This window comes from Aegilops tauschii, chromosome 1 (assembly GCF_002575655.3).
Source record: "Aegilops tauschii subsp. strangulata cultivar AL8/78 chromosome 1, Aet v6.0, whole genome shotgun sequence".
Taxonomy (NCBI): Eukaryota; Viridiplantae; Streptophyta; class Magnoliopsida; order Poales; family Poaceae; genus Aegilops; species Aegilops tauschii.
Genome location: NC_053035.3, coordinates 44,290,045 through 44,362,133, shown reverse-complemented (window position 1 = coordinate 44,362,133; position 72,089 = coordinate 44,290,045). Strand labels below are relative to the sequence as shown.

At 48.6% G+C, this 72,089-nt stretch overlaps 2 protein-coding genes across 5 annotated transcripts; one reads left to right on the top strand and one right to left on the bottom strand.

Annotated features, from left to right (window-relative positions):
* Nucleotides 1-50,826: 50,826 nt before the first annotated feature.
* Nucleotides 50,827-53,507, top strand: LOC109745674 (putative protein ABIL2). 4 transcript variants are annotated; one of them, XM_020304791.2, is made up of 9 exons: nt 50,827-51,451; nt 51,558-51,640; nt 51,760-51,910; nt 51,990-52,089; nt 52,222-52,311; nt 52,399-52,453; nt 52,538-52,647; nt 52,806-52,909; nt 52,993-53,507. In XM_020304791.2, exons 1-9 carry the CDS (start codon nt 51,359-51,361, stop codon nt 53,167-53,169), a joined length of 963 nt encoding a protein of 320 aa, XP_020160380.1. In that variant the 5' UTR covers nt 50,827-51,358; the 3' UTR covers nt 53,170-53,507. The 4 variants fall into 4 exon arrangements, with proteins under 4 accessions (XP_020160380.1, XP_020160381.1, XP_020160382.1 ...); XM_020304792.2 differs by having other exon boundaries at nt 52,219-52,311; nt 52,402-52,453; XM_020304793.2 differs by having other exon boundaries at nt 52,219-52,311; nt 52,999-53,507.
* A 6,933-nt stretch (nt 53,508-60,440) lies between these two features.
* Nucleotides 60,441-65,677, bottom strand: LOC109745675 (uncharacterized). Its single transcript, XM_020304794.4, has one exon. The coding sequence runs from the start codon at nt 65,392-65,394 to the stop codon at nt 62,953-62,955; it is 2,442 nt and encodes an 813-aa protein (XP_020160383.1). The 5' UTR covers nt 65,395-65,677; the 3' UTR covers nt 60,441-62,952.
* Nucleotides 65,678-72,089: the final 6,412 nt, after the last annotated feature.

Sequence of the window (72,089 nt, the reverse complement as noted above, 5' to 3'; positions counted from 1 at the left end):
GAAGGAGGTGGAGGATACCGGCTTCAAGCTGTGGTACGCGGGGACGGCTGCAAACAGAAATGGCGTAGGCATCTTGATCAACAAGAGCCTCAAGTATGGAGTGGTAGACGTCAAGAGACGTGGGGACCAGATTATCCTGGTCAAGCTGGTAGTTGAGGACTTGGTTCTCAATGTTATCAGCGCGTATGCCCCGCAAGTAGGCCACAATGAGAACACCAAGAGGGAGTTCTGGGAAGGCTTGGAAGACATGGTTAGGAGTGTACCGATTGGTGAGAAGCTCTTCATAGGAGGAGACCTCAATGGCCACGTGGGTACATCTAACACAGGTTTTGAAGGGGCGCATGGGGGCTTTGGCTATGGCATCCGGAATCAAGAAGGAGAAGATGTCTTAAGCTTTGCTCTAGCCTACAACATGATTGTAGCTAACACCCTCTTTAGAAAGAGAGAATCACATCTGGTGACTTTTAGTAGTGGCCAACACTCTAGCCAGATTGATTTTATCCTCTCGAGAAGAGAAGATAGGCGTGCGTGCCTAGACTGTAAGGTGATACCTGGAGAGAGTGTTGTACCCCAGCATAAGCTGGTGGTTGTTGACTTCCGCTTTCGGATTCGTGTCCAGCGGGATAAGCGTGCCAAAGTCGCTAGAACGAAGTGGTGGAAGCTCAAGGGGGAGCTAGCTCAGGTGTTCAAGGAGAGGGTCATTAAGGAGGGCCCTTGGGAGGAAGGAGGGGATGCGGATAATGTGTGGATGAAGATGGCGACTTGCATTCGTAAGGTGGCCTCGGAGGAGTTTGGAGTGTCCAGGGGAAGGAGAAGCGAAGATAAAGATACCTGGTGGTGGAATGATGATGTCCAAAAGGCGATTAAAGAGAAGAAAGATTGCTTTAGACGCCTATACCTGGATAGGAGTGCAGACAACATAGAGAAGTACAAGATGGCGAAGAAGGCCGCAAAGCGAGCTATTGGTGAAGCAAGGGGTCGGGCATATGAGGACCTCTACCAACGGTTAGGCACGAAGGAAGGTGAAAGGGACATCTATAAGATGGCTAAGATCCGAGAGAGGAAGACGAGGGATATTGGCCAAGTCAAATGCATCAAGGACGGAGCAGGCCAACTCTTGGTGAAGGACGAGGAGATTAAGCATAGATGGCGGGAGTACTTCGACAAGCTGTTCAATGGGGAGAATGAGAGTTCTACCATTGAACTGGACGACTCCTTTGATGAGATCAGCATGCGTTTTGTGCGGCGAATCCAGGAGTCTGAGGTGAAGGAGGCTTTAAAAAGGATGAAAGGAGGCAAGGCGATGGGCCCTGATTGTATCCCCATTGAGGTGTGGAAAGGTCTTGGGGACATAGCGATAGTATGGCTAACCAAGCTTTTCAACCTCATTTTTCGGGCAAACAAGATGCCAGAAGAATGGAGACGGAGTATATTAGTACCAATCTTCAAGAACAAGGGGGATGTTCAGAGTTGTACTAATTACCATGGAATTAAGCTGATGAGCCATACAATGAAGCTATGGGAGAGAGTCATTGAGCACCGCTTAAGAAGAATGACAAGCGTGACCAAAAATCAGTTTGGTTTCATGCCTGGGAGGTCGACCATGGAAGCCATTTTCTTGGTACGACAAATTATGGAGAGATATAGGGAGCAAAAGAAGGACTTGCATATGGTGTTCATTGACTTGGAGAAGGCCTATGATAAGATACCACGGAATGTCATGTGGTGGGCCTTGGAGAAACACAAAGTCCCGGCAAAGTACATTACCCTCATCAAGGACATGTACGATAATGTTGTGACAAGTGTTCGAACAAGTGATGTCGACACCGATGACTTCCCGATTAAGATAGGACTGCATCAGGGGTCAGCTTTGAGCCCTTATCTTTTTGCACTGGTGATGGATGAGGTCACAAGGGATATACAAGGAGATATCCCATGGTGTATGCTCTTTGCGGATGATGTGGTGCTAGTTGACGATAGTTGGACGGGGGTAAATAGGAAGTTAGAGTTACGGAGACGAACCTTGGAATCGAAAGGGTTTAGGCTTAGTAGAACTAAAACCGAGTACATGATGTGTGGTTTCAGTACTACTAGGTGTGAGGAGGAGGAGGTTAGCCTTGATGGCCAGGTGGTACCTCGGAAGGACACCTTTCGGTATTTGGGGTCAATGTTGCAGGAGGATGGGGGTATTGATGAAGATGTGAACCATCGAATCAAAGCCGGATGGATGAAGTGGCGCCAAGCTTCTGGCATTCTCTGTGACAAGAGAGTGCCACAAAAGCTAAAAGGCAAGTTCTACAGGACGACGGTTCGACCCGCAATGTTGTATGGCGCGGAGTGTTGGCCGACTAAAAGGCGACATGTTCAACAGTTAGGTGTGACGGAGATGCGTATGTTGAGATGGATGTGTGACCACACGAGGAAGGATCGAGTCCGGAATGATGATATACGAGATAGAGTTGGGGTAGCACCAATTGAGGAGAAGCTTGTCCAACATCGTCTGAGATGGTTTGGGCATATTCAGCGCAGGCCTCCAGAAGCTCCAGTGCATAGCAAAGCGTGCGGAGAATGTCAAGAGAGGGCGGGGTCGACCGAATTTGACATGGGAGGAGTCCGTTAAGAGAGACCTGAAGGATTGTAGTATCACCAAAGAGCTAGCTATGGATAGGGGTGCGTGGAAGCTTGCTATCCATGTGCCAGAGCCATGAGTTGGTTGCGAGATCTTATGGGTTTCACCTCTAGCCTATCCTAACTTGTTTGGGACTAAAGGCTTTGTTGTTGTTGTTGTTGTTGTTGTTGTTTCTTGTGTGGTTTTTATGTTTACCTTTTTCCCTTTTTATTATATTTTTTATCTTTTCAGACTTGGTTTTTCTTCTGTTTTCTTTTCACATTTAATTTTTCTATATTTTTTTGTAATATACGGTGAACATTTAATATGCAAAAAAATATTATATTTTAGGAGTTTTTTTAACACAAAATCCTCACATACGCACAGTGAGTACGTACCATATTCAGATTGCAGGCTGTTTCTCTCTATTCAGCATTTGCCACTGCTTAATTTGTAAAGCTCCAGCTGAGAATTTTCTTCTTTCTTTTGCTGGCTTCTCCTCCAGCACAGAATAATCCTCATTGCATAGCGGCAACGCTGATGAAGCCGGTTTCCTCCCGATTTGTTACCATTTCTCGAAACAAGTTTGCAAGAATCTGAAAAATCATCTAGAGGTAGGTTCAAGCTCTCAAAGCAACCGGTGTCGTGGTTCTAAGACTGACAGTAGAATGGGTGGTAGGTATGAGGAGGCAAGATCCCAGCTATGGTGAAGTTGTACACACAAGGTTTACGAGTTAAGGCCCTTCACGGTGGAAGTAATAGCCCTACGCCTCGGTGCCCGGAGGCGGTCGACTGGATTATATGTGTGTGTGTGGAGTTACAGGGGGTGCGAACACTTGTCCCTGAGGAGGGGGTGACTTATATAGAGTTCGCCAGACCCCTCCCGCCCTCAGTTACACAGGGTTTAAGGTACATAAAGATGGGGCATTTCTGGTAACGCCAGTAATAAAGGTACATAAATGACCATTAAGTCTACAGAGTGAACGTCCGACCGTTGCTTTACAGAGCGGCTTTCGATCTTCTGGTCGTCGAGTGACTATTGTCATGGTCGAGTGACATTGAATCTTCCGAGTGGAATGCTTCTGGTCGAGTGGATGATGATATCCCTTAAATGCTTCTGACTTTAGGGTAATGTCCTTGGGGAGGGTGTCTAGGTCAGGCCTATGACCCTACCCTAGGTACATGTCGTCGTCATTAGCCCCCAAATGGTTCTGGGTTCAAGTGGAGAAGGAGTTGAAAATAACTCCGACTCAATTTTTGCGCTTTGGAAGCGTCTTGCTGGAACCAATGAATCAACATGATGGCTTCAACTTCTTTTTCAGTCGCCTTGATCCATTCTTAGTTTGTCGAGTGAACTTTGCTGCTAAGTTTCGGGTGTTGATATGGAAAAAATCTTCGGTCTGACAGACTGCTCTACTGCTCCCGGATCTTGTGGGATTCGAAATTTTGGGAAGCGCGCGGGACAGAGGAGGTTGCGGTAATCGGGACGGATTAGGCAGGGACGCCTAGATATCCGCACCACCTTTTTCGCCACGTATCGAGCGAGCGCCAGTTGCGGGATTTGACAGGATCGCCCGGGCCAAGTGGTCAGTCACTCGGAAACGATTCCATATAAGGCATTGGATTGGGGAATTCTGCACAGTGCGCCCCAATTCCCCTTTCTTCCTCCTCTGCTTCTCCACCGCTGCCGCTTCCATTCTCGACGCCACCTCCCGCCCGTGTTCCTCTTGCTTCAATGGCGAAGGACAAGACGGCGGGACTGGAACGCGCGAAGAAGGGAGCGGCGAAGGGGAAGGGGAAGAAGACCGGCAGGAGCGGGTCGTCGTCGAGATCCGGCTTGCCGCGCGGTTGGGTTCAGGGCGACTGGATCCAGTCCACCATCGAGCTAGATGATCTGCGGGATCTGGCCGAGAGTGGGCTGATCGAGCATGGTTCCTGGAGGCTCCCGGGGGACAAAACTGAGCCACAGCCCGAGGAGGGCGAATGCGTCTTGCTCGCCACCCACGTCGACCGCGGTTTTTCCTTGCCCCCACATCCCTTTTTCCGTGCCTTTCTGAACTTCTTCGGAGCTCAACTCCACCATTTTTCTCCCAATACTATCACGTACCTTGCTGCCTTTGTCTCACTGTGTGAGAATTTTCTGGGTTGCCGACCGCACTGGGGTCTGTTCAAGCACATCTTCACATGTCGCTCGCAGACTGTGAAAAAAGCTAACCCGAGTGACGAGAAAACCCAGGTAATCCAGATGTGTGGGGGCTTAGGCATCTAGATGCGGGGGAAGAGCGCTTTTCCTGCGATGACTCTCCCTGACTCGGTTAGAGGGTGGCAGTCGACTTGGTTTTATTGCAAAGACAAGTCGACTCCTGGCCACTCGACTGGTCTCCCTCCCTTTTCTTTGGCGCGAGTCCATAAACCCACCACCTTGAAAGTGACTCCAGCGGAGAAGGTGGAGGTGGCCATGTTGATGGAGCGAGTAGTTCAACGGATTCATGAGGGTGTGACTGGAATGGATTTGCTCGAGGTATTTCTTAGTCGACGTATCCAGCCTCTCCAGGCTCGTGATCACTAGATGTGGATGTACTCGGGGATTGAAGATTCCACTAGGATCCACCCGGAGGACGTAGATGAGAAGATGGTGGCGCAGTGGGTGCAAGGCATCACAGGAAACAAGGACAACCCCAGGGGGTCCCGAAGAGTTTTGCCATTCGACACCAACAACCAACCAGACAAGGTCTATTCTTTACTTTTGAATGTTTTTCATTCTGACTTGCAATTGTTTACTGAGTCGACCATCCTTTGTTCATCTCTTTTGCTTCGCAGATCTATACGGAGACATACTCAATGCCGAACGGGGAGCAAGAGTAGTACCAGGAAGGAGAAGAAAGCGGAGGCGAAAGCATGGATTGGCAGTCTGATGGAGGAGAAGAGGAGGAGGAAAGCGAGGACTCGAGCAGTGGCGAAGAAGTCGAGTCGCCACCTCGCAACGAAAGGCGTTCCAAGAACAAGCACGACCCAGCAAGCGTCCGTGGCAAAGTAGCTCTGTCGACTGGACAGACTTCCAAGCGCACTCGGACCTCTTCCCCTGTGCCGAATGAAAAGGCTTCAAAGCAGCCCAAAGTTGCAGCATCGAAGTCTCGGAAGACCCTGCCCAAGATCAAGATCGATGTTCCCGTCGCTTCTGCATAAGTGTCTTGTCCTCATTTTTGCTCAAGGACCCGTGCTGTCGACTCTCTTCTTGATTTAACCGAGTGAATCTTGAAACTTGTAGTGCTGCTACCTCTGGGACTTCTGCTTACAGAGATGGTGACGAGGAAATGGGGGACGCGGTCACTTCCAACCCAGGTATGACTTTTGCGATCTTGTCTTTACTTTCTCAGCCATTTTACTGGTCGACTGAATTCTGGCGATTGATTATTTTGCAGCTCCTCCCAATGTCACTGATCTTCCGGATGACGACGAGGATGTGCCGCTGAGGCCTATGGGAAGGAGAAGTAGGAAGACATCAACTGGCAAGGCGCCTCAGTCAACGCCGGTGACGGAACCGGTAATCCAGGAGACCGGCGATGCCAATCGGACTTCTGTGACTTTCGCTATACCATTGTCGAGTGCCCAGCCTTCAGCGTCGACTGCGCAGACTCCAGCCGATCCATCTTCACCCTTCACTGCACATCACGTCCCAGAGGACCAAGTGGGTGCTGCCAAGGAGGCTATACGCCAGGCGGGCATCATGATGGAACAGATGAAGGTGGTCCGGGAGGCCAGCCAAGCTGCTTACGACACCAGCTCAGCTCTCCAGAGCAACGTCCAGATTGGTTGATCACCGACTGACCCTTTAGCTTGTCGCTTGTTCTGTTAGGATATGCTACCTGAAAACTTTCCTTGAGGGATATTTCCATCAGTCTGCATTTTGCATTTGTACACCCACTGGGTGTTTTAACTTACTGCTGAATAATTTTGTTTCTTGGGTCGACTAGGCTGTGTCGATTGAGTTTTTGAACCAGTGGGGGCACACTGAGTGCACCCACTGGGTGTAGTCCCTGAGACCATAGTTGACTGCGGGCAGTCGACTGTGGTCTGAGAATCGGAATTTTCTCACTCGGTCTTAACGGGTCATGTCGAGTGGAACCTGAACTTAGTGGGGGCACGCTGAGTGCACCCACTGGGTGTAGTCCCCGAGAACGTAGTCGACTGTGGGCAGTCGACTATGGTCTGAGAACAACTTTTTTTACACTCGGTCTGGACAGACCATGTCAAGTGGAACTGGACCAGTGGGGGCACGCTAAGTGCACCCACTGGGTGTAGTCCCCGAGACTACTGTTGGATGTTTGATTCGGCAGTAGTCTTAGAACTTGTTGAATTTGTCACTCTTATTGCTGTGAAGTAGCCAACCTTTTCATCTGTCGACTGACCGTCCTTTGATTACAGAAATCCTGTGAACTTGGAGCTCGTTTTGCTGACCTAGAGCAGAAGCAGATTCAGCTCAATCTCGATCTGGAGCTAGCCAAGACAAACTTGCAGAAGGCCAAGGATGAAGCCGTTGGTACGAAAAACTTGTCGACTGACTTGTTCCTGAACTAGGTGTTATTTACTTTTTCTGAACCGAGTGTTATTTCTTTCAGAAACAATGAACCAGGCTCTAGTGCAGAAGGATCTGGACCTTGCAGCCGCGCAGAAAGCAGCCGAAGAGAAAACTGCACTTGCCGACCAGAAGCTGGCTTCAGTCGGCAAACTGGAGGAAGAGAACGCCAAGCTGAAGACTGCCCTGGATGAAGCCAACAAGGAGGCGACTCGTCTGAAGAAGGACAAGAGGGCTCTGACCGATAAGGTGGAAGACATCGCCCGCAAGAGAGATGACTTGGAGAATTATTTGGGAGGTCTTGCCAAGAAGCTGTTCGTCATGCTTGAAGGTGCTTTCCTTTGTCCGACTGACTTGTTGATGTCGACTCGATATATAACCATTACTCATCGTTGTATTGCGTGTGCAGAATTTTGCCAGAACTTTGAGGAAGAGACCGGGCGAATTGAGACAAGCTTGGACCCCATCCTCTCTCCTGTTAAGGACGAAGCTGCCATGAACGTGCTCCGATTGGAATCCCGTGTTGCTGGTGTTGTCGACTACCTTGCTCGACTGAAAGTTGTGGTGTCGCGAATCGTCACAGCACTCTGGCTAGGGACGACGCTCCAAAATGACCTCGAGTCTCTGATGACTTGATTCAATGAGGTCCCTGGTCGAGTGCGGGAATGGAAGAAGTCCTCTGCTCGATGCGGTGCTGATGTGGCTCTGTCGCTGGTTCGTGTCCACTGCAAGGTAGCCCGAGGAGAGAAGTTGGCGGCAATCAAGGTTGCCAATACCAAAAGGCACGACTTCCAATCTTTCATGGAAGCCTTCATTGCTGCTGCCACTCGGATTGCTGACGGAATCGACCTGGACGAGTTCGTTGAGCCTGCTAGCCCTCCTCCTGCGGAGTGAACAAACTTTATGCCTCGCCTTAAATTTGCCTCGCAATGCCGAGTGATTTTGTAATCGCTAAAACTCCTTTGGGCCTGATGCCCGAGTATTTGAATCCGTGGTCTAGAACCTTAGGATTTATCTGAACTTGGTTTATCTCTGAATATGCTTGTGTTTGTCTTCGAGTGGAACTTGTTCTTCACTCGGAATAGTTTTTGTACTTGTGATGCAGCTCTGAGGAGAAGGTAGCAGTCGACCTGCACCTCGTCATCCTTGCGGATCGGGATGGAGCGCACATTGTATTTATGGCGCAGTTCTGAGGAGAAGGTCGTAGTCGACCTGCATCTCGTCATCCTTACGGATCGGGATGGAGCACACATTGTACTTATGGCGCAACTCTTAGGAGAAGGTCGCAGTCGACCTGCACCTCGTCATCCTTGCGGATCGGGATGGAGCGCACATTGTACTTAGGGCGCAGCTCTGAGGAGAAGGTCACAGTCGACCTGCACCTCGTCGTCCTTGCGGATCGGGATGTGTTTTAAACTTAGGCGAGTACTAGACTGCAGCTAAGCCCCCGAGTGAGAGGATTGCTCTGCACTCGGTGGTATTTTCTGAACTTAGGTGAGTACTGGACTGCAGCTAAGCTCCCGAGTGAGAGGCTTGCTCACCACTCGGTAGGATTTTTTAAACTTAGGCGAGTACTGGACTGCAGCTAAGCCCTCCGAGTGAGAGGATTGCTCTTCACTCGATGGGATTTTCCGAACTTAGGCGAGTATTGTACTGCAGCTAAGCCCCCGAGTGTGAGGCTTGCTCACCACTCGGTAAGATTTTTTTAAACTTAGGCGAGTACTGGACTACAGCTAAGCCCTCCGAGTGAGAGGATTGCTCTTCACTCGGTGGGATTTTCCGAACTTAGGCGAGTACTGGACTACAGCTAAGCCCCCGAGTGTGAGGCTTGCTCACCACTCGGTAGGATTTTTAAAACTTAGGCGAGTACTGGACTGCAGCTAAGCCCCCAAGTGTGAGGCTTGCTCACCACTTGGTAGGATTTTTTTAAACTTAGGCGAGTACTGGACTGCAGCTAAGCCCCCGAGTGTGAGGCTTGCTCACCACTCGGTAGGATTTTTCAAACTTAGGCGAAACGGATTCGCAGCTAAGCCCCCGAGTGAGAGGCTTGCTCTCCACTCGGCAGGATTTTCTTTTTTGGAACTTAGGCGAAGCGGATTCGCAGCTAAGGCACCCACTGGGGGATTTAGAACACATAAACAAGAAACAACAATCATTTAGGAGACTAAAAAACTGTGCCTTTTGATAATCAAACTAGGAGGTATTTCTTATTACATCTCAACGGTCTGAATGCTTAAGTATAAAAGGGGCGGAGCAGCTCCGCATTCCAAGCGTGTGGCTCGTCTTTATTGTGCTCGACATTGTAGAGGCGATACACTCCGTTGTGGAGCACTTTGGTCATGATGAAGGGACCATCCCAAGCAGGAGCAAGCTTGTGTGGTCGCTGCTGATCCACTCGAAGAACCAAGTCCCCCTCTTGAAATGCTCGACCTCTTATGTTCCTGGCGTGGAATCGACACAAGTCTTGCTGATAAATGATCAACCGGATCAAAGCCATCTCTCTTTCCTCTTCCAGGAGATCGACTGCATCTTGTCGAGTCTGTTCTGCTTCATCTTCCGAGAAAAGTTCGACTCGGGGTGCATTGTGAAGCAAGTCACTCGGAAGCACAGCTTCAGCTCCATAGACCAAGAAGAATGGAGTTCGACCAGTCGACCGATTGGGAGTTGTCCTCAATCCCCAAAGTACTGATGGAAGTTCATCGACCCAAGCGCCTGCTGCATGCTTGAGGTCACGCATCAATCGGGGTTTTAGTCCTTTAAGAATCAATCCGTTTGCTCTTTCAGCTTGTCCATTCGATTGGGGATGGGCGACTGAAGCATAGTCGACCCGAGTGCCTTGGGAAGCGCAGAAGGCTCTGAACTCATCCGAATTGAAGTTCGACCCATTGTCAGTGATGATGCTGTGCGGAACACCATATCTGAACGTTAATTCTCTGATGAAGCTGACAGCAGTACTGGCTTCGAGGTTTTTGATAGGCTTGGCTTCGATCCATTTGGTGAACTTGTCGACTACTACGAGCACATGGGTGAAGCCGCTCCTGCCAGACCTCAGAGGTCCAACCATATCTAATCCCCAAACAGCAAAAGGCCAGACGAATGGAATGGTTTTCAGGGCTGATGCAGGCTTGTGAGACATGTTGGAGTAGAACCGGCAACCTTCACATTTGTCGACTATGTCTTTTGCCATTTCATTCGCTCGTGGCCAATAAAATCCCGCTCGGTATGCTTTGTCCACAATGGTCCGAGAGGACGCATGGTGACCACAGGTCCCCGAGTGGATGTCATTGAGGATCACTCGACCTTCTTCCGGTGTTATGCACTTGTCAGCGACTCCGGTAACACTTTCTCTGTAAAGCTGTCCACCCATTACTGTGAAAGCTTTAGATCGACGGACAATCTGATGGGCCTCTTCTTCATCCTCTGGGAGCTCTTTCCTGAGAATATATGCATTGTACGACACTGTCCAATTGGGTATGATGACTAAAACTTCCATGACCAAGTCGACCACGGCTGGGATTTCAACTTCAGTCGGATCAGTAGGGCTCTTAGGCTGTGGGGGCTCCTCCGTGAAGGGATCCTCTTGGACAGACAGCGTGTGAAGATGCTCCAAGAACACATTACTCGGAATAGGCTCACGCTTGGAGCCTATCTTTGCCAAATCATCAGCTGCTTGATTTTTCAGTCGGGGTATATGATGGAGCTCTAACCCCTCAAACTTCTTTTCTAACTTTCTCACTGCATTGCAATAGCCAGTCATAGCCGGGCTCCTGACGTCCCACTCCTTCATTACTTGATTAACCACCAAATCTGAGTCGCCGTAGACCATTAGGCGATGGAAATGGCCATTTGCAACCCGTACAAAAGTGCTTCGTATTCATCCTCATTGTTGGAGGAATCAAAATGAATCTGAAGAACATAGCTGAGCCTGTCTCCTCGGGGGGATACCAATACCACCCTAGCACCAGAACCATTCAACATCTTGGATCCGTCAAAGAACATGGTCCAATGCTCCGAGTGAATCTGAGTCGGCTGTTGTTGCTCAACCCACTCGGCGAGGAAATCTGCTATTGCTTGGGACTTGATAGCTTTCTTTGCCTCAAACTTGATATCTAAGGGAATGAGTTCAATCGCCCACTTTGCCACTCGACCAGTTGCATCTCTGTTGTTCAGAATTTCTGACAATGGTGCGTCGCTGACGACTGTAATGGAGTGGTCAGAGAAATAATGTGCAACCTTCTTCGTGGTCATGTAAATTCCATAAACAAGCTTCTGATAATGCTTATATCTCTGCTTGGACGGAGTCAGGACTTCAGAAATATAGTACACTGGGCGCTGAACTTTATAAGCTTTTCCTTCTTCTTCCCGCTCGACCGTGAGTACTGTACTGATAACTTGTCCAGTGGCTGCAATATAAAGCAGTAAAGGTTCTTTGCTGATTTGGGCAACAAGCACCGGCTGGGTGGAAAGCAGGGCTTTGAGCTCCGCAAATGCTGCGTCAGCTTCAGGAGTCCACTCAAACTTATCAGATTTCTTCATCAGTCGGTAAAGAGGTAATGCCTTTTCACTGAGGCGAGAGATGAATCGACTCAAGGCGGCCAAACAACCAGTAAGCTTCTGAACGTCATGCACATGCACAGGGCGTTTCATCCGGAGTATGGCCCCAACTTTCTCTGGGTTCGCGTCAATCCCTCGTTCGGAAGCGAGGAAATCGAGTAACTTTCCTCCTGGAACTCCGAATGTGCATTTCAACGGATTAAGCTTGATATCATACCTTCTCAGGTTGGCAAAGGTTTCAGCGAGGTTAGTCAGCAGGTCGGAACTTTTACGCGACTTGACCACAGTGTCATCCATATATGCTTCCACATTCCGACTGATTTGAGTGAGCAAACACTTCTGAATCATCCTCATAAATGTGGCACTAGCATTCTTGAGATCGAACGGCATGGTGACATAGCAAAAGCACCCGAATGGAGTGATGAAAGCTGTTTTTATTTCATCGGGTCCATAAAGTCGGATCTGATGATACCCGGAATATGCGTCCAGAAAAGACAAACGCTCACATCCCGTAGTTGAGTCGACGATTTGGTCGATGCGGGGGAGAGGGAAATGATCCTTCGGGCAGGCCCGATTGATATGCTTGAAGTCAATACACATACGAAGTGAGTCGTCCTTCTTGGGGACCATGACAACATTGGCGAGCCACTCGGAGTGGTAAATCTCTGGGATGAACTCAGCTGCCAGGAGCCGAGCCACTTCCTCGCCAATTGCCTTTCTCTTCTGTACGGAGGACCGTCGAAGATGCTCTTTGACTGGTTTTACTTTCGGGTCGACTCACAAACGGTGCTCAGCCAGTTCCCTGGGTATGTTGGAGAACGTAGTAATTTCAAAATTTTCCTACGCACACGCAAGATCATGGTGATGCATAGCAACGAGAGGGGAGAGTGTTGTCCACATACCCTCGTAGACTGAAAGCGGAAGCGTTAGAACAACGCGGTTGATGTAGTCGTACGTCTTCACGATCCGACTGATCCAAGTACCGAATGCACGGCACCTCCGAGTTCAGCACACGTTCAGCTTGATGACGTCCCACGAACTCCGATCCAGCAGAGCTTCGAGGGAGAGTTCCGTTAGCACGACGGCATGATGACGGTGATGATGATGCTACCGATGCAGGGCTTCGCCTAAGCACCACTACGATATGACCGAGGTGGATTATGGTGGAGGGGGGCACCGCACACGGCTAAGAGAGATCAATGATCAACTTGTGTGTCTATGGGGTGCCCCCTGGCCACGTATATAAAGGAGTGGAGGAGGGGGGAGGGCTGGCCTAGCTATGGCGCGCCCTGGAGGAGTCCTACTCCCACCGGGAGTAGGATTTCCCCCCTTCCATGTAGTAGGAGTAGGAGAGAAGGAAAGGGAAAAGATAAGAGAAGGAAGGAGGGGGCGCTGCCCCTCCCCCTAGTCCAATTCGGACTATGCCGCGCGCAGCCTCTCTTCTCTCTTTCCTCTAAAGCCCAATAAGGCCCATATACTCCCCGGCGAATTCCCGTAACTCTTCGGTACTCCGATAAATACCCGAACCACTCGGAACCTTTCTGATGTCCGAATATAGTCGTCCAGTATATCGATTTTTACGTCTCGACCATTTCGAGACTCCTCGTCATGTCTCCGATCTCATCCGGGACTCCAAACTACCTTCGGTACATCAAAGCACATAAACTCATAATACCGATCGTCACCGAACGTTAAGCGTGCGGACCCTACGGGTTCGAGAACTATGTAGACATGACCAAGACACGTCTCTGGTCAATAACCAATAGCGGAACCTGGATGCTCATATTGGTTCCTACATATTCTACGAAGATCTTTATCGGTCAAACTGCATAACAACATACGTTGTTCCCTTTGTCATCGGTATGTTACTTGCCCGAGATTCGATCGTCGGTATCTCAATACCTAGCTCAATCTCGTTACCGGCAAGTCTCTTTACTCGTTCTATAATACATCATCCCGCAACTAACTCATTAGTTGCATTGCTTGCAAGGCTTATAGTGATGTGCATTACCGAGAGGGCCCAGAGATACCTCTCCGACAATCGGAGTGACAAATCCTAATCTCGATCTATGCCAACCCAACAAGTACCTTCGGAGACACCTGTAGAGCACCTTTATAATCACCCAGTTACGTTGTGAGTGGTAGCACACAAAGTGTTCCTCCAGTATTCGGGAGTTGCATAATCTCATAGTCATAGGAACATGTATAAGTCATGAAGAAAGCAATAGCAATATACTAAACGATCAAATGTTAAGCTAACGGAATGGGTCAAGTCAATCACATTATTCTCTAATGATGTGATCCCGTTAATCAAATGACAACTCATGTCTATGGTTAGGAAACATAACCATCTTTGATCAGCGAGCTAGTCAAGTAGAGGCATACTAGTGACACTCTGTTTGTCTATGTATTCACACATGTATTATGTTTCTGGTTAATACAATTCTAGCATGAATAATAAACATTTATCATGAAATAAGAAAATAAATAATAACTTTATTATTGCCTCTAGGGCATATTTCCTTCAGTCTCCCACTTGCACTAGAGTCAATAATCTAGATCACATCGCCATGTGATTTAACATCAATAGTTCACACCACCATGTGATTAACACCCATAGTTCACATCGTCATGTGACCAACACCCAAAGGGTTTACTAGAGTCAATAATCTAGTTCACATCGCTATGTGATTAACACCCAAAGAGTACTAAGGTGTGATCATGTTTTGCTTGTGAGAGAAGTTTAGTCAACGGGTCTGCCACATTCAGAGCCGTATGTATTTTGCAAACATTTTATGTCTACAATACTCTTCACGGAGCTACTCTAGCTAATTGCTCCCACTTTCAATATGTATCCAGATCGAGACTCAGAGTCATCCAGATCGGTGTCAAAGCTTGCATCGACGTAACTTTTTATGACGAACTCTTTATCACCTCCATAACCAAGAAATATTTCCTTAGTCTTCTAAGGATAATTTGACCAATGTCCAGTGATCTACTCCTAGATCACTATTGTACTCCCTTGCCAAACTCAGGGCAGGGTATACAATAGGTCTGGTACATAGCATGGCATACTTTATAGAACCTATGGCTGAGGCATAGGGAATGACTTTCATTCTCTCTCTTCTTCTGCCGTGGTCGGGCTTTGAGTCTTACTCAACTTCACACCTAGCAACATAGGCAAGAACTCCTTCTTTGACTGTTCCATTTTGAACTACTTCAAAATCTTGTCAAGATATGTACTCATTGAAAAACTTATCAAGCGTCTTGATCTATCTCTATAGATCTTGATGCTCAATATGTAAGCAGCTTCACCGAGGTCTTTCTTTGAAAAACTCCCTTCAAATACTCCTTTTGTTTATCCATTTACCAGATTTCATAAAATGCGGCAATTGCTAACATGATTCGGACAGACTTAAGCATCGCTACGAGTGAGAAAATCTCATTGTAGTCAACACCTTGAACTTGTCAAAAACCTTTTTTCCGATAAGTCTAGCTTTGTAGATAGTAACACTACTATCAGCGTCCGTCTTCCTCTTGAAGATCCATTTATTTTCTATTGCTTGCCAATCATCGGGCAATTGAACCAAAGTCCACACTTTGTTCTCATATATGGTCCCATCTCAGATTTCATGGCCTCAAGCCATTTTGTGGAATCTGGGCTCTGTCAAGTAACATGACCTCCAGAACAGGATTACCATACCACTCTGGTGCTGATCTCACTCTGGTTTACCTACGAGGTTCGATAGTAACTTGATCTGAAGTTACATGATCATCATGATTAGCTTCATCATTAATTGGTGTAGGAGTCACAGGAACAAATTTCTGTGATGAACTACTTTCCAATAAGGGAGCAGGTACAGTTACCTCATCAAGTTCTACTTTCCTCCCACTCACTTCTTTCAAGAGAAACTTGTTCTCTAGAAAGGATCCATTCTTAGCAATGAATGTCTTGCCTTTGGATCTGTGATAGAAGGTGTACCCAAGTGTCTCCTTTGGGTATCCTATGAAGACACATTTCTCCGATTTGGGTTTGAGCTTATCAGGATGAATTTTTTTCACATAAGCATCGCAACCCCAAACTTTAAGAAACAACAACTTTGGTTTCTTGCCAAACCATAGTTTATATCATCTCAACGGATTTAGATGATGCCCTATTTAACGTGAATGCAGCTGTCTCTAATGCATAACCCCAAAACGATAGTGGTAAATCGGTAAGAGACATCATAAATCGCACCATATCTAATAAAGTACGGTTATGACGTTCGGACACACCATTACACTGTGGTGTTCCAGGTGGCGTGAGTAGTGAAACTATTTCACTTTGTTTTAACTGAAGGCCAAACTCGTAACTCAAATATTTTACCTCTGCGATCATATCGTAGAAAATTTTATTTTCTTGTTACGATGATTGTCCACTTCACTCTGAAATTCTTTGAACTTTTCAAATGTTTCAAACTTATGTTTCATCAAGTAGATATTCCCATATCTGCTCAAATCATCTGTGAAGGTCAGAAAATAACGATACCCGCCACGAGCCTCAACACTCATCGGATCGCATACATCAGTATGTATTATTTCCAATAAGTCAGTTGCTCGCTCCATTTGTTTTGGAGAACGGAGTTTTAATCATCTTGCCCATGAGGCATGGTTCGCAAGCATCAATTAATTCATAATGAAGTAATTCCAAAAGTCCATCAACATGGAGTTTCTTCATGCGCTTTACACCAATATGACCTAAACGACAGTGCCACAAATAAGTTGCACTATAATTATTAACTTTGCATCTTTTGGCTTCAATATTATGAATATGTGTATCATTGCGATCGAGATCCAACAAACTATTTTCATTGGGTGTATGAACATCGAAGGTTCTATTCATGTAAATAGAACAACAATTATTCTATGACTTTAAATGAATAAACGTATTGCAATAATGTTGGTGGGAAACGACACCTATGGGACCACGAGGATCCCTTCTACGGTTGCGGGGCGCTGGGTGGTGAGGAGAGCAGGATCAGCAGTCAGTATAAGCACGCGGATCGTTTGCCCAGGTTCGGGCCGCAGAGATGCGTAATACCCTAGTCCTGCTTGGATGTGTATATCTGTGTTCTTGAGGAGCTTGAACTAGCTACAGGGGGCATGATAACCCACAAGTGTAGGGGATCGCAACAACTTTTGAGGGTAGAGTATTCAACCCAAATTTATTGATTCGACACAAGGGGAGCCAAAGAATATTCTCAAGTATTAGCAGTTGAGTTGTCAATTCAACCACACCTGGATAACTTAGTATCTGCAGCAAAATATTTAGTAGCAAAGTAATATGGAAGTAACGGTAAAGGTAGCAAAAGTAATATTTTTGGGTTTTGTAGTGATTGTAACAGTAGCAACGGAAAAGTAAATAAGCAAAGAACAATATGTGAAAAGCTCGTAGGCATTGGATCAATGATGGACAATTATGTCGGATGCGATTCCTCATGCAATAGTTATAACCTAGGGTGACACAGAACTAGCTCCAGTTCATCAATGTAATGTAGGCATGTATTCCGAATATAGTCATACGTGCTTATGGAAAAGAACTTGCATGACATCTTTTGTCCTACCCTCCCGTGGCAGCGGGGTCCTAGTGGAAACTAAGGGATATTAAGGCCTCCTTCTAATAGAGAACCGGACCAAAGCATTAGCACTTAGTGAATACATGAACTCCTCAAACTACGGTCATCACCGAGAAGTATCCCGATTATTGTCACTTCGGGGTTCTCGGATCATAACACATAATAGGTGACTATAGACTTGCAAGATAGGATCAAGAACTCACATATATTCATGAAAACATAATAGGTTCAGATCTGAAATCATGGCACTCGGGCCCTAGTGACAAGCATTAAGCATAGCAAAGTCATAGCAACATCAATCTCAGAACATAGTGGATACTAGGGATCAAACCCTAACAAAACTAACTCGATTACATGATAAATCTCATCCAACCCATCACCGTCCAGCAAGCCTACGATGGAATTACTCACGCACGGCGGTGAGCATCATGAAATTGGTGATGGAGGATGGTTGATGATGACCACGGCAACGAATCCCCCCTCTCCGGAGCCCCGAACGGACTCCAGATCAGCCCTCCCGAGAGAGATTAGGGCTTGGCGGTGGCTCCGTGTCGTAAAACGCGATGAAACTTTCTCTCTGATTTTTTTCTCCGCGAAACGGAATATATAGCGTTGGAGTTGAGGTCGGTTGAGCTCCAGGGGGCCCAGGAGACAGGGGGGCGTGCCCAAGGGGGAAGGGCGCGCCCCCCACCCTCCTGGACAGGGTGTGGGCCCCCTGGCCTTGATTCTTTCGCGAGTATTTTTCTTATTTTCCAAAAATAATCTCCGTGGATTTCCAGGTCATTCCGAGAACTTTTGTTTTCTGCACAAAGATAACATCATGGCAATTCTGCTGAAAACAACATCAGTCTGGGTTAGTGACATTCAAATCATGCAAGTTAGAGTCCAAAACAAGGGCAAAAGTGTTTGGAAAAGTAGATACGTTGGAGACGTATCAACTCCCCCAAGCTAAAACCTTGGCTTGTCCTCAAGAAATTCAGTTGATAAACTGAAAGTGATAAAGAAAAACTTTTACAAACTCTGTTTGCTCTTGTTGTTGCAAATATGTCAAGCCAGCATTCAAGTTTTCAGCAAAGATTATGACTAACCATATTCACAATAACGCTTAGGTCTCATGTTTACTCATATCAATGGCATAATCAACTAGCGAGCTATAATAATAAAACTCGGATGACAACACTTTCTCAAAACAATCATAATATGATATAACAAGATGGTATCTTGCTAGCCCTTTCTGAGACCGCATAACATAAATGCAGAGCACCATTAAAGATCAAGGACTGACTAAACATTGTAATTCATGGTAAAAGAGATCCAGTCAAGTCATACCCAATATAAACTAATAGTAATGCATGCAAATGACAGCGGTGCTCTCCAGCGGGTGCTTTTGAATAAGAAGGTGATGACTCAACATAAAAGTAAATAGATAGGCCCTTCGCAGAGGGAAGCAGGGATTTGTAGAGGTGCCAGAGCTCAGTTTTAAAATAGCGATGGATAATATTTTGAGCGGTATACTTTCACTGTCAACGCAACAACCAAGAGATGGCAATATCTTCCATGCTACATACATTATAGGCAGTTCCCAAACAGAATGGTAAAGTTTATACTCCCCCTCCACCAACAAGCATCAATCCATGGCTTGCTCGAAACAACGAGTGCCTCCAACTAACAAGAGTCCCGGGGGAGTTTTGTTTGCAATTATTTTGATTTGATTTGCTTAAAGCATGGGATTGGGCATCCCGGTTACCAGCCATTTTCTCGTGAATGAGGAGCGGAGTCCACTCCTCTTGAGAATAACCCACCTAGCATGGAAGATATGGACATCCCTAGTTGATACATGAGCTGCTCGAGCATACAAAACAGAATTTCATTTGAAGGTTTGGAGTTTGGCACATACAAATTTACTTGGAAAGGCAGGTAAATACCGCATATAGGAAGGTATGGTGGACTCATATGGAATGACTTTGGGGTTTAAGGAATTTGGATGCACAAGCAGTATTCCCGCTTAGTACAAGTGAAGGCTAGCAAAAGACTGGGAAGCGACCAACTGAGAGAGCGACAACAGTCATGAACATGCACTTAAAATTAAATTACACCGAGTGCAAGCATGAGTAGGATATAATCTACCATGAACATAAATATCATGAAGGCTATGTTGATTTGTTTCAACTACATGCGTGAACATGTGCCAAGTCGAGTCACTCAATTCATTCAAAGGAGGATACCATCCCATCATACCACATCACAACTATTTTAATAGCATGTTGGCACGCAAGGTAAACCATTATAACTCATAGCTAATTAAGCATGGCAAAAGCAACTATAATCTCTAAATGTCATTGCAAACATGTTTATTCATAATAAGCTGAATCAGGAACGATGAACTCATCATATTTACAAAAACAAAAGAGGTCGAGTTCATACCAGCTTCTCTCATCCCAATTAGTCCATCATATATCATCATTATTGCCTTTCACTCACACGACCGAACGGTGTGTATAATAATAATAGTGCGTGTGCATTGGACTAAGCTAGAATCTGCAAGCATTCAATTCAAGAGAAGAGACAAAGTAATATGGGCTCTAAGTTAAATCAACAATCATGCATATGAGAGCCACTAAACATTTTCATTATGGTCTTCTACTCTCGACCCCCAAAGAAGGAAAAAGAAATAAAACTATTTACACGGGAAAGCACCCAACAAGTAAAAGAAGAACGAGAAATCTTTTTGGGTTTTCATTTTAATGCTACAAGCATTGAAATTAAACTAACTAATTTTTTTGGTTTTTCTAAAGTTTATCAAACACACAAGAAGAAAACTAGAAAAAGAAATTAAACTAGCATGGATAGTACAATGAAAGAGTATGAGCACCGATGACTAGAATAGTGTGTGAACATGAATGTAAAGTCGGTGAGAAATACGTACTCCCCCAAGCTTAGGCTTTTGGCCTAAGTTGGTCTAATGCCATGGGTAGCCTGGCTGATATCCGTAGTTATAACTGGGGTCGTACTGAGATGCAGCAGCCAATGACTCCTGAGCTGCGGCATGTTGGCGGGCTGCCTCCGCTCTCCTCTCGTATTCGGTTGCCTCCTCCCTGGTTACAACATATCTTCGTTTTGCCTGGTAATCAAAAAGGGAAGGAGCAGGGAGAGTGACAGGGACAGCGTGACGTCTGTCAAAGATTAGTCGATATTGGAGGAATTGTTCATTCCCCACAAGAAAACGATGACTGGCCATAGCGTCATAATCTAAATAAGCGGAAGGTAACGACATGTCACCCTCACGTGGGGGTATACCAAGATAATTAGCAACACGAGTCGCATAAATCCCTCCAAATAAATCTCCAGATAAACCATTATTATGCAACCTACGTGCAACTATTGCCCCGAAGTTGTAATCATTATTACCTAAAACAGCACTCTTGAGGACACAGAGATCAGGGACACACATGTGACAAGCTTCATCTTTACCATTTATGCATCTACCAATGAAAAGAGAAAAATAATGTATAGCAGGAAAATGAATGCTCCCTATGGTAGCTTGAGCTATGTCCCTGGATTCTCCCACAGTTATATTAGCAAGAAAGTCTTTATATTCAGATTTACGGGGTTCATTAACACTACCCCACTGCGGGAGTTTGCAAGCAGTAGTGAAATCTTCTAAGTCCATGGTATAAGATTGATCATATATATCGAATGGGACAGTTTGAGAATTACGCGAAGATGAAAATTTAAACCTTCTCACGAATGAATCAGTCAAATAATAGTACTGAGGACACTTATCTTGCATGAAGTCCTCAAGGTCAGCGTTACGCACATATGCATCGAATTCATCCTTAATTCCCGCATTGACCATAAATTCTTCTGACGGCCATTCACAAGGCCGCACATCAGCTTCCCTTGGTGGTTCATCGTCTGGCTCACGCATTGCGCGTCTGGGTGCTTGCTTTCTTGAAGAACCACCTTGAAACATTTTCCTAGACATATTTCTTCCTCTGAAAAATTTCTGAAATTTTTAGTAACTTCAAAAATAAAAGTGAATCAAACTAAACAGGATTGATAACAACTACTCCTACAAGTGCCTAGAGCCTATATCCTGCATTAGAATTACTTGGGACCTCATAAATTTGTCATGCAAGCTCAAGAACAGGGTCACGTATGCAGCAAAAATTTGCAATGAATAAAGCACTAGAACAAAAACTAATTGGACCAATGGAGGAGTCACATACCAAGCAACAATCTCCGAAAGCAATTTTTTGAATGGAGCTTTGAGCAAGGAGATCGAAAATCGCAGCAAAAGGAACTAGAGCTCGTGCTTGAGCTGGATGGGGATTTTTTGGGAGGAAGATGGAGTGTGTGGGTGCAGGAATAAGTGGAGGGGGCCACCGTGGGCCCACGAGACAGGGGGCGCGCCCTATAATGGTGGGCGCGCCCTGGACCCTTGTGGCCAGGTGCTTGCCCCCTGCTGTGTTCTCAGTGCCTAAAATCCTCAAATATTCCAGAAAAAATCATACTAAATTGGCAGGGCATTTGGAGAACTTTTATTTTCGGGATATTTTTTATTGCATGGATAATTCAAAAAACAGACAGATAATATATTCTAAATAACAGAAAGTAAAAAGGGGGTACAGAAGGTTGTGCCTTCTAGTTTCATCCATCTCGTGGTCATCAAAATGAATCCACTAACAAGGTTGATCAAGTCTTGTTAACAAACTCATTCCGAATAACACGGAACCGGAGAAATTTCGAGTAGCACTAGGTTACCTCAATGGGGATATGAACATCCCCTACAATAAGAATATCATACTTTTTCTTAACAGTAGGAAGAGGAAATTCAAAACCTCCAATAATAATAGTTGGACTTTTTCCAATAGAATTGATGCTATGAACTTGAGGTTGTTTTCTTGGAAAGTGTACCGTATGCTCATTACCATTAACATGAAAAGTGACATTGCCTTTGTTGCAATCAATAACAGCCCCTGCAGTATTCAAAAAGGGTCTACCAAGGATAATCGACATACTATCGTCCTCGGGAATATCAAGAATAACAAAGTCCGTTAAGATAGTGACATTTGCAACCACAACAGGCACATCCTCACAAATACCGAAAGGGATAGCAGTTGATTTATCGGCCATTTGCAAAGATATTTCAGTAGGTGTCAACTTATTAAATTCAAGTCTACGATATAAAGAGAGAGGCATAACACTAACACCGGCTCCAAGATCACATAAAGCAGTTTTAACATAATCTCTTTTAATGGAGCATGGTATAGTTGGTACTCCTGGATCTCCAAGTTTCTTTGGTATTCCACCTTTAAAAGTGTAATTAGCAAGCATGGTGGAAATTTCAGCTTCCGGTATCTTTCTTTTATTTGTAATGATATCCTTCATATACTTAGCATAGGGATTTACTTTAAGCATATCAGTTAAGCGCATACGTAAGAAAATAGGTCTAATCATTTCAGCAAAGCGCTCAAAATCCTCATCATCCTTTGATTTGGATGGTTTAGGAGGAAAAGGCATGGGTTTCTGAACCCATGGTTCTATTTCTTTACCGTGCTTCCTAGCAACAAAGTCTCTCTTATCATAACGTTGATTCTTTGATTGTGGGTTATCAAGATCAATAGCAGGTTCAATCCCTACTTCATTATTATTGCTAGGTTGAGTATCAACATGAACATCATCATTAACATTATCACTAGGTTCAAGTTCATCACCTGATTGTGTTTCAGCATCAGAAATAGAAATATTATTAGGGTTCTTAGGTGTGTCTACAATAGGTTCACTAGAAGCATGCAAAGTCCTATCATTTTTCTTTTTCTTCTTTTTAGAAGGACTATGTGCATCTAAATTATCTCTCTGAGAATCTTGCTCGATTCTCTTAGGGTGGCCTTCAGGATACAAAGGTTCCTGAGTCATTCTACCAGTTCTAGTAGCCACTCTAACAGCATAGTCATTATTCTTACTATTAAATTAATTGATCAAATCATTCTGAGCTTTAAGTACTTGTTCTACTTGAGTGGTAACCATAGAAGCATGTTTACTAATGAGTTTAAGTTCACCTTTAACTCTAGACATATAATTACTCAAGTGTTCAAGCGTATCCGTATTGTATTTCAATTGTCTACCAACAAAAGCATTGAAGTTTTCTTGTTTAACAATAAAATTATCAAACTCATCTAAGCATTGGCTAGCAGACTTATAACGAGGAATATCACCTTCATCAAATCTATAGAGAGAATTTACCTTTACTACCTGTGTCGGGTTATCAAGACAATGTGTTTCTTCAACAGGCGGTATATTAAGACCATGTATTTCTTCAATAGGAGGTAAATACTTAACATCTTCAGCTCTAATACCTTTTTCTTTCATTGATTTCTTTCCCTCTTGCATATCTTCAGGACTGAGAAATAGAACACCTCTCTTCTTCGGAGTAGGTTTAGGAATAGGCTTAGGAGTTGGCTCAATTGGCTCAGGAAGAGTCCAATTATTTTCATTTGTCAACATATTATTCAATAACAATTCAGCTTGATCGACTGTTCTTTCCCTGAAAACACAACCAGCACAACTATCCAAGTGGTCCTTGGAAGCATCGGTTAGTCCATTATAAAAGATATCAAGTATTTCATTTTTCTTAAGAGGATGATCAGGCAAAGCATTAAGTTATCGGAGAAGACTCCCCCAAGCTTGTGGGAGACTCTCTTCTTTGATTTGCACACAATTATATATTTCCCGCAAGGAAGCTTGTTTCTTATGAGCAGGGAAATATTTAGCAGAGAAGTAATAAATCATATCCTGGGGACTATGCACACAACCAGGATCAAGAGAATTAAACCAAGTTTTAGCATCACCCTTTAATGAGAACGGAAATATCTTAAGGATATAATAGTAGCGGGATTTCTCATCATTAGTAAATAGGGTGGCTATATCATTTAACTTGGTAAGATGTGCCACCACAGTTTCAGATTCATAGCCATAAAAAGGATCAGATTCAACCAAAGTAATTATGTCAGGATCAACTGAGAATTCATAATCCTTATCAGTAACAAAGATAGGTGAAGTAGCAAAAGCAGGGTCATGTTTCATTCTAGCATTCAGAGTTTTCCGTTTAAGTTTAGCTAGTAATTTCTTAAGATCATATCTATCATTGCATGCAGGAAGATCTCTAGCAGTTTCTTCATCCATAACATAACCCTCGGGAACAACAAGCAATTCATAATTAGGGGGAGAACCTTCATCATCACTATCTTCAATAATATCATCATTAATAATTTCATTCTCTCTAGCCCTAGCAAGTTGTTCATCAAGAAATTCACCTAGTGGCACAGTAGTATCAGGCATAGAAGTAGTTTCATCATAAGTATCATGCATAGCAGAAGTGGCATCATCAATAACATGCGACATATCAGAATTCATAGCAGTAGCAGGTTTAGGCGTCGCAAGCTTACTCAAAATAGAAGGAGAATCTAGTGCAGAGCTAGATGGCAGTTCCTTACCTCCCCTCGTAGTTGAGGGATAAATCTTTGTTTTGTTGTCTTTCAAGTTCTTCATAGTGACCAGCAGATATAAATCCCAAGTGACTCAAAGAATAGAGCTATGCTCCCCGGCAACGGCGCCATAAATTAGTCTTGATAACCCACAAGTGTAAGGGATCGCAACAACTTTCGAGGGTAGAGTATTCAACCCAAATTTATTGATTCGACACAAGGGGAGCCAAAGAATATTCTCAAGTATTAGCAGTTGAGTTGTCAATTCAACCACACCTGGATAACTTAGTATCTGCAGCAAAATATTTAGTAGCAAAGTAATATGGAAGTAACGGTAAAGGTAGCAAAAGTAATATTTTTGGGTTTTGTAGTGATTGTAACAGTAGCAACGGAAAAGTAAATAAGCAAAGAACAATATGTGAAAAGCTCGTAGGCATTGGATCAATGATGGATAATTATGTCGGATGCGATTCCTCATGCAATAGTTATAACCTAGGGTGACACAGAACTAGCTCCAGTTCATCAATGTAATGTAGGCATGTATTCCGAATATAGTCATATGTGCTTATGGAAAAGAACTTGCATGACATCTTTTGTCCTACCCTCCCGTGGCAGCGGGGTCCTAGTGGAAACTAAGGGATATTAAGGCCTCCTTTTAATAGAGAACCGGACCAAAACATTAGCACTTAGTGAATACATGAACTCCTCAAACTACGGTCATCACCGAGAAGTATCCCGATTATTGTCACTTCGGGGTTGTCGGATCATAACACATAATAGGTGACTATAGACTTGCAAGATAGGATCAAGAACTCACATATATTCATGAAAACATAATAGGTTCAGATCTGAAATCATGGCACTCGGGCCCTAGTGACAAGCATTAAGCATAGCAAAGCCATAGCAACATCAATCTCAGAACATAGTGGATACTAGGGATCAAACCCTAACAAAACTAACTCGATTACATGATAACTCTCATCCAACCCATCACCGTCCAGCAAGCCTACGATGGAATTACTCACGCACGGCGGTGAGCATCATGAAATTAGTGATGGAGGATGGTTGATGATGACGACGGCGACGAATCCCCCTCTCCGGAGCCCCGAACGGACTCCAGATCAGCCCTCCCGAGAGAGATTAGGGCTTGGCGGCGGCTCCGTGTCGTAAAACGTGATGAAACTTTCTCTCTAATTTTTTTCTCCGCGAAACGGAATATATAGCGTTGGAGTTGAGGTCGGTGGAGCTCCAGGGGGCCCAGGAGACAAGGGGGCGCGCCCAGGGGGGAAGGGCGCGCCCCCACCCTCCTGGACAGGGTGTGGGCCCCCTGGCCTTGATTCTTTCGCTAGTATTTTTCTTATTTTCCAAAAATAGTCTCCATGGATTTCCAGGTCATTCCGAGAACTTTTGTTTTCTGCACAAAGATAACATCATGGCAATTCTGCTGAAAACAGCGTCACTCCGGGTTAGTTCCATTCAAATCATGCAAGTTAGAGTCCAAAACAAGGGCAAAAGTGTTTGGAAAAGTAGATACGTTGGAGACGTATCAGGGCGTAACTTGTCCAAGAGTCCGAATCCTTCTCCTGGATGCCCTGGGTCTCCTTTTTTAGACGAAGGGATCGCCACAGTGGCACCAGGAGGTGGCATCTGGCTACTGTGGCTAAGCTTATCGCTAGCCATTACGGGACAAGACGCATTAAATGCGCCCCTGACGTGTCCCCTCCACTTTACCGCCGCTTTGCCTCGTCTTGACACGCGCCTGGGCCAGCGAGGCGGTGGTGCCATGTAGGCAGGCAAGCAGCTGAGGTGGCGCAGTGGTGGAGCCTTCACGAAGATCTGCATGTTGCCACGCAGGCGTCCGCTGAGTTGGATCGGAAGCCGCCCGTTGCCACGCAGGTGCCTGCCCAGCTGATTGGGCTAGCAGCTGCATGCGAGTGGCGGTGGAGACTTGGCTGGTGCGGGGAGGGCCGCGGCCCCACCGATGTCCTCGGCAAGGGCTTGTCGCGGTCTTGCGTATCTTCCTGGCAAGGGTCTTGCCGGGGCCTTGCGAGCGCCCTCGGCAAGAGGCTTGCCAGGGCCTTGCGGGCGCCCTCGGCGAGAGGCTTGCCGGGGCCTTGCGGCCGTCTTCGGCAAGGGGCCTTGTCGGGGCCTCGTGGGCATCCTCGGCAAGGAGACTTGCAGTCGTCTCGTCTTCTGGTTCTCAGGCTTGTCTGCTTCTCTTTGCCTTGTATCTGTGCTCCCTGGCAGGGTAGGATGCTCCTTGCTGGGAAGGTGGCTTGAGTCTTGCTTGCCGATGTCGCGCTTGTCAGCGAAGATGGATCCTTTTTAGTGTAATTGCATACAGTCGTGGCCCATGCCCGGCGGTTAGTGTAGCCCTGGTTTTCACTACACCGACAGTAGCCCCCGGGCCCGGCTTCAGCGGAGAACTCCATGAATTCGATGCTGGAGACGGGACCAAGCTTGGCATGGGTCATGGTTGTTACGTCTACCCTTCCGAAAAAATACTATTTCCGGAATGATTGTTCCCAAGAAAGTTGCACTCAAAGGAGCCGCCAGCCCCCGAGGCTACTTCCATGGAAATTTCCTGGCAGAGAACTCTACTGATCTTGATGCCAGAGTGTGGTTTCGTTCCCTTTCTTGCTCCTGGCAAGGCTGTTGCCGGGAAGTCTTGTGTTTTCAGCGGAGACTTTTGACGTTCTCGATGCCGGCTTCCGGCAAGCATGTCGCCAGGAAGGCTTTTCTCTTCAGCAGAGAACTTTGATGTTCTCGATGCCGGCTTCCGGCAAGCTTCGCCAAGAAGGCTTTTATCTTCAGCAGAGAACTTTGACGTTCTCGATGCCGGCTTCCGGCAAGCTTTGCCAGGAAGGCTTTTATCTTCAGCAGAGAACTTTGACGTTCTCGATGCCCGATTTCAGTGGAGAACTCCGGAGTTCTCGACACTGCCGGGAAGGCTTATGGCGAAGAACTTCGTCGTCCTTGATACCGGCTCCCGGCAGGATCGTCGTCGGGAAGGCTTATGGCGAAGAACTTTGTTGTTCTTGACACCGGCTCCTGGCAAGATCGTTGCCGGAAAGGCTTATGGCGAAGAACTTCGTCGTTCTTGACACCAAGAAGATTGGTCCTAAGGGCGTCGCCAGAACCCGGGCCACAACTGCGTTTAAGTATGACAAGTGATTAGCATCTAAAGTGCACGCAACTCGCTTGTAAATTCTGACTTCTGCTAAATATTCCCTTGCTTGCCAGAACACCTTCTGGTGCGCACGCTCCAGTCGGCAGCGCTTTGAGGAACGGGTCCTTAGCAGCTTGCCGGGAACGCCGCCTCCCGGAAAGATTTACCTTCCCAGCTTTAGCGCATCTGCACATGTTGTCGAGCGGACTCGAGGCAATTAGGAGCGCGACTAGCCCCGGGAAGGCTCCTCAGCATACGGGGTTACGCAGAAATCTCAAATAAATAGTGCATGCTATCTTCCTGTTTGATTTTCCTTTGTATGTCCACCCTACGCTAACTGGGTAGGCTTGCCGGCGCATAAACCCAGGGCGGCGCCTTGGGGACGGATCCCCAATGGCCTGCCGGGTGCGCTTGCTGCCGGGCGAACCACCTTACCGCCCTTAACGCGGCCGCTCGAACTGTCGAGCTTGACTCGAGTCAGAGTCGAGAGCGTTGCTAGTTGCGAAAGGCTACCCTGCCGCTCTCGACGCGGCCGCTTGAGCTGTTGAGCGGACTCGAAACAGAACAAGGGCATTGCCAATTGCGGGAGGGCCCCTCTGCGTACAGGTTTCCCATACATAAGCAGAATCTCCGAGGACGATAACCTTATATATAAAAAGGGAATTGCTTAAGGTTTCGCATGACTTAGCTCTTTTTCTTCTTGTCGTCGTGAGAACGCTCGCCGCACTCACCGGCGGGGCTGCTCGCTTGGTTGCCTTCTTCCTCGGAAGCCACGACGATGAAGAGCTGTGCCACTGGCTGCAAAACCGGATGCTCACTACTGCGCCCCCTACCTGGCGCGCCAAAGATGTAGGTGGGAAACAACACCTATGGGACCATGAGGATCCCTTCTGCGGTTGCGGGGCGCTGGGTGGTGAGGAGAGCAGGATCAGCAGTCAGTATAAGCACGCAGATCGTTTACCCAGATTCGGGCCGCAGAGATGCGTAATACCCTAGTCCTGCTTGGATGTGTATATCTGTGTTCTTCAGGAGCTCGATCTAGCTACAGGGGGCGTAACTTGTCCAAGAGTCCGAATCCTTCTCCTGGATGCCCTGGGTCTCCTTTTTTAGACGAAGGGATCGCCACAGTGGCACCAGGAGGTGGCATCGGGGTACTGTGGCTAAGCTTATCGCTAGCCATTACGGGACAAGACACATTAAATGCACCCCTGACGTGTCCCCTCCACTTTACCGCCGCTTCGCCTCGTCTTGACACGCGCCTAGGCCAGCGAGGCAGTGGTGCCATGTAGGCAGGCAAGCAGCTGAGGTGGCGCGGTGGTGGAGCCTTCACGAAGATCTGCATGCCGCCACGCAGGCGTCCGCTGAGTTGGATCAGAAGCCGCTCGTTGCCACGCAGGTGCCTGCCCAGCTGGTTGGGCTGGCAGCTGCATGCGAGTGGCAGTGGAGACTTGGCTGGTGCGGGGCGGGCTGCGGCCCCACCGATGTCCTCGGCAAGGGCTTGTCGCGGTCTTGCGTATCTTCCTGGCAAGGGTCTTGCCGGGGCCTTGTGAGCGCCCTCGGCAAGAGGCTTGCCGGGGCCTTGCGGGCGCCCTGGCGAGAGGCTTGCCGGGGCCTTGCGGCCATCTTCGGCAAGGGGCCTTGTCGGGGCCTCGTGGGCATCCTCGGCAAGGAGCCTTGCGGTCGTCTCGTCTTCTGGTTCTCAGGCTTGGCTGCTTCTCTTTGCCTTGCATCTGTCCTCCCTGGCAGGGTAGGATGCTCCTTGCCGGGAAGGTGGCTTGAGTCTTGCTTGCCGATGTCGCGCTTGTCGGCGAAGATGGATCCTTTTTAGTGTAATTGCATAGAGTCATGGCCCATGCTCGGCGGTTACTGTAGCCCTGGTTTTCACTACATCGACAAATAAACATGATCAAATCATATTCATGCTCAACGCAAACACCAAATAACATTTATTTAGGTTCAACACTAATCCCGAAAGTATAGGGAGTGTGCGATGATGATCATATCAATCTTGGAACCACTTCTAACACACATCGCCACTTCACCCCTAACTAGTCTCTGTTCATTCTACAACTCCCATTTTGAGTTACTACTCTTAGCAACTGAACCAGTATCAAATACCGAGGGGTTGCTATAAACACTAGTTAAAGTACATATCAATAACATGTATATCAAATATACCTTTGTTCACTTTGCCATCCTTCTTATCCGCCAAGTATCTAGGGCAGTTCCACTTCCAGTGACCAGTCCCTTTGTAGTAGAAGCACTTAGTCTCAGGCTTAGGTCCAGATTTGGGCTTCTTCACTTGAGCAGCAACTTGTTTGCCATTCTTCTTGAAGTTCCCCTTCTTCCCTTTGTCCTTTTTCTTGAAACTAGTGGTCTTGTCAACCATCAACACTTGATGTTTTTCTTGATTTCTACCTTCGCGGATTTTAGCATCGCGAAGAGCTTGGGAATTGTTTTCGCCATCCCTTGCATATTATAGTTCATCACGAAGTTCTAGTAACTTCATGATAGTGACTAGAGAACTTTGTCAATTACTATCTTATCTGGAAGATTAACTCCCACTTGATTCAAGCAATTGTAGTACCCAGACAATCTGAGCACATGCTCACCGGTTGAGCTATTCTCCTCCATCTTTTAGGCAAAGTACTGTCAGAGGTCTCATACCTATCGACACGTGTCGTGGAATCGTCACGGCAGATGTCCTAGCGTGAGGACTTAGTCATGAGGCCAACGCATCTATGCGGTAGCTTGAGAGGGGTTGATCGGGACGAGAGACGCAACACGCAAGACAAGAATTTAGACAGCTTCGGGCCCCGGGAAACATCATCCGGTAATAACCCTACATGCTGTTTGTGGCTAGGTCTCATTATGATCATGAGTGAGCCGCCCGCTTAGCCGGCTCTTTGTGTCTAGCCCTAGAGATTGTTTCTTGTTCCCTTTCTCCTCTTGGGGTGCCCTGCCCCTCCTTATATAAGTTAGAGGGGTGGGTTACATATGGAGTCCTAGTAGGATTAGGACTAGTCTATCTTTCTTTACAAGTTGAATACAAGTCCGGGTCTTGCTTCCTTGTAAAGGAAATAATCCTCACGCCTTTCATCTTAAGCCAGCCCACCAGAGTATAAGCCAGCCTGCTGGGCCTTGGGCCTTGTCGTCCGTCTGATCCGCCCGCCGGGTCTCCAGTGAGTCACAATGTCCAGGCGGGTTACTCTGTGAACCGCTATGTTCGAGCGGATCGCCAGTGAGTCGCCAAGCTCCCGCCAGGTCTCTGGTGAGTCGCCAAGTCCGGCCGGGTCATACCGCGGGGTATATCCCCGACATTAGCCCCCAGTTTAATTTGGATTTATCCATGTTAAACTGATCCCGCATCATAAACACAAGAACAAATTTGACAGGTTGTGCTTCGGGTTAAATATTATTGTAAGCCGGCACCTGATCATCCTTAAGTCCTTATCATTTCCTCCTGGATGCATACTCAAGATCTTATCGCAAAAATCCTTTAACAGATATGTCCAAACCTTGTCAATGCCAAAAAATCCAGGCGCTTCTTCTAAAAAATCCGGATCAATAGGCCAGCTTCATAACCAATTTGCTGACATTGGCTCTTGTAGAGAAATATTATAAGAAATAATCCATTTGAGTCGGCCTTCAATGCTCTGACTTGACAAAAATATTGGTCTTGAAATATTCAACTGATATTCATCCGGCTTAAAGATGTAGATCTTGCCGATTTATGATTGCCAAAATTGCCGGGTTATAAATAAATGATGCCGGGTCATGATTGTTGTAGACACCGGGTTAATTTGGTCTGCTCCAAACTGAGAATTTGAATATTTTTTCTCCCTGATATGCCTATCACCTGTAGCCCCCAAGTCTTAAGAGGAGAACATAGTGATAACTTAAGACTTGCTTCAATATAAGTGTTGCAACCTTGAAGAAATCCGGGTTATTCATCTCAATCATTAGTCATAAACTGAATATTCCATATATGTAGCCCCCAAGTGCCGGGTTGTCATGCTTGCAGCAACCTGGGACTTGTAATTGCCTTATGTGTTGGAAATATGCCCTAGAGGCAATAATAAATGGTTATTATTATATTTCTTTGTTCATGGGAATTGTCTATTATTCATGCTATAATTGTATTGTCCGGAAATCGTAATACATGTGTGAATACATAGACCACAACCTGTCCCTAGTAAGCCTCTAGTTGACTAGCTCGTTGATCAACAGATAGTCATGGTTTCCTGACTATGGACATTGGATGTCATTGATAACGGGATCACATCATTAGGAGAATGATGTGATGGACAAGACCCAACTTAAGCATAACATAAAAGATCGTGTAGTTTCGTTTGCTAGAGCTTTTCCAATGTCAAGTATCTTTTCCTTAGACCATGAGATCGTGCAACTCCCGGATACCGTAGGAGTGCTTTGGGTGTGCCAAACGTCACAACGTAACTGGGTGACTATAAAGGTGCATTACGGGTATCTCCGAAAGTGTGTGTTGGGTTGGCACGGATCGAGACTGGGATTTGTCACTCCGTGTGACGGAGAGGTATCTCTGGGCCCACTCGGTAATGCATCATCATAATGAGCTCAATGTGACTAAGGCGTTAGTCACGGGATCATGCATTGAGGTACGAGTAAAGAGACTTGCCGGTAACGAGATTGAACTAGGTATTGGGATACCGACGATCGAATCTCAGGCAAGTAACATACCGATTGACAAAGGGAATTGCATACGGATTGATTGAATCCTCGACACCGTGGTTCATCCGATGAGATCATCGTGGAGCATGTGGGAGCCAACATGGGTATCCAGATCCCGCTGTTGGTTATTGACCGGAGAGGCGTCTCGGTCATGTCTGCATGTCTCCCGAACCCGTAGGGTCTACACACTTAAGGTCCGGTGACGCTAGGGTTGTAGAGATATATGTATGCGGAAACCCGAAAGTTGTTTGGAGTCCCGGATGAGATCCCGGACGTCACGAGGAGTTCCGGAATGGTCCGGAGGTAAAGATTTATATATAGGAAGTCTTATTTTGGTCGCCGGAAAAGTTTCGCACTTTATCGGTATTGTACCGGGAGTGCCGAAAGGGGTCCGGGGGTCCACCAAGGGGGTCCACCAGCCCCGGGGGGCCACATGGGCTGTAAGGGGTGTGCCTTGGCCTATATGGGCCAAGGGCACCAGCCCCAAGAGGCCCATGCGCAAGAGATAAGAAAAAAGGGAGAGTCCTAAAGGGGGAAGGCACCTCCGAGGTGCCTTGGGGGGGAAGGACTCCCCCCTGGCCGCACCCTTCCTTGGAGGAAGGGGCAAGGCTGCGCCCCCCCTCTCCCTTGGCCCTATATATAGTGGGGGAAGGGAGGGCAGCAAGATCTAAGCCTTGGGCGCCTCCCTCCTCCCCTGCAACACCTCTCTCTCTCTCGCAGAAGCTCGGCGAAGCCCTGCCGGAGACCCGCTACATCCACCACCACGCCGTCGTGCTGTTGGATCTCCATCAACCTCTCCTTCCCCCTTGCTGGATCAAGAAGGAGGAGACGTCGCTGCACCGTACGTGTGTTGAACGCGGAGGTGCCGTACGTTCGGCACTCGGTCATCGGTGATTTGGATCACGGCGAGTACGACTCCGTCATCCACGTTCATTGGAACGCTTCCGCTCGCGATCTACAAGGGTATGTAGATCCACTCCTTTCCCCTCGTTGCTAGTAGACTGCATAGATGCATCTTGGTGAGCGTAGGAAAATTTTAAATTATGCTACGATTCCCAACAGTGGCATCATGAGCCAGGTCTATGCGTAGTTACTATGCACGAGTAGAACACAAAGTAGTTGTGGGCGTTGAGTTTGCCAATTCTTCTTGCCACTACTAGTCTTTTCTTGTTTCGGTGGCATTGTAGGATGAAGCGGCCCGGACCGACCTTACACGTACTCTTACGTGAGACAGGTTCCACCGACTGACATGCACTAGTTGCATAAGGTGGCTAGCGGGTGTCTGTCTCTCCTACTTTAGTCGGAACAGATTCGATGAAAATGGTCCTTATGAAGGGTAAATAGAAATTGGCAAATCACGTTGTGGTCATACGTAGGTAAGAAACGTTCTTGCTAGAAACCTACAAACCACGTAAAAACTTGCAACAACAATTAGAGGACGTCTAACTTGTTTTTGCAGCAAGTGCTATGTGATGTGATATGGCCAGAAGATGTGATGAATGATATATGTGATGTATGAGATTGATCATATTCTTGTAATAGGAATCACGACTTGCATGTCGATGAGTATGACAACCGGCAGGAGCCATAGGAGTTGTCTTTATTATTTTGTATGACCTGCGTGTCATTGAATAACGCCATGTAAATTACTTTACTTTATTGCTAAGCGCGTTAGCCATAGAAGTAGAAGTAATCGTTGGCGTGACCACTTCATGAAGACACAATGATGGAGATCATGATGATGGAGATCATGGTGTCATGCCGGTGACAAAGATGATCATGGTGCCCCGAAGATGGAGATCAAAGGAGCATAATGATATTGGCCATATCATGTCACTATTTGATTGCATGTGATGTTTATCATGTTTTTGCATCTTATTTGCTTAGAACGACGGTAGAAAGTAGGATGATCCCTTATAATAATTTCAAGAAAGTGTTCACCCTAACTGTGCACCGTTGCGAAGGTTCGTCGTTTCGAAGCACCACGTGATGATCGGGTGTGATAGATTCTTACGTTCGAATACAACGGGTGTTGACGAGCCTAGCATGTACAGACATGGCCTCGGAACACATGCAATACACTTAGGTTGACTTGACGAGCCTAGCATGTACAGACATGGCCTCGGAACACGGAGGACCGAAAGGTCGAGCATGAGTCGTATAGAAGATACGATCAACATGGAGATGTTCACCGATCTTGACTAGTCCGTCTCACGTGATGATCGGACACGGCCTAGTTGAACTCGGATCATGTTTCACTTAGATGACTAGAGGGATGTCTATCTGAGTGGGAGTTCATAATCAGATGAACTTCATTACCATGAACATAGTCAAAAAAAAGGTATTTGCAAATTATGTCATAGCTTGCGCTTTAGTTCTACTGATTAAGATATGTTCCTAGAGAAAATTTAGTTGAAAGTTGGTAGTAGCAATTATGCGGACTAGGTCCGTAAACTGAGGATTGTCCTCATTGCTACACAGAAGGCTTATGTCCTTAATGCACCGCTCGGTGTGCTGAACCTCAGCGTTGTTTGTAGATGTTACGAAACATCTGACATACACGTTTTGATGACTACGTGATAGTTCAGTGCGGTTTAGAATTGTGACACCAAAGACGTTTTTGAAACGTCGCAGAACATGTGAGATGTTCCGAAGACTGAAATTGGGATTTCAGACTAGTGCCCATGTCAAGAGGTATGAGACCTCTGACAAGTTTCTTAAGCCTGCAAACTAAGGGAGAAAAGCTCAATCGTTGAGTGTGTGCTTAGATTGTCTGAGTGCCACAATCGCTTGAATCGAGTGGGAGTTAATCTCCCAGATGAGATAGTGATAGTTCTCCATAGTCACTGCCACCAAGCTAGTAGAGCTTCGTGATGAACTATAACATATCAAGGATAGTTATGATGATCCTTGAGCTATTCGCGATGTTTGACACCGCGAGAGTAGAAATCAAGAAGGAGCATCAATTGTTGATGGTTAGTAAAACCACTAGTTTAAGAAGGGCAAGGGCAAAAGGGATACTTCATGAAACAGCAAGTCGTTTGCTGCTCTAGTGAAGAATCCCAAGGTTGAACCCAAACCCGAGACTAAGTGCTTCTGTAATGAGAGGAACGGTCACTGAAGCAGTACTACCCTAGATACTTGGTAGATGAGAAGGCAGGCAAGGTCGACAGAAGTATATTGGATGTACATTGTATGAATGTGTACTTTACTAGTACTCCTAGCAGCACTAGGGTATTAGATACCGGTTCGGTTGCTAAGTGTTAGTAACTCGAAATAAAAGCTGCGGAATAAACGGAGACTAGCTAAAGGTGAGATGACGATGTGCGTTGGAAGTGTTTCCAAGGTTGATGTGATCAAGCATCGCATGCTCCCTCTACTATCGAGATTTGGTGTTTGCGTTGAACATGATTGGATTATGTTTATCGCAAAACGGTTATTCATTTAAGGAGAATAATGGTTACTCTGTTTATTTGAATAATACCTTCAATGGTCTTGCACCTAAAATGAATCTAGATCGTAGTGATACACATGTTCATGCCAAAAGATATAAGATAGTAATGATAGTACCACATACTTGTGGCACTGCAACTTGAGTCATATTGGTATAGAACGCATGAAGAAGCTCCATGTAGATGGATCTTTGGACTCACTCGTTTTTGAAAAGATTGAGACATGCGAACCATGTCTATTAGTATATATGCATGAAGAAACTCCATGCAGATGGATCGTTTGGACTCACTTGATTATGAATCACTTGAGACATGCAAATCATACCACATGGGCAAGATGACTGAAAGTCCTCGTTTTCAGTAAGATGGAACAAGAGAGCAACTTATTGGAAGTAATACATTTTGATGTACGCAGTCCAATGAGTGCTGAGGCATGCAGTGGATATCGTTATGTTCTTACTTCACAGATGGTTTGAGTAGATGCTGAATGTATTTACTTGATGAAACACTGGTCTGAATTATTAAAAGGCTCAAGTAATTTCAGAGAGAAGTTGAAGATCGTCGTGACAAGAGGATAAAATGTTTGTGATATGATCATAGAGATGAGTATCTGAGATACGAGTTTGGCACACAATTGAGACATTGTGGAAAGTGTTTCACAATTAATACCGCCAGGAACACCATAGTGTGATGGTGTGTCCGAACATCATAACTGCACCCTATTGGATATGGTGCATACCATGATGTTTCTTATCAAATTACCACTATCGTTTGTGGGTTAGGCATTAGAGACAACCGCATTCACTTTAAAAGGGGCACCACGCAATTCCGTTGAGATGACACCGTTTATAGAAACCTAAGATGTCGTTTGTTAAAAGTTTGGGGCTGCGATGCTTATGTGAAAAAGTTTCAGGCTGATAAGCTCGAACCCAAAGCGGATAAATGCATCTTCATAGAATACCCAAAAACAGTTGGGTATACCTCCTATTTCAGATCTGGAAGCAAAAGTAATTGCTTCTAGAAACGAGTCCTTTCTTGAGGAAAAGTTTCTCTCGAAAGAATTGAGTGGGAGGATGGTGGAGACTTGATAAGGTTATTGAACCGTCGCTTCAACTAGTGTGTAGCAGGGCACAGGAAGTTGTTCCTGTAGCACCTACACCAATTGAAGTGGAAGCTTATGATAGTGATCATGAAACTTTGGATCAAGTCACTACCAAACCTCATAGGACGACGAGGATGCGCACTACTTCAGAGTAATGCGTGATCCTGTCTTGGAAGTCATGTTGCTAGACAACAATGAACCTACGAGCTATGGAGAAGCGATGGTGGGCCCATATTCCGACGAATGGCTCGAGGCCATGAAATCCGAGATAGAATCCATGTATCAGAACAAAGCATGGACTTTGGTGAACTTGCCCGATGATCGGCAAGCCATTGAGATAAATGGATCTTTAAGAAGAAGACGGACATGGACGGTAATGTTACCGTCTATGAAGCTCGACTTGTGGCAAAGTGTATTTTCACAAGTTCAAGGAGTTGACTACGATGAGTTTTTCTCATCCGTAGCGATGCTTAGGTCCGTCGGAATCATGTTAGCATTAGCTACATTTATGAAATCTGGCAGATGGATGTCAAAACAAGTTTCCTTACCAGTTTTCGTAAGGAAAGGTTGTATGTGATACAATCAGAAAGGTTTTGTCGATTCTAAGGATGCTAAAAGGTATGCTAGCTCCAGCGATCCTTCCATGGATTAGAGCAAGCATCTCGGAGTCAGAATATACGCTTTGATGGGGTGATCAAAGTTTTTGGGTTTATACAAAGTTTGTTAGAAACTTGTATTTACAATAAAGTGAGTGGGAGCACTACAACATTTCTGATAAGTATATGTGAATGACATATTGTTGATCCGAAATGATGTAAAATTTCTGGAAAGCATAAAGGGTTGTTTGAAAGGAGTTTTTTTTTTCAAAGGAAGACCTGGATAAAGCTACTTACATATTGGGCATCAAGATCCATAGAGATAGATCAAGACGCCTGATGATACTTTCAAAAGACAGCACACCTTGACATGATTTTGAAAGAGTTCAAAATAGATCAGCAAAGAAGGAGTTCTTGGCTGTGTTACAAGGTGTGAGTATTGAGTGAGACTCAAGACCTGACCACAGCGGAAGATAGAGAAAGGACGAAGGTCGTCCCCTATGCTTTAGACATAGGCTCTATAGTATGCTATGTTGTGTACCACACATGTAGTGTGCCTTGCCATGAGTTGGTCAAGAGGGTACAATGGTGATCCGGGAAAGGATCTCATGACAGCGGTCGAACTTATCCTTAGTACCTAGTGGATTAAGGAATTTTCTCGATTATGGAGGTGGAAAGGAGTTCGTCATAAAGGGTTACGTCGATGCGAACTTTGACACTAATCCGGATGACTCTGAGTAGTAAACCGGATTCGTATAGTAGAGCAATTATTTGAAATGGCTCCAAATAGCGCGTGGTAGCATCCACAAGATGACATAGATATTCGTAAAGCACACGGTTCTGAAAGGTTCAGACCCGTTGACTAATAACCTCTCTCACAAGCATAACATGACCAAACCAGAACACATTGAGTGATAATCACATAGTGATGTGAACTAGATTGATGACTCTAGTAAACTCTTTAGATGTTGGTCACATGGTGATGTGACCAGTGAATGTTAATCACATGGTGATGTGAACTAGATTATTGACTCTAGTGCAAGTGGGAGACTGTTGGAAATATGCCCTAGAGGCAATAATAAATGGTTATTATTATATTTCTTTGTTCATGGGAATTGTCTATTATTCATGCTATAATTGTATTGTCCGGAAATCGTAATACATGTGTGAATACATAGACCACAACCTGTCCCTAGTAAGCCTCTAGTTGACTAGCTCGTTGATCAACAGATAGTCATGGTTTCCTGACTATGGACATTGGATGTCATTGATAACGGGATCACATCATTAGGAGAATGATGTGATGGACAAGACCCAACTTAAGTATAACATAAAAGATCGTGTAGTTTCGTTTGCTAGAGCTTTTCCAATGTCAAGTATCTTTTCCTTAGACCATGAGATCGTGCAACTCCCGGATACCGTAGGAGTGCTCTGGGTGTGCCAAACGTCACAACGTAACTGGGTGACTATAAAGGTGCATTACGGGTATCTCCGAAAGTGTCTGTTGGGTTGGCACGGATCGAGACTGGGATTTGTCACTCCGTGTGACGGAGAGGTATCTCTGGGCCCACTCGGTAATGCATCATCATAATGAGCTCAATGTGACTAAGGCGTTAGTCACGGGATCATGCATTGCGGTACGAGTAAAGAGACTTGCCGGTAACGAGATTGAACTAGGTATTGGGATACCGACGATCGAATCTCGGGCAAGTAACATACCGATTGACAAAGGGAATTGCATACGGATTGATTGAATCCTCGACACTGTGGTTCATCCGATGAGATCATCGTGGAGCATGTGGGAGCCAACATGGGTATCCAGATCCCGCTGTTGGTTATTGACCGGAGAGGCGTCTCGGTCATGTCTGCATGTCTCCCGAACCCGTAGGGTCTACACACTTAAGGTCCGGTGACGCTAGGGTTGTAGAGATATATGTATGCGGAAACCCGAAAGTTGTTCGAAGTCCCGGATGAGATCCCGGACGTCACGAGGAGTTCCGGAATGGTCCGGAGGTAAAGATTTATATATAGGAAGTCTTAATTTGGTCGCCGGAAAAGTTTCGCACTTTATCGGTATTGTACCGAGAGTGCCGAAAGGGGTCCGGGGGTCCACCAAGGGGGTCCACCAGCCCCAGGGGGCCACATGGGCTGTAAGGTGTGTGCCTTGGCCTATATGGGCCAAGGGCACCAGCCCCAAGAGGCCCATGCGCAAGAGATAAGAAAAAGGGAGAGTCCTAAAGGGGGAAGGCACCTCCGAGGTGCCTTGGGGGGGAAGGACTCCCCCCTGGCCGCACCCTTCCTTGGAGGAAGGGGCAAGGCTGCACCCCCCCCCCTCCCTTGGCCCTATATATAGTGGGGGGAAGGGAGGGCAGCAAGATCTAAGCCTTGGGCGCCTCCCTCCTCCCCTGAAACACCTCTCTCTCTCTCGCAGAAGCTCGGCGAAGCCCTGCCGGAGACCCGCTACATCCACCACCACGCCGTCGTGCTGTTGGATCTCCATCAACCTCTCCTTCCCCCTTGCTGGATCAAGAAGGAGGAGACGTCGCTGCACCGTACGTGTGTTGAACGCGGAGGTGCCGTACGTTCGGCACTCGGTCATCGGTGATTTGGATCACGGCGAGTACGACTCCGTCATCCACGTTCATTGGAACGCTTCCGCTCGCGATCTACAAGGGTATGTAGATCCACTCCTTTCCCCTCGTTGCTAGTAGACTCCATAGATGCATCTTGGTGAGCGTAGGAAAATTTTAAATTATGCTACGATTCCCAACATTATGCTCATAAAAACTTCAACCAGTGTAGCCCCCAAGGGCCGGGTCATTATGCAATAATGAGCAGGGACTTTGTAAATATGATCATGTAAACTTGACCAGCAACGTGTAGCCCCCAAGGGACGGGTTTAATAATATATTACCGAGCTGGGACTTTGTATATGATTCATTGATAATAACAACATATGATGCAATCTCCACCATGGGGCTTGAACCCACGTCCACAAGGTTAAGAGTTTTGTACTCTACCAACTGAGTAGTGGATCTTTCAATATAATGGATTAAGGCTTGTGTACCTTGAATTTTTGACAGGAGCAATTGGTAGCCCCCAAGGGCCGGCTCATTTAGAATGTGATGAGTCAGGTCTTCAATAAGTTGAGCAAAAAATGACTTTGCATTAGCCCCCAAGTGCCATGGTACATGCTGGCAGTAACATGGGACTTGCATATTCGATGTTATATCAATTTGAATAATGTAGCACCCAAGTGCCGGGTCGTAAGCTTGCAGCGACTCGTGACTATTCCTTCCATTGTAGAATAAATCATATCCATTGATAAAATAATAGCCATTGCGCCAAAGCGACGTTGAATACCTCATCTGTTGATAAGTAAATCCGGAGTTTAAATACCCGGCGGCTCTTGGCCGTTGGCAATTTAATACGCCTCCATTGTAAGCCGGAATTTTTAGAACCCGACGGCTTATAGCCTTGGAGAAAATTCAGAACGGATAATCATTTTGAAGCATCAATTTTAATGATGAGCTTGAACTTAAGCATTTATATAAGTCACAGTTCTGCAAATCCTGCACAGAGTTTAAACAACATAGGCCCCGGCGACTTAATATCAAAAGCCAGGGCGGGTAACCACCCAAATGTAGTCTTATCCTGCACACAAGTAGATCACAAGATCCCTTGGCGGTTTACCGCAGGGCGGGTCATAATATCTCACATATAACCACTGTGATATTGAATTTGTACTGCCGGTTTACATGACCTGTGCAGTAAGGGCGATAACCCAATCCTTAGAAGCCAATGCTTCCACATAGATGATGATTGTCATAAGCTGGCGATTTATCAACGAAAATCAAGCCGGGTTAAATAGAAACCACTCATATACACTTTAGATATGATCAAAAGAACTTCAAATAAAATCCAAAAAATTGTTTGCAAAAAGAGACTTCAAAAATTTTGAGGCTTCTGATTCGAATACGATCAGAAAACCGTCCCAAAGGGGTTAAGCTAAGATTCGAATACAATCATATAGTCCCCAGTGGCTTTGGCGTTGCCGATCAAGAGGGTACCGACAGCTATGTTCTCTTTGGTTCGAATACGACCTATGTTTGAACAGGAAGCCCCCAAATGACCTTGAGAGTTGTTTAACGACGCTGATTCGAATACGATCCACGTCGGTTCCCAAAAGGGATTGAGCTATGATTCGAATACGATCAAGAAGCCCCCTAGTGAGCTCGGCAGTGTGCCGATCAAGAGGGTACCGACAGCTATGTTCTCTTTGGTTCGAATACGACCTATGTTTGAACAGGAAGCCCCCTAGTGATCATGAGAATATTTAACGACTCTGATTCGAATACGATCAGGGTCACACCCAAAGGGTTAAGCTAAATTCAAATACGATCAGCTCCCAATGGTCATTAAAGCAGGGTACCTATATTTGAGTTGTGCTTTGTAATAGACTCTCTTTGGTCCCTTTAATTTTTCCTGAGAACTCGAACTTGAGCCGGATGTTTGAACCGGATTTGAGACCTTCAAAACTTTGCGAGAGAGAGATATCTCTTGAACCGGATTTTAAACCGGAATCTTTATTTTGAGCCGGCAATTTTCTGACGGCCTTTAAATTTTCATCAATATGGTAGTAGCCTCTGGAACCGGGTTATCATTCCCTCCAACGACCCGGAGTTCCCGAGTCATGTCACTGTAGCCCCCGAGTCTCAAGATGACTCGAGGAGTTGGCTTGAGATTCTCCATATTTAACCGTGATATAAACCGGCATGAGTTACCCAATAGCTCAGTGATATAATAATCCCTTTTTACAGTAGATAATTTGTCCTACATTGAAAAACTTGCGAGCCAGAGTAATTGCTCTTTTAAAGAAAGCAATATATAATATGGAAATATAATGGATGGATTTCACCTGATATGTTAAGCCAGAAAATATCCACCGCAGAGTTTAATGATCACCACGGTGAAGCTGAAATCAATCATGGGCGAGCCAGCCATGCGAACAGATGGATGAATCGGCCGCGGCGTTGTAAACCGGTGCGGACGGGAGAGTCGGCCGCAACGTTGTAAGCCGGTGTGGATGAGCAAGTTGTCCTCCGCATTGTAAACCGGTGCAGACGTGTGAACCGTCCATCCGTTCATCGGGTAATGCGACACGGAGGAAAACGCCATTGTAAAACGTTGCCATTTCGTGCTCTATACCCGCAGTATAACAATAATTTTATCTGTATATAAAAACACCAATAGGGCAGTGTAATAGTGCTCAAAGGAATTAAAATATACTGATAAAATATATAGGAGGGATAACACCTGATGTGTTTAGGCCGGAAGTAATCCGCCATGAAGTTAATCACGGGTGAGTCAACCGCAGCATTGTAAACCGGTGCGGACGAGAGAGTCGGCCGCGGCGTTGTAAGCCGGTGCGGACGGGCGACTTGGCCGCAGGCGCGGACAGATGTAAACCGAACAGCGGGGGCCACGACTTGCACGCGTATCCATCGAGCAACATGACGCGGACGGACTCCAGTGCAGAGTTATGCTGGTGCACGCTCCATATCCGCTTTATAACACCTTTGTCCTGAATGACTATCCTGCGTAAAAATATTACGCGACAAAATAACTGTTCTCACAAATTAATACGTGCTGTTAAAACAGACTAGCCGAACATCACCTGATTTATTTTCCGGATGAACGCAGATATCAGTATTGGATAATGTTGGATGTATTCTGGTGCAGCCTTTAGTATGTACACAGGACCAACAAAGCGGCAGATATAACAGCGGCCGGAGGGGCGACTTGAAAGCGACACCGTAGTGGCGGCCCGAACCACAGTAGCTGGGGAAGTGGGCGGCTCAGCGTTGTAGCAAGGGTGCCTCGAGGTGAGGACATGGGCGCAGCGACGCAGGGCTTGCTGCCGCCGCCGATCAGCTTCGTCCTTGGCGGCCTGTTCGTCCGCCGCCTTCTGGGCCTTCTCGATGCCAGCCTGCTTCAGGAGGAGCTCTCGCTTGCGCTCGTCCAGCTGATCCTGGGCGTCCTTCAGTTCCTGCCGGGCCTCGCCAAACCAGACTTACATTTGAGTGACGCGCTCCTGAAAGTCTGCTTCGGCCTTGTCCAAGGCTGCCATCCTGGAGTTTACCTTGTCCTGGTAGGCGCGATGGAGCACCTGAAGCGTCTTGAAATTGGCGCTCATGGCCCGGAGGAGCTGCTCCTCTTGGGAACCACCGCTGCTGGCGCTCGGTTCATCAACGACCTGGAGCCCGGCGGCGGCGAGCGCCTCATCGTCAAAAACTTCCCTTCGGCTGGCGCTCTGGTGCTTGCCGTCCCCGGGAGGCTAACGAACAGATCGTCGCCCACCTTCAAGTACTTGCCCAGGGCGGGGCTGTTGAGGAGGAAGGTTGGTCATCGGCCACCTCCTCCCCGGCAAGCCCCTTGGCGGCCTCCTCGGCAGCAGCCCTACCGGCCTTCCCGGCAGGCCCCTTGGCGGCCTCCTCGGCGGCGGCCTTGGCGGCCTCCCCGGCAGCGATCCTGGTGGCCTCGACTTCGGCATCCTTGGCGACCTCCTCGATGACAGCGTCGACGTCCTCCTGGTCCGTCGGGGGAGGGTCTGGGAACCAGAAAGGAGAGTGAAGCGAGGCCAAAACCAAAGTTCAGAACAAAGGAAAAAACGAGGACATCGCACAACAAAGATAGCAAGGGACGGGAGACAGGCAGCTTACCCGTGCCGTGCTGAGGAGAAGTGGTTCCCTCCCCGCCAACGTTCGTTGCCGGGACGGAGCCACCAATGCCCATGCCTGCCCCCTCTTCCTCCATGCGCGTGGGCTCAGCGGTAGATGCCCTTGCCGGAGACGCCCCTCTGGGTGGCGTGGTAGACACGGGCGACGTGTTAGGGGCCGCCCTCAGCGGCTCCTCCTGTTGCCGCTCTCCTCCTGCGAACCGGGCAAGGTCAGCACCAAGAATAGACGCCCCAACGCTTGTCGATGAGGAGTGTACAACGGACTCACGCTGGGGGCTAGAGCGGGGGCTGCGCTGAGGGCTACTGTCCGGGCTGATCACCACCAACGTTGGCGTGCGCAAAGTGCTCGCCGGGGGCTCGTCGCCCGTCGAAGCCTTGGCTCTCTTCGCCACCCTTTGGGCCAACATCTCCATGTCACTGTGAAGATAAGATCAAGTTAGGGAAAGATCGCACCGGCGATGGGGAGCCAGGAGATGATGAGGGGCAGAGTGCTTACTCATCCTCCTTCTCCTCTGGCCTCCTCTTCCTCTTCAGGCTGAAAGACCCAAGGTCAAAGTCGGCCTCCGGGGCGGCGTCCGCAAGGGGAGGGGGATGGGGTCTTGCGCTGCTTGGACGAGGAGGAGGCGGCAGCCGCGGCCTTCTTCGCTGCCGCAGCCCTCGTCTGGCGCACGGGCTGCGCCTGGGCCTGCTGCCGCTGCGCGGTCCTGCCGGGCCAGACCGGCTCGCCGGAGCCAGCCCGCCGCAGGACGCGTTTCCTCCTTGGGGCCGAGGAGTCGTCCGCATTGGTCTCCTCTTCGGCCGACTCCTCGGCCACTTCTTCGATGAGGGGAGCCCCAGCGCCGGCGCCGCTGGCTTCCCCGGCGGACCCCATCCACTCGGCAAACTCCTTCTCTTCTGCAGCCGTGTCAGCCTCGTCCTCCACAGTGCCGAGGCTGCCGGCCTCCTCGGCAAGTGCTGCCTCCTCCGCCCTGGCGACAATGTACGCCAGCTCTTCCTCGGTGGTGTCGCGGATGAGCAGTGGCTCGTCACGAACATACTTCTCCAACAAGTTGTCGAAGAATTCCTACACCAGCCCCACTTTTGGCTCGGCCCAGGTCGGATCAAGGTCGTGCGTGTTGAAGACTGGCATCATGGCGATGATGGCAGTCTGGCAAGAGTTGTTGCTCAACGGGACCATTCCCACCGGCAACCCAAACAGGGACTTGCCGACCTTGGCAGCCTTGCCGGTCTTCTCGGCCTTGCCGGTTCTCTCAACCCCGCCGGCCTCGTCCACCCTGAGCTGAAAAAGCCTCTGGCAAAGATGAGCATGCTGCAGCACCGTGAAGTTGTGTTTCAGGCCGGGGTAAAGCCTCATGATGTCGGCCGCATTCCTGAAGTCCCAGGCCGGCCTCCCCTTATTGTGCAGTGGGGCAATCCGGCGGCGGATGAAGTCGGCCCGGATCATCTCGAGAGTGAGCCCGGTTGAGGTGAGGCGATGGATCCTGGTGATGGCGACCATGAGCTTCTTTTCGTCAGCGTCGAGCTCTCCCCAGTCCTTGCTGCAGACCGACGGCCTCCGACGGACCCGGCAGAACTCCAGCGGATCTGTCTCCTTGATCCAGCACCACCGGCCCCGCCACTCGTCCCACCTCTCCTTCTGGGCACCCTCCGGGTACGTGCCCCTGCTCTGGGTCCTCGAGATCCAAGTAATGCAGCCAGAGATGGCGCCCCCTGGCTGGATGCAGGGGGTAAAGTAATGGCGGAAGAGCGCCGTGCTGGGGTACACCCCGGCGAAGCCCTCGCAAAGATGGGCGAAGAAGGCCATGCACGCCACAGCATTCGGCGTGAAATCTAGAAGGTGGAAGCCGTAGGTGTGCATAATGTCGTTGAAGAAATCTGAGGAAGGGGGGCAGAGCCCGCAGGAGAAGTAGTCGACAAAGAAAGAGTACCGATTTGGACAGGCCTTGGCGAAAGAGGCAAGGACGATGCGCGTGGCGGGATGCCCCGACGTCTCCCTTCCCCACAGGGGCCTAAACATATCCCTGAGGGTGAGCGCATCAACCGTCTTGGTGAAGAGGGCGCGTTGCGTTCGTAGCTCCACCAACTCGCTTTCTGGCGCCTCCTTCCCACCTCGTCCTTGGCCGCTCCCTCGGCCTTGCCTGCCTTGGGCGCCATGGCGGCTGAGAGGGGGCGAGGGATCGAGGGCAATGGGAGCGCGGCGGCGGCGAGCAGAGGCGAGAGCTCCGATTTTTGCTTAAAGAAGGAGGGAACGACGGTTCCAAGATTGGAAAAGGCGCGGAGGGTAAATGAGCAGCGCCCCTGCAGTTTCCTCTTTTATGAGGAAGATGCGGGCCGCCTCTTTACTATTTACCGCGAGGTGACGTGAGCATGCTGCAACCGTCCCACACACGACCCACACGTCACGCACTCAATGCGAATCGTGGGGAAGCGCAAGTGGCGAAGGGATTACTACGGATTAGAACTCTGCCACGCGTGCCCGCGCACCGTTCTGGGCCTAGCCCAAAAACGCTCCGCGCTTATGTGTGGCCCAGGCCTGGGGGCTCCTGTCGGTGTAGAAAAGTAGGGACCTTTCTGTACCCCTTTACTTGTGCACGGGCAGTTGTAGCCGCACCTGCGGCCATGCTTGGCGGAGGGCATGGCAGAGGAAGGGAAGGTACAAGACTGCCAAGGCAGCACTCAAGACAAAGCATGAAGAGCGAAGGGGCAGGATGGACTTCCCCCGGCAAGCACCCTTGCCGGGGCGACCTGCGTGGCCTCGGCAAGAGCCTTGCCAGGGTGACTTGCCCAACACCAGCAAGGCCGCCACCCTTGAGCTTGAGAGTTCTGACACCATCGACAACATCAGGACCAGGGCTCAGGGGCGCCTGCGTGGTGGCATGCAGATCTTTGTGGAGACCAAAGGCCTGCAAGTCTAGATAAGGGCCAGAAGACGAAGACCCCCGGCAAGATCCTTGCCGGGATAGACGAAGGCCCGCCGACAAGATCCTTGCCGGGGACGGCCGAAGACGCCCGGCAAGACCCTTGCCGAGACCTCGACAAGACCCTTGCCGAGGGCATCAGCAGGGCCGCAGCCAGGCTCGCACCTACTGAAGCTTCGCTGCCCCGCGGCCGCCTCGACGCGGCAACCAGCCCGCCAACTGGACGAGCGCCTGTGTGGCAGCATGCGGCTCCTAGGCCAACCAGTCAAGCACCTGCGTGGTGGTATGCAGATCTTCGTGAAGACCCTGTCACCGCACCAACGCAGCAGCCAACCAGCCAGCGTGGCACTACATGCCTCGTCAGCTTGGACGCGCGTCGAAGCAAGGCGAGGCGGCGACGGACGGGACGAGCTTTGTTGCCGTCCCCGATAAAGCAAGAGGACACGTAGGCGGCGCATTAAATGCGTTTGCCCTATGGTGTGAGGCGATAAACTTGTACACTGTAGATACTTTCCACCTCCTGTGTGCCACTGTGGCGACCCCTTTGACATATAAAAGAAGGCCCGAGGCGTACTGAGGAAGGATTCAGGCTTTTTGGACTGGGCATGCACGACAGCTAGTTCAAGAGCTCAAGAACACGAAGTAAACACAGACAAGCAGGACTAGGGTTTTACGCATCATTTGCGGCCCAAACCTGGGTAAAAATTCCCTCGCGTTGACGTCTAGACCTGCTCTTTGCGCAGCCCCACGCCCTGCCAACCATAGAAGGGATCCTCCCGGGATCCCATAGGTGTCGTTTCCCCGACATTGTGATTATGACGCGACCAACAGCGTCGTGTGGTGACTCATGAGGAGGGCCCACACTCATGAGGTAGAAATGACGAACATGCATGCACAACATATCGTATATATCAAATAGCTACGTAGCTCGCACTAACTTATTTCTCTCAACATGCAAACATGCATGAGAATTTCCATTCTATTATTATGTTATTTGTATTTAAGAAATGAGGAAATATATTTTTACAACCGTACAATATCAAACGCAATAAATCATATGTCTTTTCAGTTTTAGTTCTCATATTATTATTTCAAATATTCATATTCCATACAACAAAGTCTCATTAAAATATATTGCGAAACATTTCCATAACACCGTGCGGGATATCATCTAGCAGAAAGAAAAGAAGGGTAACAAGCCTCCGGTCCAGCATCCCAAACAACCCCCACCCTGCCTTCTCTCTTTTGCTTGCGCCTTCTGGTTGCCCTACATGGACAGTGTGAGCCAAAAGCATCTTGACCCCAAACAACCCCCACCCTGCCTTCTCTCTTTTGCTTGCACCTTTTGGTTGCCCTACATGGACAGTGTGAGCCAAAAGCATCTTGACTGACTGGCTAAGGCCAACTCCACCGCACGACCCTAAACGGACATCCGGTTTGGCCGGATTTTGTCCCTTTGGGACGGCAATGGCTTCACCCATGTCCGCGTCTGTCCGATGGGTCGTGGGTGCGCCCAGTGCGCGGCCGCACCCCAAATCTTGTCCGTGTTGGACGTGATTAAAAAAACATAAAAAATTAAATAAAATGACTTAAAAAAGTAAATAAACACAGTTAAAAAACTTAAAACTTAAGTTTACGGTCATGGCCACAAAACGGCCCAGTTTCACGTCCAACTTAGTGCCATAATTAAACATAAAAAAGAAAATAAAAATGGCCGCCGCCCGCGCGCTCCTGCCCGTGCCCGTCGATGCCGTCGCCATCGCCGTCTTCAGTGGCCGCCGGTGTCGTCGTCGCCGCTGACGAGGTCGGCGTAGGCCGACGGCGTCCAGAGGTGGGCCGGCGGTGCGTGGTAGACGGGGGCGGGCTGGACGGCGGGAGGTGCCTGCACCACCTCCTCCCGTGGCGACGCCTCCCGCTCCGGTGACCGCGGCAGAGTGACACACCAGTTCACGCCCAACTGCGTGGGCCATCTCCGGAGCAGTGCATGACCAGCCCCACCCCTGGCCCACCAGGCTCGGGTGGAACGCGGCCACCGGCTCCTCCTCCATCGCCTCCTCCGCGGCCACCATCTCCAGCTCGGGGATGGCTACCTCGCCAGCGGCGGAGCGGGCCATCATCTCCTCGAGGCCCTCCCATTGGCGCTCATCGTGCGTGTACATGGAGTCCTCCATGACACGCGCCATGAGACGGGCCTCCTCCTCCGCTGTCATGTGAGGAGGTGGTGGTGGAGATGGAGATGGCGAAGGCGACGACGTGGGTGTGAGGCCGCGCACCCGCCTACGCCCGCGCTCCTGGGGAGCAGGCGCTGCGCGCTCCCGACGTGGCCGCCGCGGCCCAAACGTCGTGCCGGCGAAGGAGGCGCGCCGCACGTCGTGCTCGTCCCTGAGCCAGGTGTCCCAGAGGAGTGAGTCCAGGGCGTACCTGTCGTCATAGTACAGGTCGTCGGGGAGGAGGCGGCGGCGGCGCTCGATCTCTTCACGGCGCGCACGGCCGCTCGCCGGGACTGGCGGGATTGGCACACGGTCGGCGGACAAGTGCCAGTTGTTGGGGAGGTGGACGTCACTTCAGGGGAGCGGTGTCCTCGTCTCCCAATAACACACATCCGCGCGGATGTAGTGCCGGTCGCGCTCGCCGGCGGACGTGGGGGCGATGGAGAACGCGGGCGACGCGGGGGCCCGGCGTGGTGGTGACGCGGGCTCCTTCTTCACGGAGCCGGCGCGGCACCCCGACGAGGAGCCGGCCTCGCGGTCGTGCTTCCCCTTGCGGCCCGGGTTCCAGAAGCCCATGGCTTCGAGGTGGCCAGCCGGCGAGCTCGAGGACGGGGAAGGGCTAGGGTTTCGCGCTGTCGGGTTTCGAGGAGGCCGCGGGATGGAGTGGGGCAGTGTGGACGACGACCGGTCCACGGGTTCCCCATTTAAGAAGGACGGTGACCTTCCACTGGGCCGATGACAGGTGGGGCCGGCCGCCCATGCGCATTGATGTTGGCGGGTGGGAGGTAGGTGGCCGCCCCGTCATGCGGCCAGACGCGGACGAGCGGCGCGTCTGTTTGGTGTCCGCGGCGACCCAAACCCGACGCAAGTTTGCGCTCGAAATGGGTTGACCTGGACACAAAACGGACCAGATGGGTCCGGGCCGTCGCGCGCTGGGCCGACCTGTTTGTCCGTTTTACCCCAAACGGACGGGGCCGGACAAAATGGGTCGCGCGGTGGAGTTGGCCTAACCACCTCGACACTGGTGTGATTAAATCAGTGGCGAGCCCTACCAAATTCACTCCACTCTGCAGACTGCAGTGCCTGTCCTATCAACCCATTGTTGACTGCTCCTTGCTGTAGAGGAATGGATCAGAGCCTCATGGGTACATGTAGACTTGTTGATAATATAACTAGGTAAGTACGCAGGACCATCTGCTGTCAATGTGCTGCATATGCAGTCAACATCCAGCAGAGTGAGTAGAGGAGTTGTTGTCACCCTAATTACCTAAAAAAGGGGTCTCATGTTGCCTTAATTGCCTATAAGAAAGAAAAAAGGGTCTCCTGTTTGTTGCCTTGCCTTGCCAAGTTGCCATGAATGGCATTATTATATATAGCTGTTTCTGCCATTGCCAGGCCATCACCATAAACTAAGCTTCTAGTACCAGTCAAATACCTGTCGTGCTAATGACACGCCTCCTCCTCCTCCTCCTCCTTAACCCATGCGGCCTTCTTCCTCCCAGCTGGCTGGGTTCATCACCATGAGTGCTTCTCCTCTTCTGCACCAACATCGCCATATAATATCATCGAGCTTCCTGATCAAAGAAGACCTGAGAGAGGAGAGAAACAGAGGGTTAGTTTGAATGGTGGAAGCAGCGGGGCCTTTCCGGAGAAGGGGCGGCACCATGGAGGAGGTGCAGATGGAGGAGGCATTCATCTTCTCTCAAACCATCAAGGTCGGTTTACCCTTCAAATTACGCCCGTGCTTATCGATCTTCCCCTACAATCTCAGGACTCTGCTTGGGCATTTTCACATCAATAACAATCTCTCTCACTCTGCAGGACCTCAAGGCTCTGCGACCGCAGCTGTATTCTGCAGCAGAGTATTTCGAACTAGCCTACACACAGGAAGGCGGAAAGCAGGCGTATGTCATATACCCATTGCTTCCTCCTGCATGCTCCACAAGATAGCAAATATTCCACACATTTGCAACTTATTCTTGGTTCGCTCATTTTCTTTTCACGTATATGCATATGCACACAGGGTGATGAGTAACCTCAAGGAGTACGCTGTGAAGGCCCTCATCAACACTGTAGATCACCTAGGATCCATATCCTTCAAAGTCTCCAGCCTTGTTGATCAAAAGCTCGACGAGGTGGCCGAAGCCAATCTGCGGGCCTCCTGCATCCAGCAGGTTTTAGTCGGTGCCTCGTAAATTCAGCAGTAAATCTCCTTGCAATGTGTCTTCGAATTAACGAGGCGGTTGGTTTCAGAGAGCTCAAACGATCCAAGCATGCGTGAACAGAGAAGGCCTGACGCAGCAATCATTGGTGATCACCGCTCCAAAGTATCACAAGAGGTACATCTTACCAGGTAAGTGGCCATGAGATACCTTTGTGCCTTTCCTGTGACTCTGTTTTCTCGGCACATTCAAGAAGCAAGAAAAGTGGATAAGTGTCAACTCGGGTGAGACATCTTGATGCCATGCTTGAGTGATTTCAGCAGGAGATGGTTCAGTTCCCAATGCCGTGCCCAACTTCAGCGAGATGAATAAGGCCAAGAGCAGGACTACACAGATGCATCAGGCCTTCCGTGGTAAGGATCTGCAATCCATGAAAAATGGCGGACATTTATTGGATATCTTGAACTTGATTTTGACCTGGAATGCCTACGTGTTGGCAGCAGCAGCAGCATCTGCAGCTCAAACAAAAAACAAAGACAAGCAAGCTTCATTCCGGTCAGTTTCAGTTTGCAAACTACAAATCAGCTTGGGTTTCTTACTTTGCAGTTGAGCTGCCAAACTGAAAATTATCATTTGCAGCAAGCTCCGGTCGATTGCCCGTGCACCTTCTCAGAGTGCACGTTCATCCTCTCCAGCACAGCATCCGCGCTTCGTGCCACCTTCTGATACTGCAATACCCACCAAAAGAGGTATAGTAGCAATAAGTTCAATAGCCGACGGTGGTATATGAGTGCGCGACACTTCAAATTCCGTGAAATGATGATTACAGAGTTACCTAATCTGCTAAAATTTATCAATTAATTAAATATAATACTGTTCCGTGATCAATATTGTTTCTGTTTAACAGATAAAAGATCGGATTCACCAATGTATTCGACAACTCCACTCACAAGGTCTGGGTCACTCTCAAAGAAGTCATCCTTGCTCAAGACATCAAGTGTCAGGGTCCAGGTAAATCAAGCTGGCTTGTGAACACAAGACTACCAGGAATGATATGCCTTACAATGCTGACACGATATTTCATGTTGCTGAAGATGCAGACAACTTCAGATCCCAAGAGATTGGTACCGCTGCGGTCATACGCTGATAGGTACAATGACGATTCCAAGGAAAGCGATCAGACTCTGAAGAAGAGCAAGAAGTTCCTCAAGTCTCTGCTCAGTAGGCGCAAGTCTGGAAAAGAAGAACCACTGCAGGATAGTGTCCCTTAGGCTGTAAAGGATGAAAACTTTCATAGGAGTGTCCATTACTATCCTCAGTACTCAGTTAACTTTGTGTGATTCCTCTCAATAGTAATTATTGTTTATGTTTGTTCATCATTTGAAAGACGGTGCTTAAGGTGAGCCCTGGCCCTGGAAATGACTTGAATTATTATTATTTTGCTCGAGAGCTAGGAGTGCTGGATGACGTTGTTGGATACATGTATCGGGTAAGGCATTAACCTTTTTCTGTCTCTTTAACAGAACTCACGTTTTCATGTTACATCAGCAGTACATTAGTTAGGCAATGTACACTCATCAAGTTAAGCAAACTGTGGCTTGTTGTGTTCTGTGCAGTTTGTCTATTCGCAGATTTAAGACTCTCATATTGCTATTAAACTAATACTCCCTCCTTCCAAAAATAAGTGTCTCAACTTTATACTAACTTTAGTACAAAGTTGTACTAAGCTTGAGACACTTATTTTGGGACGGAGGGAGTACTTGATACTTGATGGATGGCTTGTATTTTCTAGAAACGGGTGCAATATTTTGGATCACAGTTTACCTCTACAATCTACCTATAACAGTGGGCAAAATGAGAATAACCCAATTCATGATGAACTGGCTCATGGTGTCTGACAACATCCTTCAAAGTGCAGAAAGTATGGATGCACCAGAAATTATGCAACAATCAGTTGCTTATGCATCTATCATAGATCGCCTGAAATGCGGAAAACCTGGTTTTTTCTCTGTTCTGGCTAATGCTATATGTCTATTGTTATGACCGGCCGGACCTACGGCCGTAGGAGGCCCACCGGGCAAGCTTAGCCCATAAGTTATCTTAGTTTTATTTCATGTTATGGTTATATAAACAAGTTGTAAGACTATTTTCAGATTTAACCAATAAGACTATTCTATTGCCCGGCTCCCAGAGGAGCCGGAAACCCTAAACCCTAGCCGCCTCTTGCCTTCGCCGCCGCCGCAACCATCGCAAGGACGGCGCCTCGTCGCCGGCCGCCACGCTCCAGCCCACGCCCTACTCCCTCCTTCCCCTACATGCTACGACCGAGACCGGGGAGAACCCTAGCTCCTATCACCTTGGTATCATCCAGCCTGGTTTCGACCATGTCTTCACCACCACCAATCCCGCCGCTGCCCACCGCCACCACCACCGTCGCCGCGCCATCGCCGAGCCTCTCCACAGCGCCGCTGGCCCTCCCCTCATCGCCGCTGGGTCCCACCGCCGGCGCATCTACCGGCCAATCGCCGCCACCCTCCACGGGTCCGCCGCCCTCACCCTCCACCGCGCCGATCGTCTACCCTCCGGAGGCGATGACCGGCGTCCTCAACGATTTGGTCGTCGCTGTCCAGGGCATCCGGCTGTTCCTGGCCGGTACATACGGGCCGCTGCCGGCCGTCTCCTCCGGACCGCCTGCCCTGCCCTGGTACTCAGTACCCGCGGCGATCGCCGGGGCCCAGACCTCGTTCCACCAGCCGCCGTCCGCCTCAGCGCCATCCTGGCCGCAGTGGCCCGCGCCAGCTCTCGCGGCGCCACCTGCGCCCTCCGCGCCCGCCCCAGCGCCGCAGTGGCCGCACTGGCCCGCGCTGGCCCCCGCCACGCCACCTGCGACGACCGCGCCGGTCCAGATACCACCGCCGTCGCCCAGCTCCGGACTGGGCCAGCCCACACCGGGAGGCCTCCCGATCCAGCATGTCCGGTTTCCGCCGTCACCGTCCCCGATCCCGCCCTGGCTCACCGGGACGTCGCCACCGCCAGTTTACACGGAGGCTGGGGACCCACCAGTACCCACGCTGTAGTCCAGGGACCCGTCCGGCTCCGCGGGCCGAGCGCCGTCATCATCCCTGCTCCGCACTGCCGAGCCGGTCGGCCATGGGGCGCCGACCCAGACGCCACCACGATTTGCCAAGCTTGACTTCGCCACGTATGACAGCACGGAGGACCCGCTCAACTGGCTCAACCAGTGCGAGCAGTTTTTCCTTGGGCAACGCACGCTCGCGTCGGAGCGCACTTGGCTGGCATCCTACCACCTCCGCGGTGCAGCCTAGACATGGTACTACGCCCTCGAGCAGGACGAGGGCGGCATGACCCCGTGGGAGCGCTTTCGCGAGCTCTGCCTCCTTCGTTTTGGGCCGCCGATCCGCGGGAGCCGCCTGGCCGAGTTGGGCCGCCTACCCTTCACCTCCACGGTGCAGGATTTCGCCGACCGCTTCCAGGCCCTGGCGTGCCACGCGCCGGGTGTGACGGCCCTCTAGTGGGCCGAGCTCTTCGTCTGCGGCCTTCCCGACCACATCCACGTGGACGTCGAGCTGAGGGGGCCCCAGGACCTCCAGACGGCCATGTACTATGCTCGGGCCTTCGAGCGTCGCGCCCAGGCTTTGCCGCCGACGCCATCGACTCGAGGGGGCCGACAACCCCCCCCCCCCCCCCCCGACCATCCTCGTCTGCACCTGCGCCTCCGGCCGCCCCACTGGCTGCCACCCAGGCCGCGACGCGGCCTTTTCGGCGTCTCTCTCAGGCGGAGCAGCTCGAGCGCCGCGCTTGGGGCTTTGCTTTAACTGTGACGCGCCCTACGCACTGGGCCATGTCTGCTCGCGTCTCTTCTACTTGGAGACGGTCGACGCTTCCAAGGAGGACGCACCCGATGACGGACTCGGCGACCCCGTCGCCGCGGAGCCCGCGCCCGCTCTGGCGACGGCTCTCGTCGTCTCGCTCCATGCGCTGGCCGGCATCTGCGATGAGCGGACGATGCTCTTACCGGTGATGATCCACGGCGAGCGTCTGGTGGCCCTCCTGGATACAGGCTCCACGCATAACTTTCTGCCTGAGACCACCATGCGGCGCCTAGCGCTCCAGCCGACAGGCGGGGAGCACCTTCAGGCCACCGTGGCTAACAGCGACTGCCTCCGCTGCCATGGGCTCGCACGGGACGTGCCCATCACTATCGGCGACGAGCACTTCACCATCACGTGCGCCGGCATCGACTTGGGGCTGCTTCGACTTCATCCTCGGCGTCGACTTCTTGCGTACTCTCGGCCCCATACTTTGGGACTTCGACGCCCCGACGATGACCTTCTGGCATCTCGGCCACCGCGTCCGGTGGGAGGGCATCGGAGGCACCCCCGTGCCGCCCCAGCTCCAGCTGGCCGCGGCCACCACCAAGGCCGCGCATCCTCTGTTGGACCACCTCCTGCAGCAGCAGCGGGACCTCTTCGAGGAGCCGCAGGGCCTTCCACTGGCCCGAGTCTACGACCACCGTATTCACCTTCTGCCGGGCTCGCCACCGGTGGCAGTTCGGCCCTACCGGTATCCTCAGCTGCAGAAGGACGAGCTGGAGCGACAGTGCGCGCTCATGCTCGCCGCGGGCATCATCCGGATCTCCACATCACCATTCACCGGGCCGCTCCTCCTCGTTCGCAAGTCGGACGACACGTGGCGTTTCTGCATCGACTACCACGCCCTTAATGCTCTCACACTGAAGGACAAGTTTCCTATCCGGGTGGTCGATGAGCTCCTGGATGAATTACATGGGGCGCGCTTCTTCACCAAGCTCGATCTTCGGTCGGGGTACCACCAGGTGCGCATGCACCCGGACGACATCGCCAAGACGGCGTTTCGGACCCATCACGGCCACTTCGAGTTCTTGGTGATGCCCTTTGGCCTCTCCAACGCCTCGGCAACCTTCCAGGCTTTGATGAACGACGTCCTACGACCCTACTTACGTCGGTTTGTGCTCGTTTTCTTTGATGATATTCTTATCTACAGCACCCCATGGGCAGAGCACCTCCAGCACGTCGCCATCGTCTTCAACGAGCTTCAGGCGCACCATCTTCATCTTAAGCGCTCGAAGTGCTCGTTCGGGACGACCTCCGTCGCTTACCTCGGCCACGTTATCTCGGCCGAGGGGGTGGCCATGGATGCCGACAAGGTGGCAGCCGTCGCCGCCTGGCCGATCCCGCAGTCTCCACGGGCTCTTTGTGGATTTCTGGGCCTTGCGGGGTACTACCGGAAATTTATCCGGGAGTTCGGCCTCATCGCGGCCCCGCTCACGCGCCTGCTTCGTCGTGACGCCTTTTCTTGGGATGAGGAGGCAACCACAGCATTCGAGGCCCTCAAGGGGGCCCTCACGACGGGTCCTGTCCTGCAGATGCCTGATTTCGACCACCCCTTCACCGTCGACTGCGACGCCTCCGGTGCGGGGTTCGGTGCGGTCCTGCATCAGGGCCATGGACCCCTCGCCTTCTTCAGCAGACCCTTTGCCGCATGCCATCTTAAGCTGGCGGCCTATGAGCGTGAGATCATTGGCTTGGTGCAGGCGGTGCGTCACTGGCGGCCCTATCTTTGGGTTCGGTCTTTTCGGATCCGCACGGACCACTACAGCCTCAAGTTCATGTTGGATCAGAGGCTCTCGGCCGTGCCGCAGCACCAGTGGATCAGTAAGCTCTTCGGTTTTGACTTCACAGTCGAGTATCGTCCGGGCCGCCTTAACACCGTCGCCGACGCCCTGTCTCGGCGTGACGCCGACACCATCGACGGTGCTTCTGAGGGGGCGGCATTCTGCATCCGCTCGGGGCCCTCCTTCGCCCTCTTCACCGACATCCGTCGGGCGACTGCGGCTGCGCCAGACGCGCTCCTCCTTCAGCAGCAGCTGGCTGCGGGGGAGTTGGATGAGCCGTGGCGCCTCGCCGACGGCTTGCTCCTCCATGGGTGTCGGGTCTTTGTTCCCGCGCACGACGATCTCCGTCATCAGGTGCTACTGCTCGCCCACTCGGCGGGCCATGAGGGTGTGCAGAAGACGCTCCATCGTCTCCGCGCCGACTTCTACATTCCAGGTGATCGTGCCCTGGTCCGTGACTGGGTGCGGTCTTGTGTGACGTGCCAACGCAACAAGACGGAGACTCTGAGGCCGGCTGGCTTGCTCCAACCTTTGGAGGTGCCGTCTCAGGTCTGGGCGGACATTTCCATGGACTTCATCGAGGGTCTGCCCAAGGTGGGCGGCAAGTCCGTCATTCTCACGGTGGTCGATCGCTTCTCCAAGTATGCTCACTTCATCGCGCTCGGGCATCCCTACACAGCGGCGTTCGTCGCTCGGGCCTTCTTCGACGGTATTGTCCGTCTCCACGGGTTTCCCTCTTCGATCGTCAGTGATCGGGACCCCATGTTCACGGGGCACGTGTGGCGCGACCTCTTCCGGCTGGCGGGCGTTAAGCTCCGCCTGAGCACGGCCTTCCACCCTCAGACGGACGGCTAGTCCGAGGTCGTTAACAAGGTGATTGCCATGTATTTACGTTGTGTCACAGGTGATCGCCCTCGCACATGGGTGGACTGGCTCTCGTGGGCGGAGTACTGCTACAACACCTCTTATCACTCCGCCCTCCGTGCCACGCCCTTTGAGGTGGTCTATGGCCGGCCGCCCCCACCGATTCTTCCCGTTGATCCGGCCCTGGCGAGGACCAAGGCGGCCGGTGCTCTTTTGCGGAACCGTGACGAGATGCTGGCAGAGGTCCGGCAACGTCTCCTTCAGGCCCAGCAGTTGGCCAAACACTACTACGATGGCAACCATCACGAGGCGGAGTTCGCGATGGGTGATTGGGTGTGGCTGCGTCTTCTTCATCGCTCTACGCAGTCACTGGACCCACACGCGAAGCGGAAGCTAGGACCTCGTTATGCCGGCCCCTTTGCTGTCCTGGAGCACATTGGGAAGGTGGCTTACCGCCTTCAGCTTTCGGCGGGGGCGCGCATCCACGATGTCTTCCATGTGGGGCTGCTCAAGCCTTTCCGTGGGGAGCCACCCGCAGTTCCTCCTGCACTGCCACCGATCACCGACGGGCGTCTACTTCCTGAACCGAAAACGACATTGAAGGCTCAGCTGCGTCGCGGCTCCTGGTACGTGTTGATTCAGTGGGCTGGACTTTCAGAGGAGGACGCTACTTGGGAGCAGCGCGAGGAGTTCCGCCAACACTATCCAGACTTCCAGCTCGAGGACGAGCTGTTTGCGCAGGCGGGGAGAGATGTTATGACCGGCCGGACCTACGGCCGTAGGAGGCCCACCGGGCAAGCTTAGCCCACAAGTTATCTTAGTTTTATTTCACGTTATGGTTATATAAACAAGTTGTAAGACTATTTTCAGATTTAAGCAATAAGACTATTCTATTGCCCGACTCCCAGAGGAGCCGGAAACCCTAAACCCTAGCCGCCTCTTGCCTTCGCCGCCGCCGCAACCATCGCAAGGACGGCGCCTCGTCGCCGGCCGCCGCGCTCCAGCCCACGCCCTCCTCCCTCCTTCCCCTACAGGCTACAACCGAGACCGGGGAGAACCCTAGCTCCTATCATCTATATACTTATTCAGTACATATCATCCTCTATCCCTATGTTTTTTCCCTCGATGCCGTTGCCTGGACTATGGCCTACGCTGCCTTTTGATTTTCCCTCCCCTGCAGCTAGGTATTATTCTTGTGTTCCTGGTTTTTGTTTAAACAGTTGCCTTTCCCATCCATGGCTCGCTGAATTTAATGTATCTGCGCCACCCATTGCCATACTGAATACATCAATCTAGTAAATGATATAGTCAAAAGGCATGTCCTAGGCTATCTAATAGCTTGCAAGAATACGCTCGCAACATTGGACCTTCACCAGTAAGCTGAAAGTCTGAGTTCAGCAACAACAAATCATTTTATGTTCAAGTGGTCTAACAACTAGTTATCTCTACCATATACTGCACTTCAGAAACAACAGCCCCATCAACTAACAGTTCATATGTCTGGCATTGGATCATCATCTGACAAAAAGGACAACACTGGAAAAAAGGACAATTGCAATGTCTAGTAATGTCAGGAAGGTGTCAATGGCAGTCGCCAGGCTCTGCTGGGACAGCGTCGACAAACAAGGCAATGTGGTGGAGGCTGAATGGGCGGAGGAGGCAGGCATCGTCACAGAGGCAGACGTCCTCTCAGACAGGGGAAGAGAGATTACACGAAGGGCTGCTTGCATGTCAGTTTACACGGGGATACGAGGGTTTGGCGAGTAATTCTGGAGTTTGCTCGGTTCAATACCAGCACACCAAATGGTCCTACAGGGAATTTTTGGGGAAACTGAGCCCTGGCGGCAAAATACTCTGCAAAGCACGTCAATATTTGCCTGCCAAATGAGGCCTGAAGGTGCATACTGTTCTTTGCCTATCTTTTTCATTTAGCTATGCATACAACACCGCGGATATCTCATACTACAGAAGGTAGATACTATTGTTGCCTAACTATTTCTGAAGTTCAAGCTTATTAAGAATGAGAAAACAAAGAAGTTTTGCAATTTAGTGCAGAGAAACAAGTCCATGGAAAAAGCCATACCAAGCTTGGGAAATCTTTTCTATGGCCAGTGGATGAGCGCATCTCATCTTACGATATCCAGTTAAACAAGCTGTACAAAACATGCACATAGCCCACCTTGGGCCATATAGCTCGATACCAGTCTGGTAGAGTGAATTCATGATGTCCACCACTTCACTCGCATTCCAACACGAGGCTGTTTGCATGTACCCTCTTCAAGGTTGTACAGTTTCAGACTGGTCAACAAAGCCATATGTCTAGCCACCCACTGCAACACTCTTCCTCGCGTTCACATCTCTAATGCGCCAAGCTTTGGTGATTCAGCTGCTGTTCAACTACAGCTAAAAACATGTCTTCTACAAACGTTCTGGTGGCTAGGGAAGGTCTTATCCTGGCAATTCCTGCTGGCAATATTCCACAGTTAGTATTTAGCTCAGAAAGTGTAAGAAATAACTTGAAGTGCATGCAAAATATCTTTGATTACAGTTCATATAAATACCCTGAGAGGTTTATGTTCTCAACGAATATATACCCATTTCAAAATGTCTTCCTTGCCAACCTTGCTCCTTTTCTTCCACCCTCACCTCTCTCCCCACTCCATTGGCGCCATGAAGTGAATCCAAGCATTCAGTTAGCTACCTCATTGCACTCGACAATTTGAATTACTACTATGTACACCTCTAAAACTGGCAAACATGGCAGATGTACAATTAGTTGCTAAATACGAGTTAGTTAGCAACAGAAACCTGGCTGTTATCGTATTTCTTCAGCAGCTATTTCTGAGCATTGTGGGATTACTACTGTTTTAATGCAGCTTAAAGCTGAACACTATGAATGGTAGCAACAGATAACAGCATAAAAACGTTTCTTGCATAACCATGGGCAGAACTAAATGATTGATAAACTAAAATTCTGCTACATAATGGCTGAATCCAAACTTGTATAGGCTGCATACAACTATGCGACTGAACCCAGTTGTCTGTGCAACCAAACTTTGAGTAACATGCAAGAATGAAGCCTTTTCCAGGGCCCTCTAATCCACCACAATTCCATGCAAACTCAGTTTACATCTAAGTGACGATGTTCATCCAAGATTGGGCAAGAACATAAACGGTTCGCCTCCAACTATTTTCCGGTAGCACAAGGTAAAAAAAAAACTGAGATCCAAAGAAGAGGAGGGGCCTGAAGAAGGATGGGTATGGTGGAGGAACTGGAGGTAGAACTTGCTGTGAGTGCGTACCTGAAGAGGGGAAGTAAGTGCAGTGCGTCAATGCAAGGCTGGCAGTGGCACCTCATCCCCATGAAAGTGCAGGACCTGAGGTGGTGTTGGCATCCTGCAGATTGAATCAGAAGCACACACCGGTGAATTCTTGGCCATACCTTTACCTGGATAGAATACACAAGCTCCACCAATGGAACTGACAGGATAGAATACAGGAGACTCTGGCATGAGCTCGTATATCTGCTAACTCAACATAGCATCAGCAACGTCAGACATACATTCTTCAAGAACCCGTTTGTCCTGACATAGAAAATATAATTTTCAAATTAAGAGTAAATCCACCCTCACATGCACAGCAGACCACTGAGAATGACATTGCTAAAAATGCATTCTTACGAAGGAAAGTGACTGTTTCAAAGGGATAAAACCTCAGGTGTCTGGTAGAAAAGATTGTATACCTTCCCAAATCGCATCAGAAGTCATTACCCCAAAAATTCTTACGAAGTCATTACCTCATACCACCAATGGAATTAGACTATTTGGTCTACCTTTCCTTGCCCATCGAAGATCAAAAGATTCATAGACATTACACATTCGTATGACTTTGACACATCACAAAATGAACTCAATGAAATATTGAAGGTACAAAGCAGGCCACTAAGATATCTTGTACTAGAAGGAGGGCCTTATGGCAAGAAAAGAGTTGAACCGTGTTTTCTTAGGAGTTAGTCTCATGTGCAATGCGACTAAATCCATCTAAAAAGTGATAATTTGCAGGAAGTAACTTGATGTTCTCCCGATATTTCCCTTTGCTTGAAAAAAGAGACGACAACAATGAAGTGGTTGAATCTTCAAGTGAGATGATCTTCCCATCAACTTTAGACAAATAATTTCCAGCCTTGGCAATCTCACCTTTTTCCAACAACCTTCTGATGATATCATTTACAAGATGAGAGCTGGGAGCACAACCACTCTTCTCCATCAATGAAAACATATTGTCAACTTCTTCCATTGATCCTTCTTTTAGAAGATTGTTTATCATTACGTTGTAAGTATAAGCATCAGGCATCAACCCACTGGCTGATATTGCATTTCACTCTTGTGATTTTTGACACACCGCTAAATGACCCCAATGCTACAAGCAGGCAGTTTGGATTTCTTATACGGTCATACTGGCAGGAGGGTTTATGCAAGCAAAAACTCAAGCTTCCTGAGCAGAGTCTTGTGCAAAATCAACAAAATCCATCGAAAAATTGATACTTTGCAGGAAGCAATTTCATGTCCTCCCGATATTTCCCTTCTCTTGAAAAGAGAGACAACATTAATGAAGTTGTTGAAGCTTCTAGGGAGATGCTCTTCCCATCAACTTTAGACAAATAATTTCCGGCCTTGGCGATCTCACCTTTTTCCAACAACATTCTGATAATATCATTTAACAGACGAGAGCTGGGGACTATACCACTCTTGTCCATTGATGAAAACACATTGTTAGCATCTTCCACTGCTCCATCTTTTAGAAGATTCATAATCATTACTCCATAAGTAGATTCATTAGGCACCAACCCACTGGCTGATATTCCAGCAAAAAGTTCCTTAGCTTCTTCTCTTCTCCCAACCCTGTACATTGCATTGATCATGGTATTGACTATTGCAATACTGAACTTCACATTCAATGAACCTAATTTCTGGAACAGGGCAATCGCTTCGTCTGCACAATTATTTCTACAAAGACCTCCTAGTATTATGTTGTATGTGGAAATGCTGACTGTTGTTCCACTTTCGATCATCTCATGGAACATTTCCCTTCCAGAAACAGTTCTCCCAGAACGAAACAACCCATCCATTATGACGCAATATGAAATAGTGTCAGGTTTAATTCTCTTACGCGGCATCTCTCTGAACAGAGTCAAACCATCATCGATCCTTCCATTTCTACAATAGCCATTAACAAGTGTATTGTATGTAATAACATCAGGCTCAACACCAACTGATTCCATGACATCAAGTACTTTTAATGCTTTATCCATCTTCCTGACTAAGCAGTATCCGTCAATCAGTGAATTAAATAAAATGTCATCAGGCCTCTCACCCATGTCTATAACCAAGTCAAAGATATCATGGGCATCCATAACCCTTCCTTCTTGGCAGAGACTCTTTATTAGTGAACTAAAGAACGAAATGTTAGGACGAGGAATACCTCTGTTCATCATTTCAGAAACCAACTGCTTAGCTTTAGCCAAATCACCATCTATGCAAAAACCCCGGATCAGCGCGTGATAAACAACTTTGTCCGGTTGTACTCCCAAGGCAATCATCTGATTGAATTTTTCCATGGCCTCAGTCAGCCTACCCAATCTGGAAAGTCCAGCTATTATGCTGGAATAGGTGACTATATCAGGATTCACTCTGCGTTCCTGCATTTTACTTGATATCAGCATAGCTTCATCCATCATTCCACGTTTAGCATATGCATCAATTAATATGTTGAAAACATGGCAGTCGGCTGCAATACCATTGTTTTCCATTGAATTAAAGACATCAATCATATCAGGAAAGCATCCTTCAGTAGCATACCCATGAAGCAAAATACGGTATGAGACGATATCCGGTTTGTGGCCCTTTGCTGTCATCGAATAAAAAAATTCTGCAGCTTCTTTGCTTCTTCCATGCTTGCAAAGGCAAGTCATTAAGGAGTTGCAAGTAAAAATATTTGGTATAAGGCCCCGGCTTTTCATTTCTCTGAACATTTTAGCAGCCTCTTTCAACCGCCCAGATGTGGCATATCCATTGATCATGCAAGTATATGTCACTGCATTGGGTTGAGCACCATCAGCAACCATCTGACGAAGGACTAGCTCTGCTTTGTCCATTGCCCTGGCCTTGCACAACGCATCAACGACCGAGTTGTACGTCCACACATCGGGCTCAACACCTTGCTGCATCATTTCATGGAACAGATTGCATGCCTTGCCTGTTTCACCTTCCTTAAAAAAGCCATGGATGACCGTGCTATACGCCACCACGTCGGGGGAGCAGCCACCTCCTTCTTTCGCCATCATCTGGAGGAGGTCGAGCGCCCGCTGACTCATGCTATCTTCACATAAGCCCTTCAGAACAATGGAGTATGAGATGGCATTAGGCACACAGCCGAGCTCGGACATCCTGTGAAGCAGCACGTTCACAGCCTCATCCGTCCGTTTTGCGTAGCAGAGGCACTTGAGGAGGGTGTTGGCGGTGATTTGCTCTATCTTCAAGCCCGTCCTGAGGATACAGCCGAATAAGGCAAGCCCTAGGACTGGGCGACGCGCGCGGCAGCAGCAGTCCATGAGGATGTTGTAGGTGCAAACGGTGGGCACCGCCACCTGCGGGCCGGCTTCTTCTCTGCACACACGGTTGAAGAGAGCAAGGGCGAGGGCGGGGCCATCTGTGATGCAGGCAGTGGAGGACGTAGCACGGGCGAGGGCGGCAAGGAAGCCGTTCAGGGAGCGGTCCGGGACCGGGGTGGCCTGCCGAAACAAATCGTCGAACAGGTGGTGTGCATCGTCTCGACTGAGCGTACCTGCGCGCACGCGCTCTGCGGCCACAGCGAAGGCGTCGCGGGGAGACCAGGAGCGTGAGGGCGGCGAGGTGGAGGAGAGGAGCCGGCGGTGGAGGTGGAGGCGGACGCGGGACATCGGCGTGGTGGAGTAGTGGCGGAGGCGGAGACCGGACTTGGGCTGGGTGTAAGAGGAGCGGCGGAGGCGGTTGCGTCGAGTCGGCAAGGTAAAGGAGGACGGGCAGTGGAGACCGGACGCCGGCTAGGTGCAGGAGGAGCGGCGGCAGAGGCGGATGCGCGACGTCGAGGTCGCACGCGCTGGAGAGCTATTTGGAGTCACACAAGTGATGAGCGTTTTACTGGCCTTCCTCTCACACAACTTCTATGCTCCCTTCCCGATCTACAGTAAGCTTCTCTGCTTGTTTGTGTTCGCTGAATAAACCTAACAAAAGCGTTGCAAAATATAGGACCATTTATCCTCGAAACATCCATTTTGGCCGATTTACTCACAAAGTTTCATCTTTTCTTAAGAAAACAAATAGGATGAAAAATGGATTTCTTTCTCCGAAGGTTGTTCTCTTATTTTTCTTAAAACTTGTTTCTGGATTTTCTGAAATTGGCCCAAATTTTTTTAAATTTCATTTGTGATATACACAAAGTTCATTCATTAAATTTTCTAAAGTTCAGCTTTCCATAAATTTCTAAAATTTCGTTTACTTAAAGAATGCACAAAAAAGGGCGAAAGAGAAGGAGAAAAAACAAGCCAGAAAGTGGGAAGGGTAATGGACTAGGTAGTCGTCATATTACAACACAATAACGGATGACTACGAGAAAAAAATAATTCACCGAGACACAATAAAAAGGGTCTTATTTTTGCAGCTCCCATAAAGATGAACCTAATTGTTAAGATCCCTTTAAATCCTCATGGTTAAGATGGATCACTGATTGTCGTTTGAGATAAGACACGAGCCTGGACGTCTCTCTCCCTCTCCCGTCCGAAGAAGAGGGGCGACTTTTTACATCTCCCGGCCGATCCACCTCTACGCCGCCGTTGCGCCGGATCCCTCGTCCTCCGCCCGCCGCTCCAGCGGCGGGAGGGCGGAGGGTCCTCGTCTCGCGGTTGTAGTTAGTGTAGGGTCTGTAGGGTTACCGGCCGGCGGCGATGAGGAGGTGGTGTAGTCGCCGGTGTGGTTTTTGTTGCAGGTGTGCGTCCCCTTCGACTCCGGCGCTTGGTGGAGCTCTGTGGTGGTGCGCCTGCTTCTCCAGCACTCGCGAATCGACGGATTCGTGTTGTGCTTCCTTCCCCAGCCAGATCCCGCGGGGCGGCGGATCTGGGATGTGAAGATCTCAAAGATGACGACATGGTGGTTCGTGGCGGAGCCGACGATCCTGGGCGTTACCTCTCTGGAGGCGGTGAGTGAGGACTTCCCGGTTGCCATGGGGATGCTTTAGTTGATCCAAGGCGCATGGACGAGCACAGGCGGCGGCGCATCTTCCTCTCGTTCGGGACGCCGGCGATGCTGGAGCTCAGAAGGACTCCTTTGTAATATCTACTGTTTTCTGGGCTTTTCTGTAAGATCGAATTATCTATGAAATCGTTATCTTCTCGCAAAAAATAGATGGATCACTATTTGATTCATCAATTTTTAACCAAGCTCTGCCTGGTAAGCTATCTAAAAAACAACAAATATTCATAGTTCTTTTTAAAATTAAGTTATTTTGACTTTTTAGATTTAGCAATTAATGTGAAAAAAATGCCAATTGAAGGCAGGGAGTGGAAAGACTAATGAGGGAACATGCATGTTTAGATATTCCAAGTATTTTAAACCATCTAAGCCCTAGTACTCCCCCCTACTAAATATAAGGTGTATCAACCTTTTGGAAAGTTAAATATTTCTCTATTTGCCCAGTTTATTAAGAAATATATCAACATCTATAACACCAACAAAATATGAAATCTCATTTAATGATTTATCTAATGATATTAGATCAGATATCGTAGATGTAATCAATATTTTCTCAATGAATATGGTCAAAATTAGATACGTTTATAACTTCTAAAAGAAAGAAAAAAGACAATACACATAGCATTTTAGAATGGATGGAGTGCGAGTTTAAGAGATAAGGGCATCTCCAAGGGCAAAAATCAAATGACATCCCCATATTTAATGTCCGCGGACATGGCTCATTTGTCCCTGAAAACCCAACGCCCTATGGCATCCCCCATTTGCATGGTCTGCATTTTTGCCCTTTTTTCAACCAAACTTGAGCACTGGAAAGACATAGTTTAAATGTGCAAATACATAGTACAAATTTAGAAATGCATACATACTTAAAGCACAAATAATATTTAGAGGACATAGTTCAAACAAAGGATACAACCAATCTATTAGTTACCATGTTGTATCCACATATGCTCCACAAGATCATTTAGGTGTTGTTGATGCACTTCTCAGTCTGAAAGTTACCGATGCATCTAAAGAAAATGTGCAACCTGGTTTGCCTCTTGTTCTAGGAGGTGGACATGTGGGCCATGGTTTTCAAAATCAACATTACAAACAACATCACCCTCGTCCTCCATGATTATATTTTCCATGATCACACAACAAGTCATCAGCTCTCACAATGTATCGGGATCCCACATATTTGTGGGTCCACGAACAATAGCTCAATGAGATTGGAGCACTCCAAATGCCCTCTCCACAACCTCCCTAGAACCTTCTCGCATTTGGGAAAAGAGACTTTTCATGTTACCCTCTGGCTCGGAGATAGTCTTCACAGTCATCGCCCAATGAGGATATATACTATCAACAAGTATTACCCCCATGATGTAGGTGTGCTCATTGATGATATAGTTGCACTCTGAAGGCTACCATAACAAAGTTTTACAAATAATGGAGCTCGTTGAAGCACATTGATATTGTTGTGAGACCCTAAAATGTCAAAGAAAGAGTGTCAAATCAACATCCAAAAAGATGAGAACAAGCGAGCGAGGAGGCTCCTCAGCGATTAGACGATTCTGGCCGTTAGATGTGTTTGCTTGATGCATTTCCCGCCGTCCGGCCGAGCGGTGTGAGAACGTCGGCCATCGGATTGAATCCCCGTCCCCGTAGCAATGAGTGATCCCGGTTGGTTTGCGGCGTCGCTCACTCGGTCTATTCGACCGGTGCTCACTGACGTGCGGGGCCCTTCATGGGTGGGCCGTGTCCGTCAGCGACCGTGTGTGCGGGTGTGGCATGTGCGTCCAGTCGCGCGCGCACCGGCGGTAAATATCCCGCGCCACCGCACGTAATATCTTGCCCCCGCCGAGGGTGTTTTGGTCTTTTCCTGTCCAGGCCGTGTGCGTGGTGGACGCTGGTTCGTCCGTGCATCGATGAGGTGGGGGAGGGCGCTTGGCTGGCCTCTTCGTGCTCCCGTTTGCCCTCTTTCCTCTAGACCTCCTCTCCTCTCGCCGTCGATGCTCCTCTTCCTTGATCTGCCGCCGTTCTTCAGGTGATCTTCTCCCTTGCTCCTCCTCTACGCCGTCGTTGCCCGTCCTCCTCCTCCCGCATCCCCTCCCTGTCGTCACACACGCTGCTGTCATCCTTCGTCCCCCCCATCAGGGCCAAGCAGAGGAGGAGGAGGGGCGTGAGGCGCGGACATGACGAGGAGGCGGCCGCCATCACCGCGCGCCACCCGGCCAAGGTCTTCTCCCGCATGCTCGACCTCCTCGCCAAGCCCTCCCTTTACGCGCGGGCCCTCGGCGACTCGCTCTTTCTCCACTTCAGCCTCGTCCAGGACGCCCGTGGCGCCGCCGCCGTCCGCGCTGACGACGGCCAGGTCCAACGCCGTCGAGGAGACCATCGCCATGGTGATCCACTATGCCTCGGGGATCGCCGATGCGCACATTGGCCTTCCCGTGCGCGACGCCGTCATCATCGTGCCGCCCTATTTCGGCCAGGCCGAGCGCGGGGCTCTCACGCAGGCGGCCCAGCTTGTCGGGTTCAACGTCCTGGCACTCGTGTCTTGTGATGCCACTTCTTCTAGCATCATTGTGGGCTCTCCGGTATGATCTTGGTATTGCCCTGGTAAACCTATGTAACATCGCAAAATTCTGAATTTTGGAATGTTGTATATATTAAGTAATAATGATTGTTTTGTTGTGATATTGATTGAAATTGAGTGGATTTGAAATTTTTGAGAATTAATTCGAGTTTAAACAGAGAGGGGATAAAGGGACTTTCCCAAATATTCACTTAACTCTTATTTTGTTTTTTCAAACATTCAAATCTTTTTCACTCTAGAAAGAAAATTTTGAGAGAAGATAAAAGGACTTCTTCAAATAGAAAGAGTTGGAAATAATCTGAATTTGCATTTTGAATATGCCTTTTTAAGTTATTCTAATACCTTTCCATTCAATAAAATAAAAAAGAGAAGAAGATATGACTTCCTTAAATCATAAATAAAATGGTGGAAGTTGTATTTGAAACTAAATTTGATTTTATTTGGAGTATTTTGCAAATTATTTTTATTGCAATTTTATTAGCATAGCAAAAATGTGTATTTTAAAAACATTGCTTTTAGGCCAAAAAATAGTTCACATGGTACTATATAAACCTATATAATAATGTGAATTTTTCTGGTATTTTTATAATTATTTGTATTATTCTTTTTTGTGGTTTATTTCTCGTGTAAATAGAATCATTTCATCCCGCGACCCACCTCGCCCTAAAACGGTCCGAGCCGACTGACCGCCGCTTCCCTTTTCTCTCTCTCTCCCGCTCACACCTGGGCCCCGCGAGCTTCTTCTTCCTCACGCCACACCAGGGGTCTGCCATGAGCACGCCGAGCACCGCCGCCGACCAAATCGCACGAATCCTATTCTGAGTTTGCCCCTTTCCCACAAAGACCCTCCTATAAATACCCGAGGTCCCAACCTTGTTTTCCCTAAAAAAATCGCCCTAACACCTCCACCGCCTGCACGAACTCGCCGGAGTTCACAGAACTACCGGAGCGCTGCCACCTTCCCCGCCATCCCCATTCCATGCTAACCACCGCCGAAACTACCAACCTCTCCGCCGCAACACGCCGTGCCCCCTAGTGTTTTCGCCGGAGCCCAAGGACCGCCGGAGACCCCCACCCCAACGACCAGTCGACGCCACCGTGGCCATCTTCTCCGGCAACACCCCTCCGATGTAAGCCCCAAATCCTCTTCCCTCCGTTAGATCTTCAATACACGGCCTAGATTAGATCTTTGTTTTTTAAATTTTCACCAAACCATAGCTGTTAATGTTTGGCCATCATCTGCTTTTCTTCGCAATGCACAACCGTCATCCAATCAGTTCTAGCCACGTGGTGCACCTCGCCGCGTCGGACGCAATCTAGCACTTACATAAAAGTGGGAACATTTTGTTTTTGCCTCTAGATTTTGCCACTTTTCCTTATGCCACTCTAGATTTTGACATTTCCTTTTTGCCGCTCTTAGCTTTTGACAATTATCACAATTGTCATTACATGGCAAAAGAATTTTTTTGCCACTCTTAGCTTTTGACAATGTATCACAATTGCCACTGTGAAAGTTTTGCTTTTGCCACTAAATGGCAATTGTGATAATTCTCAAAAACTAAGAGTGGAAAAAGTGAAATGTAAAAATCTTGAGTGGCATAAGGAAAATTGGCAAAATCTAGAGTGGGAAAAACAAAATTTTCCCATCATAAAACACTACCATGGCAGAGTTTTTCAGATTCCATCCCAGTTTTGTTTTTATCATATCTTTAGATCTACAAATCTAATTTACGTGATTATTTTTCCTACTATTTCATATTGATCTCATCTATCCAGTGGACCCAACTAAATATTTTTTGAAAGTTTAAAATTTGAATTTGATCAGATCTAAGTTTGAACTTTTCTAGGTCATAACTTTAGATTCGGAATTCCATTTTAGATCCATTTTAGATGATTCTTTTTGAAAATTGAAGATCTTGGCATCTACTTTCTGTAGGAACCATAAACAGAAACTTTATTTGATTCTATTGGAGTTTCATAACTCTTATTCGGTTTCCTTTTGGATCTCTGAGTGATTACTTATGTGTTGTTATAATTGATTAGGATATATTGCTCAGACAATGATGAGTAGAATTATTAGGATTTGTGAGTACGATGATTTTAAACCATCATCAAAAAGTCAAGTCACTTGACCATGTTGTACAATACCTATGATTTTCTTGCATTATATTCCACCAAATTGATTGCATGAGTAGGATCGAAATTGTGATCTTTGAGTAGTAGCATGAGGTATGAACCTATCACCCTTTATGCTAGCCCCGGGAAATCATTGCTTTAGTTGTATTAGTTATGTTATGCTTTTATATATGGGGTGGTATGAATGAATCATGATAGTTGTGAGAGTGATGATAATAAAATTTGGTTCAACCTTAATGACTTCAATATTTTTAATACAACTCTAGGTGGAATGGTTGTAAGGAGAGGGGCACTTGGGTTCCAGGGCTTACCCATGGATCCCCGAGGTACCGTGTAATCACCTTTTATGGATTGCTATCCAGGCTCAAATAGATTGATGGATTCTACTAGACTAGAAGCTTACGTGTGCAGCCACAAGCCATTATGGGCTCCGGCGTAGTTGAGTAAGTTGTGGGAAACCTGTCCATGATATGCTATCAGATGTAGGGGAATTGTAGGTGTACCGACCAATTTATCGGTTAAGGGGACCTCTTCAGAAAGACTATGTCTCAATCATCCTATTCTCAAACACCAGGCAGTGCGAGGACTACATAGAAAATGATCGAGTCTTGTAGGGAAAAGTGTGCAAACCTCTTTAGAGTGTCAAACTAATCG

Coding starts and splice junctions, on each gene's coding strand:
- LOC109745674 (XM_020304790.2), top strand. CDS start 51,359: ATGGTGGAAGCAGCGGGGCCTTTCCGGAGAAGGGGCGGCACCATGGAG. Junction 52,090..52,218: donor CAAGAGGTACATCTTACCAG/GTAAGTGGCCAT, acceptor GAGTGATTTCAG/CAGGAGATGGTTCAGTTCCC. Junction 52,648..52,805: donor TGCAATACCCACCAAAAGAG/GTATAGTAGCAA, acceptor TCTGTTTAACAG/ATAAAAGATCGGATTCACCA.
- LOC109745675 (XM_020304794.4), bottom strand. CDS start 65,394: ATGTCCCGCGTCCGCCTCCACCTCCACCGCCGGCTCCTCTCCTCCACC.